The 72,089-nt window shown below is 38.8% G+C and overlaps 1 protein-coding gene and 1 long non-coding RNA gene across 2 annotated transcripts; one reads left to right on the top strand and one right to left on the bottom strand.

The window, feature by feature from the left end:
- Positions 1-15,741: 15,741 nt before the first annotated feature.
- LOC107776354 (1-aminocyclopropane-1-carboxylate synthase-like) lies at positions 15,742-18,594 on the bottom strand. The gene is made up of 4 exons (XM_016596244.2): positions 18,301-18,594; positions 17,830-17,961; positions 17,584-17,744; positions 15,742-16,822 (listed from the first exon to the last, which is right to left on the bottom strand). Exons 1-4 carry the CDS (start codon positions 18,469-18,471, stop codon positions 15,835-15,837), a joined length of 1,452 nt encoding a protein of 483 aa, XP_016451730.1. The 5' UTR covers positions 18,472-18,594; the 3' UTR covers positions 15,742-15,834.
- Positions 18,595-52,609: 34,015 nt separating this feature from the next.
- Positions 52,610-68,747, top strand: LOC142174673 (uncharacterized). The gene is made up of 3 exons (XR_012703681.1): positions 52,610-53,233; positions 59,483-63,075; positions 68,423-68,747. It is a non-coding gene; the product is annotated as an uncharacterized LOC142174673 (long non-coding RNA).
- The last annotated feature ends 3,342 nt before the right edge of the window (positions 68,748-72,089 follow it).

Raw genomic sequence — 72,089 nt, 5'->3', positions numbered from 1 at the left:
GGAGGTTGGCGAACCCTTAGGAAACTTCACATTCTTGAATTCTTGTCGTGCGAATCTGTTGATTTTGGTAATTAAACTTTTGTTATTCTATTCTCTTATAGATAGTACGGACACGTACTACTTGGCAAGACGGACAACCACCAGTACCACCAGCTAGGGATGCGAGAGGCCGAGGTTGTGGTAGAGGCTGCGGTAGGCGCAGAGGTGCAGCCCGCCCAGCACCTAGGACAACACTTACAGATCGACCAGTTGCCCAGTTCAGGATCGGGTCCCAGTTGTGGATGCGCCAGCGGGACCAGCTCAGGCACCAATTGTGCCTATTTTGATTCCAGGCCTTCAGAAGGCCATAGCTCAGATTCTGAGTGTGTGCACCAGTCTTGCTCAAGCGGTCTCTATTTTGACCGCAGCGGCCACTTCTCAAGTCGGGGGAGGTACTCAGACTCCCGCCGCCCGCACACTAGAGCAGGTGATGCAGGGACTCTAGACACCGAGGGCACCACCAGCCAAGCCGGTAGCAGCTGCTTTGGACTATGTGGTTCCTGCTATTCCTGATGATGAGCAGCTTAGATTGGAGAGGTTTGGGAGACTCCAGCCTCCATCTTTCAGTGGTACAGAGGGAGAGGATGCACAGGGATTCTTGGATAAGTGTCAGAGAATGCTCCATATAGCAAGTATTCTGAAGACCAGTCATGTCTCGTTCACTACTTTTCAGTTCTTTGGAGCTGCCTTTTGTTGGTGGGAGGCTTATGAGAGGCGTAGGCCGGTCGGTGCAGAACCACTTACCTGGTAGGAGTTCACCATTCTCTTCTTGGAGAAGTTCGTGCCGCAGTCTCGCAGAGAGAAGATGCACATGCAGTTTGAGCAGTTGTTTCAGGATGATATGTTTGTGATGCAGTACGAGATGAGATTTTCTGAGTTGGCCCGTCATGCAGTCTAGTTAGTTCCCACTGATATGGAGAGGATCAGGAGGTTCATTTATGGCCTCACATTTCAGCTGCGGGTGCTTATGACTAGAGAGAAGGTGTCTGGTGCTACTTTTGATGAGGTTATTGACATTGCTCGGTAGATAGAGTTGGTCCATAGCCAGGAGCGGGTTGATAGGGAGGCCAAGAGGTCTCGTGGATCATGTAGTTTTGGTGGTGTTCCTTCTGGAGCTTAGTTCCACCACGGTAGGGATCGTCCCTATAAGCATGCTTAGACGGCTCGCCCAGTTCACCGTGGTGCATCATCTGGCCATGGTTCATATAGTTCTCATCAAGGTCATTCATCTCTTAGTGCCCTTCCAGCTTAGAGTTCATCCCGTTCTCCATCGGTTCAGGGCTCATCTATGTCAGGTCCTTCTATTAGTTATCTCGGTGCTCGGGGCTCCCTTTAGTCCCCGTCACCAGCACCAGGGAGTTGTTTTGAGTATGGGGAGTTTAGGCATGTATGGTGGCAGTGCCCTCGTCGTCATGGAGGTTCAGCGCAGTAGAGGAGTCAGGCTGCATCTTCCACACCAGTTACTTCTCTACCCGCCCAACCAGCTCAGGGTAGGGCCCAGTCAGCTAAAGGTCGCCCTAGAGGGGGAGGCTGATCAGGTGGTGATCAAGCCCATTTCTATGCAGTCCCTGCTAGACCAAATACTATTGCTTCAGACACAGTGATCACAGGTATTGTCTCCGTATGTCATTGAGATGCTTCTGTATTATTTGACCCTAGTTCCACATATTCATATGTATCATCGTATTTTGCTCATTATCTGGATATCCCTCATGAGTCATTAGTTTTATCTGTCCATGTATCTACGCCGATGGGTGATACTATTATTGTAGACCGTGTATATCGGTCGTGTGTAATGTATTTGGGGATTGGAGACTAGAGTTGATCTTTTGCTACTTAACATGGTTGATTTTGATGTGATATTGGGTATGGATTGGTTGTCTCTATGTCATGCTATTTTGAATTTTCATGCTAAGACAATGACGTTGGCGATGCCGGGATTGCCACGGATTGAGTGGCATGGTTCTTTAGACTATGTTCCTAGTAAAGTGATTTCATACTTGAAGGCCCAGCGGATGGTTGGGAAGGGTTGCCTTTCTTATTTAGCCTTTGTGAGGGATGTCAGTGTAGAGACCCCTACTATTGATTCTGTTCCGGTGGTGCGAGATTTTCCAGATGTGTTTCCTGCAGATCTGTCTGGTATACTGCCCGACAGAGATATTAATTTTGGTATTGACTTGGTGCTGGGCACTTAGCCCATTTCTATTCCTCCATACCGTATGGCACCGACTGAGTTGAAGGATCAACTTCAAGAACTCCTTGAGAAAGGGTTTATTAGGCCTAGTGTGTCACATTGGGGTGTACTGGTTCTATTTGTGAAGAAGAAGGATGGCACTATGAGAATGTGTATTGACTACAGGTAGTTGAACAAAGTCACAATCAAGAACAAGTACATTTGCCACGTATTGATGATCTATTTGACTAGCTTCAGGGAGCGAGGGTATTATCTAAGATTTATTTGAGGTCAGGGTATCACCAATTGAATATTCGGGACTTGGATATTCTTAAGACAGCTTTCAAGATCCGTTATGGTCATTATTAGTTCCTTGTGATGTCTTTTGGGCTGACCAATGCCCCAGCAGCATTAATGCATTTGATGAACAGTGTGTATCGGTCTTATCTCGACTCGTTTGTTATTGTATTCATTGATGATATCCTGGTATACTCTCATAGCTAGGAAGAGCACGCCTAGCACTTGAGGGTTGTGTTGTAGCGGTTGAGAGAGGAGAAGCTCTATGCCAAGTTCTCAAAATGTGAGTTTTGGCACAGTTCAGTGGCATTCTTGGGGCACGTGGTCTCCAATGAGGGTATTCAAGTAGATCCAAAGAATATAGAGGCGGTTCAGAATTGGCCCAGGCCGTCCTCAGCTACAGAGATTCGAAGCATTCTCGGATTGGCTGGTTATTACCGTCGCTTCATGCAGGGTTTCTCATCTATTGCATCACCCTTGACCAAATTTACCCAAAATGGTGCTCCTTTCATGTGTTCGGATGAGTGTGAGGCGAGCTTTTAAAAGCTCAAGACTTCCTTGGCCACAGCTCCAGTTCTAGTTCTACCATCTGCTTCTGGTTCTTATGCACTATATTATGATGCTTCTCGGATTGGTATTGGGTGTGTTTTAATGCAGGAGGGTAGACTGATTGCTTATGCTTCGTGCCAGTTGAAGCCGCATAAGAAGAACAACCTTGTTCATGATTTGGAGTTGGCTGCCATTTTTCATGCATTGAAGACTTGGTGGCACTATCTCTATGGTTTGTCTTGTGAGGTATTTACTGATTATTGTAGCCTCCAGCACTTGTTCAAATATAAGGATCCCAATTTGAGGCAACATAGATGGTTGGAGCTTCTAAAGGACTATGATATCACTATTTTGTATCATCCAGGAAAGGCCAATGTGGTAGCCGATGCCTTGAGTAGGAAGGCAGTGAGTATGTGTAGTCTTGCATTCATTCCTGTTGGTGAGAGACCTCTTGCAGTTGATGTTCAGGCTTTGGCCAACCAGTTTGTGAGATTGGATATTTTGAATCCAAGTCGGGTTCTAGCCTGTGTGGTATCTCGGTCTTCTATGTTTGATCACATCAGAGAGTGACAGTATGACGATCCTCACTTGCTTCTTCTCAAGAACATGGTTCAGAGAGGTGATGCTAGAGATGTGACTATTGGAGATGATGGCGTGTTGAGGATGCAGGGCCAGATATGTGTGCCCAATGTTGATGGGCTACGGGAGTTGATTCTTGAGGAGGCCCACAACTCGCGGTATTCTATTCATCCGTGTGCGCAAAGATGTATCAGGATTTGAGGCAGCAATATTAGTGGAGGAGAATGAAGAAGGATATAGTTGGGTTTGTAGCTTGGTGTCTCAACTGCCAGTAGTTAAAATATGATCATTAGAGATCGGGTGGGTTGCTTCAGAGGATGGAGATTCTAGAATGGAAGTGGGAGCGGATCACCATGGATTTCGTAGTAGGGCTTCCACGGACTTTGAGGAAGTTCGATGCTATTTGGGTGATTGTGGATCGGCTGACCAAGTTCGAGCACTTCATTCCAGTTGGTAATACTTATTCTTTAGAGCGGTTGGTTGAGATTTACATCAGAGAGATTATTCGTCATCATGGTGTGCCAGTTTCCATCATTTCAGATAGAGGCACGCAGTTTACATTGCAGTTTTGGAGAGTCGTGCAGCGAGAGTTGGGCACTCAAGTTGAGTTAAGTATAGCATTTCACCCTCAGACGAATGGACAGTCCGAGCACACTATTCATATATTGGAGGACATGTTACGCGCTTGTGTCATTGATTTTGGGGGTTCATGGGACCAGTTTTTGCCGCTCGCGGAGTTTGCTTACAATAATAGTTATCAGTCGAGCATCCAGATGGCTCCATATGAGGCTTTATATGGGAGGCGGTGTAGATTTCTGGTGGGTTGGTTTGAGCCAGGTGAGGCCAGGCTTCTGGGTACAAACTTGGTTCAAGATGAATTAGACAAGGTGAAATTGATTCAGGAGAGGCTTCACATGATGCAGTCTAGACAAAAGAGTTATGCTGACAGGAAGGTTCGTGATGTGTCTTACATGGTTATGGAGAAGGTTCTACTGAAGGTTTCACCCATAAAGGGTGTTTTGAGATTTGGGAAGAAAGGCAAGTTGAGCCCTCGATTTATTGAGCCGTTTGAGGTGCTTCGGAGATTTGGAGCCGGTGGCCATTTTGGATCGGCAGGTTCGAAAGTTGAGATCAAAAGATATAGCTTCAGTGATGGTGAAATGGAGAGTTTAGCCCATGGAGGAGGCTACTTGGGAGACCGAGCGGGAGATGCGCAAATATCCACACTTATTTGAGACTCCGGGTATGTTTCTAGACCCGTTCGAGGACAAAAGTTTATTTAAGAGGGGGAGGATGTAACGACCCGGCCGGGCGTTTTGAGAGTTGTAGCCATGTTCTCCCATTTTTTGCTTCTTTTGTTTTCTTCAGCTGTTATACGACTTATCAGGTTATTTGGTTCGGGTCTGGAGTGATGTCGGAGTGAATTGAGACACTTAGTCTTTTAACTGAAAGCTTAAGTTGGAAAAGTCGATTGGATGTTGACTTATGTGTAAATGACCTCGGATTCGAATTTTGATGGTTCTGTTATCTCCGTTAGGTGATTTTGGACTTAGGAGCATGTCCGGGTTGTGATTTGGAGGTTTATAGTAGAATTAGGCTTGAATTGGCAAAAGTTGGAGTTTTGGAAAGTTTGACCGGGAGCGGACTTTTTGGCACCAGGGTGGGATTGGCTTTCCGGAAGTTGGAGTAGGTTCGTGGTGTCATTTATGACTTGTGTGCAAAATTTGAGTTCAATCGGACGTGATTTGATAGGTTTCAGCGTGGTTTGTAGAATTTGGAAAATTTCAAAGTTCATTAGGCTTGAATTCGTGAGTAATTCGTGTTTTTGATGTTGTTTGAGGTTATTTGAGGGTTCGACTAAGTTCGAATCGTGATTTAGGACTTGTTGGTATGTTTTGTTGAGGTCCCGGGGGCCTCAGGTTGATTTCGAGTGGTTAACGGACTTTGTTTTGAATTAGTGAAGCAGCTGAAGTGATGCTACTAGTGGTGTAACCGCACCTGTGGAGTGGGCACCGCAGGTGCGAGCCCGCAGAAGCAAGGCGTGAATCGCAGAAGAGAATAGGGAAAAAGTTGAGCAGTGGTAGAAGGTGCGAAGACTATCCCGCACCTATGATAATCGCAGAAGCGGGCTGAGGTGCGCAGATGCAGGTTGGATCTACAGGTGCAATAGATTACCCGTAGAAGCGTGAACAGTGCTCGCAGAAGCAGAGGCAGCTGGATAAGTGACTTCCGCAGAAGCGGAAATTTTACCGTAGAAGCGGTTCCGCAGGTGCGGATAAATGGCCGCAGGTACGAAAGGCCTGGGCAGAACATATAAATGCAAGACTTCGAGATTTTTTACCACTTTCATCACTTTGAGCTCAGACTATGGAGATTTTTGAGAGGGTTTTCAAAGAGATTACTGAGGCAAGATCTTTGTGTTCATTCTTCTTCAATAACGATGTTTCCCCACTGATTTTACACCTAGTTGGTGAGTTTTTGAGTTGAAATTTGGGGGTTTAGGGCTACGGATTTTAGAGAGTGATATTTGGGTATTTAAATGGCCATTTGGCATCGGATTTTGAAAATTTTGGTATGGCTAGACTCGTGAGTGAATGGGCTTTCGGGTTTTGTGACTTTTGTCGGATTTCAAGACGTGGGCCCGCAGTTTGAGCCAATTTCGGGTTTTGAGCTATAATTTTGCATTTTTCTTGTGGAATTGATTCCTTAAGCCTATATTGATTGTATTGTACTGCTTGTGGCTAGATTCGAGGTGTCTGGATGCCGACTCGCAAGGCAAAGGCATTTTTGAAGGAGAGTTTTGCTCCGATTGAGGTAAGTAACAGTTATAAATCTGGTCTTCAGGGTATGAAACCCTAGAATTTTGTGTCACGTGATTATTTTGGAGGTGACGCACATGCTAGGTGACGGGCGTGTGGGCTTACACCGAGGGGATTGTGACTTGGTCCGTCCCGTGGAACTGTGAAGTTGAATAATTTGTTGTTAGCTATATGCTCTCTATGAGTTATAAAATCTTGACTATAAATCATGTTAGAAGCCATGTTTAGGCTGTGTGTTAGTTCTGTTGGGATCCATAGAGGTCGTGGTACATGTTGAATTGCCTGCTAAATGCTATTTGTACTCAGTCGCAGTTTTTACTCGCATATCGTATCTCAGTCTCTATTATTCTTACTGATATATTATGTTATTACTGGTTGGGCTGATTTTTCCTGATTTCTGAGAGCTCGAGAGACTGAAGAGATTGATGGCTAAGTGAGATCGAGGGCCTGATTGTGAGGATATTTATGGGATCGGGCTGCATGCCGCAGCATGTTTCATTAATTTATGCCATGATTGGCTTGATATAGCGCTTTGGCTGCAGAAACCCCTCTGAGTCTTTACACACCCCCAGTGAGCGCAAGTACCTACTGAGTGGGAGTGTTGAGTGATCGTGAGGAATGAGTGACTGTGAGGAATGCGTGATTGTGAGGTTGGAGTGAATGGGAGAACTAAGTGATGGCTGCCATGAGGGGCTGTATATGATTTAATTATTGGTGCACACAGTTGCCCTATATCATTGCTTTGAAAATTTCTAAAAGATATTTTATCCGATTTTTACTTGAACTTGACTTAAAACAAACTGATTTGATTTACCGGATTTGGGAAGCATGTCTATTTTTCCTTGCTTGCTGAGACTACTAAAAATACAATATATCTGTGTAGCTCGTCACTCTCTTTTAGTTCCTTATTTATTTTTGTTACTTACTGAGTTGGCTGTACTCATGCTACACCCTGCACTTCATGTCCAAATCCAGGAGTTTCTAGATATGGACGGTGTTGATAGTTCTCGTAGCTGATTATCGGAGATAGCGAGGTAGCTGCCCGGCGTTCGCAACATTGCTTTCTTCTTCTTTATCTCTCCTTTCGTTGTATTTGGATTAAAACTATGATAATCATGTTATTTTCGGACTGGTTATATTTAGATGCTCATGACTTAGTGACACCCCAATGTTGGAGCTATTTTTCCGCACTTGTATTTTGAGTTTAAACCCTGTTTCTGAAAACTCTGCTTTATTTACGAACTTTTGGTTTATCTTTCTGTGCAATATTGGAAGTGTTTTGAAATTATTAGCTTACCTAGTACCATCGATAGGTGCCATCACGATAGGTTAGGATTTGGGTCGTGACATCAGCCAAGGACATTGAAGATATAAATTTTGTTGACTCTAGTATCGTTGATGTTGAGGATGTAGAAAGTCCTAAAGTTCATGTGTTTGAGCGCATTTGTCGTTACTCTAAACATTTTTTTACATTAAAATTGGATGATGATATGGAAATAGAGTCATCTGAGCCGATTGTGGAGTCAAGGAATGAGGAACAAGGTGCCTACATTTTGGAATTTTTCTTGCCTCAAAGTCAGGATTACACACCTCATGTAAAGGCCAAGAAGTGTCGAATATTGCTTTATTTCCTGGGGCCAGTTCAATTTGTTACACCACTCTTGGAGCATAACCGAAAGCTTGAATCAAAACTTGAGGTTCAATTCATAAGCTCGAGGTGGAGGCAAAAAGTGGTTCACGTCATGTCGCGACGTTAAATCAGGTGCTTGTTGGGAGGCAACCTGACTTTATTATTATTTTTATTTGTTTACTTTTTTTAATTGTGTTATTTTTGTAGTGTCATTTTTTTAGGAGCATGAGAAGCATTGCTATTGGAAGGATGCAACAACAAGCCAGATGGTTAGAACTAAGTGTGGGGTACCCTCATAAAGGAAAATACTCAGGAGAAGTTTGAGTACCCCATGAGCTGTTAGTGATTCGGCCTTTGGCCTACTGGGGAGTTTCTTTTATCCTCTTATTATTTATGTTGTGCATTGGAGACAATGCACCATTTTAAGTGTGGGGTGAGGAAATTGTCTGGGTGACTTTCTATGCTATTTTAGTTGTGAGTGACTTTCTATGCTATTTTAGTTGTGTTAGTTTAGTTGATGAATTGTTTTTTTGGACTTTTCCTGACGATGGATCTCCTAAAAAGTTTTCTTGAGGGATTTAAAGTCTAAACAAGAAATACAAAAAATAATTAGAAAATAGAAAAATACAAAAATATATCTTTTTATTTTCCTTAAGTAGTAATAAACCTCTGTGGTTCTTTTTGTGTACCGGTTCTTTTCCATGGGATGTAACTTGAACCAGGTAATAGTATTTTTTTTTTCTTAGAGTAGAGTAGTACTTAGGAAATAAAGGAGAAGAATGATGTGATTCGCACCTTTTGACTTGTTTGATGGTTGTATACTTAGGTTCTGGCATATGTTTCATCTTTCCTTGATTTTAAATATATGATGATACCTTGGTAAAAATGAATAGCATGTGCTATGATAGAATCTGAGCCACGGCCTCCTGAAGATCTGAAATCACAATGGGCACAGCTGGTGCCTGAGTTGGTGCTACTGGAGTGTCCACAACTAGGACCTGATCTTGAATTGGGGCGGCTGGTGGATCTACAGGTGCTACCCTAGCTGTTGTGTGGGCCACACCCCTGCCCCTACCGCGATCACGATCGCGTCTTCGGCCTTTAGTGGCCACAACTGGTGGTACTGATAGTCATCCATCCTGGTCGGTAGAGCGTGTCCTCACCATCTGTGAGAGAATAGAATAACATAAGTTTATTACTCAGATCAATAGATTTTAACAAGTGCTGGAGACTCCGGTGATCCGTAAATACCTCACAAGATACACCATATAGATAATGTCTCCAAATCTTCAATGCATGGATGATGGCAGCCAACTCCAAATCATGAACAGGGTATTTCTTCTCATGAGGCTTCATCTGACGCGAAGCATAAGCGATCACTCTACCCTTTTGCTTCAAGACACACCCAATACCAATATGAGAAGCATCACAATACATTGTATAAGAGCTTGAAGCTGAAGGCAAACCTAGAACTAGGGCTATGGTCAAGGTAGTCTTGAGCTTCTGAAAGCTCTCTTCACACTCGTCCGACCACCTGAAAGTAGCATCCTTCTGGGTCAATTTGGTCACAGGCGATGCAATGGACGAGAAACCCTCCACGAAGTGATGATAATAACTGGCCAAACCGAGAAAGCTCTGAATCTCCGTAGCTGAGGACGGTTTGGTCCAACTCTAAACTGCTTCTTATCTTCTTCGGATCCACCTTAATCCCCTCACTGGACACCACGTTACCCAAGAACGCCACTAAACTAAGCCGAAACTCACACTTGGAGAACTTGGCATAAAGTTTCTCCTCCCTCAGCCGCTGCAACACAATCCTCAAATGATAGGCATGCTCCTCATGGCTACGAGAATACACCAAGATATCATTAATGAATACTGTGACAAACGAGTCAAAATAAGGCTGAAATACACTGTTCATCAGATACAAAATAAGGACTGGAACCAACTACCCCGGCAAGTCCCATAACAACAATTAAGCGGGGAATGAACAGTGAATGGGGGAACATGCTACAACTCTCAAAACTACCGGCCGGGTCGTTACAGTTTCTTATTTTCTTTAGCCGAGGGTCTACCAGAAACGTCTCTGCCCTCACAGGGTATAGATAATGTATGCATACACACTACCCTCCCAAAACAACATTTGTAGAAAACCACTAGGTATATTTTTGTTGTTATCTCACTTGAAATATACCTCATTTTTTCCCGGTAAAACAAGATACTTAATTATATTTATACTACGGTACTAAAAGGCCATCATTACAAGTAGTAATGCCATTGTAGGTTGTTTGGATGGTTGTGCTGTTTGTTTCATAATGTATCATATGGTATTATATCTTATTTGTCACGACCCAAAACTCAGACCCGGTTGTGATGGCGCATCTCGTGAAGACAAGGCCAGCCGACACAAACCCCTAATAAAATTAACAAATAACAATTCATAATTTAGTCATTAATAATGATAAATCCCATAATATAGTGAAATATATCAACTGCAAAAAACCAAACTCAGCCCGACATCGGGGTGTCACCAGTCACGAACATTTAACATAGTCTAAGAGTGTGAAAGAGTTTATACAATCTATTACATAACTAGAACAAGGGAAATAAAATAGGAGGGAGAAACACTGGGCTGCGAACGCCGAGCAACTACCTAGTGGACTCTGAATAGCCTGCTGAGCACTCAACCCTCACTGGCGGGACCTGAATCTGCACACAGAGTGCAGGGAATAAAGTGAGTACTCCAACTCAGTGAGTAATAACAATAAATGAAGACTGAGTGATAAGAAATCTCGTAAAAACACAACAACATGCTATAAAGAAGCAGAGTAAAACCAAATAAACGCAATAAAACAGTGAAATCTTATAAAACACCTTGGTTCAGAATAAGCTTCTTTAAAACACTTTTTCAATGGTTAAACAAGTAAATAAAAAACAGCTAGAAAAGATAAACACATAAAATCCGCCCTTCGGGCACAATGTCAACAAAATCAGGCCCTCGGGAAATAACATGGAACAACACCAGCCCCTCGGGCTATATCTCATATCACAATGGGTACTCGCGCTCACTGGGGGTGTACAGATTCCGGGAGGGGCCCTCTACGGCCCAAGCGCAATATCAAGCCATCTCGTGGCATAATCAAGTAGGCTCTCAGCCTCATATCAAGCCACATTGTGGCGTACAACTCAGGTCCTTGGCCTCATAATCATAATCAGTGTAACTCTGCTGCGGCGTGTAGCCCGATCCCATAATAATCCTCACAACATCAGCCCTCGGCCCTACTCAGTCAGAAATCTCTAAAAGCCACTTGGGCACTGTAAAATATGATGCTCGACCCAAAATATCATTTAAAGTGTTAACATAGAGTAAACATGGCTGAGTTATAAAAATAGTATAATATAGCATGATTGAGCATAGATATAAAATCAAAAAAGTGAGGAAATAGCAGCAAAAATCCCTTAAGGGTCCAAATAGTTGGCACGAGGCCCAAATATGGCATGTATCCCAAAATCATGATGAAAGCAAACAGTTTTCAATCAAATACGCGGTAAAACCATCATTCGGGATGGACTAAGTCACAATCCCCAACGGTGCACGATCCCACACTCGTCATCTAGCATGTGCCTCACCTCAATATAGCACAACAATGTGAAATCCGGGGTTTCATACCCTCAGGACAACATTTACAATCATTACTTACCTTTATCCGGTCCAAACTCTAGCCCGTGATGCCCTTGCCTCTCGAATCAGCCTCCGGATGCTCCAAATCTAACCAAAATCAGTGCAAAACCATCAAAATATGCTAAGGGAACAAAGCCCACTCGAAAGAAATCAAATTACAATACAAATTCTGAAATTGGACAAACCCGACCCCCGGGCCCACGTCTCAAATTCCGATAAAAATTACATCAATAGACTCCTTATCACTTCCCGAGTTCATTCATATCAAAATCACCGAAATCCAATCACAAATGATCCCTCAAATCCCTAATTTTAGGTCTCCAATTACAAGCCCTAGTTCTTCAATATTAGGCTTAAATTCCATGATTAATTAGGTAGAAAACACATTAGGATTGAGTATTAAGTTCATAAATCTTACCTCCAAGTGTTCCCCCTTGATTTCTTCTTCAATCCCCTTCAAAAAGCTTTAAAATCGCTCAAAAATGGAGGAACTTATGCTCAAAATCGCGGATTAGGCCTTTTAAAACATTCTGTCCAGGCATTCAAATCCTTCTTCGCGAACGCGGTCAACCCCCTCGCATTCGCGAAGCACAAACTTAGGTTGACAAGAATTTCCTCTTACGCGAACGCGAACGCTCTCTCGCGAACGCGAACGCTCTCTTGCGAACGCGAACGCTCTCTCGCGAACGCGAACGCTCTCTCGCGAACGCGATGCCTCAACAACTCCACCCATCGCGAACGTGTTTACTCTCCCGCAAACGCGATGCTTCCTGACTCCAACCATTCGCGAACACGGGGCCTCCCTCACGAACGCGAAGGTCAAATCTCCAGCCTCACTTGCTAACCCTTCGCGAACGCGAGGGACCACTCGCGAACGCGAAGAACAACTGGTCTGCAACACACACATCAGTTTTCTGCAATCTTTTTCAACATGAGATGGTCCGTTTAACCACCCGAGGCCCTCGGGACCTCAACCAAACATGCAAACATATCTCATAACATCATTCAAACTTGTTCCAACCTTCGGAACGCTCAAAAAAACATCAAAACACAAAGTTCGCATCGGATTCAAGCCTAAGAATTCCAAAATCTTCTAAATTCCGCTTTCGATTAAAAAGTCTATCAAACCACGCCCGAATGACTTGAAATTTTGCGCACACATCCCAAATGACATAACGGACCTACTGCAACTCCCGGAATTCCATTCCGACCTCTATATGAAAATCTAACCCATCAACCGGAAAACTCTAAAATTCCAATTTCGCTAATTCAAGCCTAAATCTACTCTGTACCTCCAAAACACATTCCGTTCACGCTCTTAAGTCCCAAATCACCTCCCGAAGCTATCCGAACCATTGGAACTCATATCCGAGCCCTTTAACACATAAGTCAATATATGATTGACTTTTCCAACTTAAGCTTACTCAAAAGAGACTAAGTATCTCAAACCTTACAAAACCTCTCCGAACCCAAGCCAACCGACCCGATAACACAAAATACAGCTGAACAAGGCAATAAGAAGCAGAAATGGGGAAAACGGAGCAGTAACTCATGAAACGACCGACCGGGTCGTTACATTATTGTACTGTATCGTTTTGATGTATACAATATTTGGATAGATTGTATTGATTGATGTCATTTCATTATGTCATGCGCCAACAATATGTAGAATAAATTTGCAATAATATAAAGAAAAAGTAATATACGAGATAAAATTATTATATAAAAAAGTGGGGTAAAAGATAAAATAAGATTATTTCATAATAAGGAAGGGCAAGATGAAAGAAAAAAATAAGGTAACGACGCGACCACACCGAATCGATCGTTCCATAAAATGGCACTTTTCGTCGTTACATAACGATCAATTTAACGATACAATAAAATTTAAGTAACAATTAAAACTAACATAATATTTAAAGTAATAGTACGATATAATACAACATGTAACAACTATCCAAACAAGCTGTTAAGAACACTAAGATTATCAAGTCCTGCCAAATTATTCCAAACATTAGCCGAAATGAATATCACAAAATTGGTTTCTGATTTATCTGCTAAGACAGTGGCATTAACAAACAAAAGCGGAACTGAATGATGGATTAAAATAATGTCAGCCTTAACTTTCAGCTTGTATCTTTATTACTCCCTACATTCCCTTTTACTAGTCTTATACTAAAAAAAAAAAAAAATTACTTGTTCATGTTAGTAAATCATGAGAAATTTATTATTTTCTTCCAATATTATCCTTAATATTAAATATGTACAATTTCCAAATTTATTAGAATTAATTTTAGGGCACGCACTATGCACGTATAACCCATCAATACGTATAACAAATTTTAAAAACCATATAAATATTATTAAACTATGGATACATGACATGTAATTATCACTTATCATTTTGAAAGTATTTTGAGAATATGATATTGAGTGAAACAATATAATAATTGTAAATATTGAAATAATTTATACATAATCATAGTGTTTATTAGAATGTGTATTTAAATTTTGGTACTTAAGTTTAATAAAAGGAGTGTTGACTAGGGGTAATGGATACACTATTTTAAATATACCCGGAGAATCAAAATATGTTTTTTCACAAAAAATATTTCTCTATTTTATTGCTTATTTTTTGCTATAATAATTAAATCATATAGAATTAGTTGTTTTAAATTTTATTATTGGTTATAAATCTATAATTAATAATAAGAAAAATTGATGAAGTGCTTGTTATTATTTGTATTCGAAAAATAATTCTGCATAAATAAAACAGAAACAGGAGAATAAAAAATCTGAGCCCAACAGAAATTTGTGTTTCCTTAAGAAATTTAATCCCCTTACTGTTGCCCAAGGTTATTGGATTAATTCCTCCCAAGATAGAACAAAACAACTATTATGTAATATCGGTAATGAAAACTACAGAACTTTGACGAACTCAACAAATAACAGTAAACCACACTTATGCTTATGTTTTTGCTTTGAAAATAATAATGCAGAAATGCAGAAGATGAGGGGAGAGCTTGCAAATTTTCGGTAATGAAAAAAGAGGATAATCCTCTGTATTTATAGCCAACGATTTGGGTTTCAACAGGTGCCAAGATACCTGTTCGTTTGAAATGGTGTATGTTCGCCAGAATTATAATTTTGTTAGTCGCGAAGACCGTTGAGAACCGCAAATTTTAAATTAAAATTCTACAAAAAAATTAGAAAGGAAACTATATATAACGGAAAACGAAAAATAAATTTGGTCCAAAAAACTATCAATCAATCAAGTCGAAGCCGGAGCCGAGTCGAGCCGAGCGAGCGACGATGACGACGGCGCGAGGTGCCACTTCTTCTTTAACTCTTTAAGAGTTAGAAGATGTGCTTCATAATTTTAACAGAGTATATAAATTATTACTGTACAACTTTAATAACCATTAACAAGGATAATTTAGTAAACAACCCCTTAATAAATGATTTCTTAAGAGGTGAGCTAAGTCAAATAGAGGACTAGTAAAAATTAAGGGAGGGTGTAAGAGACTTAGTTGACTTCTTGATGATAGTCAAAATACTAATGAGTTGGAGTTTGGACTGTCCTAACCTCAATTTGTCGAAGAGTGCTTTAGTCCAGATACTCTGAACTTAATGGATATTAGAGAATTTAGCAGCCTAATGATAAGTTCTACCCTATTTTTTAAGTGCGTACAGTAAGTCCTACCATCCAAATTGAAATGGCTACCGCGTAGCATCCAATCTTTTATTAAATTTATGTTATTCCTAATAAAGTAATGTGTCAAATTATTGTACCAAAAGAGAGTCAATCTTGTATTATTGTATAACTACATGTACAAATTTGGAAACACTTTTATTACGTCCTTTTTAATTTAATATTTCAAAAATATATAAGGTAAACCCCAACAATACTTTTCTTCGGTATAATTGAAAGGCCGAAGACTGAACAACGCAAGTATTACTAACTGCAGTAAAACCAGTAGATAAGACTTAAGTTTTCATTCAATTTCGATGAAGGAAATATAAAGAAAAAGAAACATTACAAGTGCTAATAACCCTTATTTTTCTCTTTTTAAGTCCTAGCCTGGACCAAAGGCGAAGACATTGGAGAATGAGGAGAGTTCATAAAATCATCCAATTTTCTGAATGATAAACTAATCTCCAATTTACTCCTCCTACATTGTAATTTCTTGACTCCTCCTTCAATTCCTTTACGTTGAATTACAAAGTTATTAATCCTTCTTAAGGCAATCCTCATAGTTTCATCATCCATATTAGCAAAACATACTCTAAACCAACCAGGCTCTGAACAATGAAAAGAACAACCGGGCGAAATATTAAGTTTAACTTCATTAATAATTATTCGCCAAAGTTGGAGTTCAGATTCAAATGTTGGTTCCTTAAGAAGCCTTCTCAAATCCATCCAAATAAACAACCCAGCGTTACTCTTCAATGTGTTAATTCCCACTTGTTCAAGTCCTTTAATGAACATGTAATGCCTTTTTCGTAACCTTCCACTACTCTTGGTAATGAATTTCGTAATGAATTTTTCGTCCGATAGCATGTTTGAAATCAAGAATTGAGTTTGTGTTGAAACTAGCCCGAAACTAGACATTTTTCGGGCACAGTTTGTTACAACATTGTTGTATGAGTAAATAATCCCGACCCTAAATCCAGGAAAGCCTAAATCCTTTGACAGGCTATAAACAATGTGTATTAAATCGCGGTCGCATTCAACATCTTCCTCCATTATTACTTCGGATATGCTGATGAAATCGGGCTTGTTAAAAATTGTGGCAGCGTATATTTCGTCGCATACGAGGTGGATGTTTTTCTCGTTAATGAATCTTACTGTGTCTTTTAATGTTTCTTTGTCTAGGATTGTGCCCAGTGGATTAGATGGATTGTTTAAAAGCAAGCCCTTTATGGTAATTTTGGATTCTTGAGCTTTCTGATATGCAGTTTCTAAGGCTGTTCGTGTGACCTTGAAATCGTTAGAACTATCACAAACAACTGGAAAAAGTTGCACCCCAGTTCGCCACCTCAAATCTCTGTCAAATCTGCAAATAAAAAAATTTGAAAATACTTATTAGTACTTCAATAATTTGTCTATTTGTCCCAGAAAATAACTTAAGGAGAATTTCTTTCCTGGTCAAACAAGTACATCAATTGGTAATAAATGAAAGAAAAACTATAAAGCAGCTAACTTTGGCTTCTATCTATATAAAGAGGCTGTACAGTTCCTGTCTATCTATCTATCAAAAGCAAAGGCTTCTATGAGAATTAAGTATGCTTAATTAAAATATCAAAAGTATATCGTTATTACTAATGTAGAAGTGGTAATATTTGTTTATGCACCAAAGAGGCATACTATACACATCGTGTCAATTCCTATAAGAGTTGGTATGAAGAAAAAGTAAATTTTTATATATAGAATGGTGTTAATCTTTTCTGGATTAAAAAAAAAAGGAAGTCGTGGAGGAAATATTATCTTTTACTATACTAGAGTATAATTTCCGATATTCGTAGCTTCATATAATTAAAGCAGTTACGGCTGTTTCATAATGCCAGGGTTTGGGGTGAATGACTAAGGTATGAGAACCAACATGGGTTGTAGTGGAATGAACTAGGATCTCTCGACTCTAAATTAGAGGTTTCGGATTTGAGCTCTAATTAAAAATAATAAAAAATCTTGGTAGGGAGCGCTTCTCCCTGTAGTATAGGCCTTATATGGCATGAATTAGTCGAGACGCCTATAGGATACTGGATACCGGAGGAGAAAGGAAAAAAATACTAAGATATATATGAGATGGTGCTTTACCCAGGATAATAGGGTGTAGGAACCAGAAATGCCTCTCCAGGATCAGCCAAGCAGAAGGCCAGTAATTCATGAGCTCCAGTTGCCCCTCCACTCATCACTATGCGCTCTGCCTCAATTCTGATTCTGTCTCCTCTCACTTTTTCCATAAACCTTGCAACAGCCTGCACATATATACAACACTGGTTTAAAAAAAGGTAAAAGAAAAAGAAATGTTGATATAATAACTTTTCAGGTTTTAGTTCATACAATTCGGAATTCTGGCAAACCATGATAGTCTTGATAAATTGCAATATCCTTGAAATCTTCAGACCCTTCACCTGTGCAAATGGAGGCTTTTGGATTGTTCACCACCCATTCTTGGATTAAATCAAAGCAAAGCTGCAAGAACAACAATAGAAACATAAACCTATGTTTCTGGCAAGACATCGTTTAAACAATATATACTCTTTGACTGAGCATAGCGTTTTTAAAAAAGAATGACTTTTGACACATACTAAAAGTTTCTTTCGTGGTTTTAAAAATAACCTAATATTTCTATGGCCATAAAACCATATCATTAAGGATAAACAAAAAGTTTAAAGTTAAAAAGAATAACTATAAATTTATAAAGATATCATTCTTTATTTTAGAACAGAACTAAAACGAAAAGAGTATCATACAAAATAGAACGTAACCGAGGAAGAAAAAGGACGAGTGTTGATAATTTTTTCTTGTTACCTGATTTTCGGCAAGACCCATCTGAATAACCCCATCAGAATTTTGTGTTGGATGAAAAGGATCAATTTCATAGGCCTTCCAACCATCAAAATAGGCTGAGTTTTCACCATGCCCATCATTGGTTGCTACCTTAGAAAGCAGCTCATTATCGATGTTCGAAATGAAACCCATCTTCTCAATCTTAATTTCTTGAAATGAGAGTAGAATAACACGAAAATAAGGTACGTATTTCTTAGCTAATTAATAATTCTCTAGAGTTCTAATCCTTTAGTAGTTTTCAATTTGTAGAATGAGATATCTAAGCAGTCCTATTTATAGTTGTTGTTTACAAGCTCTATTGTTTAAGTGGTAAAAAAGTTTCCATGAAGTAAAGGACCTAACCATTCAAAAGCTCTCCCTCTGAAAAAACTATTTTGAGATACGGTGGGCGGCTTATTATGTAAGTAGTGTGTTAATAACGCACTACTTATGGACTGGACATGGCCCCATCTTTCGCTAATCTCCTCGCTTTCCTCCCTACTAAACACAAGTACAATTAGGAATTAAATAGTACTCCCCCTCTCAATTTATGTAATATTTTTCCCATTTCTAGATTAAACTTTTTAAATTTTGACCATAATTTTTTGTAGTTTTTCGAATTAAAATTTATATATTTAGAAATTACGTAAAAAATACTATAAAGTCATAATAATTAATCATTTAAAATACATATGAAAAGATTACAATCAAAAAATAATTTGTTTGACTTTTGAAATCCGAACCCCTTCACGTGAATTGGGACTTATGGAGTATGACTTGATGACTTATGTTTTCAATGTCTTAAAGGTTGGATTATGCTATGGATAAAGGCTCTAATTTTATAGTGCCATATAGGTGAATACGGGCATTCCACGTCAAATAATATAACATAAGGAGTTGCTATGCTAGCTGTTCGGTTGGTTTTTTAAAAAAGATTTATCCTATACATACTAATAGCATAATATTTTAAAAATTTTTATACTAGCTATTAGTATAACTTTTACACGTACCATCATAACAACAACAACGACCCAGTAAAATTCCACAAGTGAAATATGAGGAGAATATTGCATACGTAGACCTTACTCCTACCCAATAAAGAGGTTGTTTCCGATAGACCTTCGGTTCAAGAAGAAACTTTTACACGTACCAGTAGGTTATATATATCTTATTTTTCGATTTACTGAAGTGATATGATAGTGTGAGAAAATTTATTATATAAAATAAAACTCTTAGAACTCTGTTATATGATGTGATCACAATAATCATGTGGATCGTGTCTTTATCGTTTTGATTAAATGCAATACGCTATTAACTTTCCAACATTATATATTGTCCATGCATCATAATCTACTAAAATATACATTTTGGGGGAAAAATCAGCAGTTTATCATTAATTGAAAAGGAAAAAATGGAGTAATATAAATCCGGAAAGGCTAGTAATTATTATCTTCTTACACACATCTGATATGTTTTGCTTAATACATAAAGTTGAATTTAATAAGTCATATAATTACCTCCGCGTTGAAGCTAGTCATGCTCATACTCATAAATAGTAAAGGGAAACTCGATTGAACAATTTCCATATTAGAGATCTTTCCTAATTCCAACAACAGATGCGCGGTCGGAGCATCACATGTTTCTTAACTGATATTCACATAGTACTTCACTTACGTATACACTAACATCATAAACAATAGAGAAAATGCATAAAGACCCCATTCAACTTGTCTTGAAAAATTATTTACACACCTAAACTTTATGGGTGTCCTAACACCCCACTTTTGTTAAAACAATTGTATTTATTTACTTCCTCCTAAGCCCTGGCCCAGCTATATTAATTTGAGTGGGAAACACGCGCTTCATTAGTAAGCCACGCAATTAACATGAAATGTACTCAACAAATTGTCTTTCCTCTGTCTAATTTTCATAGCACATTATATATTTTCTTGTCATCTTCCTATCTTTACTCCTCAATTCAAGAATTCCAAATATCAATTCATTCCCCACTGAAAATTCAAAAAAAAGCATTACATAAAAACCAAGAAAAAAACAGTGTTCAATTCAATGGAAAAATCTAGTTATGGGCGTGATGGAATATACAGATCACTTAGACCTCCTCTATTCTTCCAAAGAACCAAAATCTTTCTATGGTCACTTTTCTCTTCATAAATATTTCATGAAAACCCAGCTCTTTTAGATGTTGATTTTGGTCAAACTTTGATTTTTTTCTCAATTCAAAATATCTAGTAAATAAAAATAACAGTCTCTAAACGAGCCTTATTCACCCATCAGTTAAAAATTCTCAAATTGAAGAACCCTAATGCCCAACCATTGAAATTCTTCTTGCCTCGCCAAAATCGATTTACCCAAACAAAATTGAAGTGACCGGTTGCAAAATCATTCGATTTCATTGTTATTTAGAATTCCCGACTAGTTGGAGGAAGATCTGTTCGAAGCCGAAGTTCTTTGATGAATCAAGCGCAAACATAGAAGTTGAATTATCTGTGAAACATTATTATGTTTGAAGGAGAAGGATTAACCTTTTCTTTCAAAGATCACAACTTCAAAGAGCAATTTGATGCAATTTCGGCAGAATTTAGATGAAGAAGAAATTAGGGTTCTTCAATTGGGTTTGGTAAAATATTGGGGAAGAATGGATTTTACTGTTGGTTGGGGGTTATATTAAAGTTAAAAATTTAATTTTTTTCTTTTTTTTGTGTGTTTTTAACAATTAAAATAGAGCAAAGACGCGCTCAATTGCGTTGTCTAAGACGCGCGCCTGACCAAGGCTTATGAGGGAGTAAATAAATAAAATTGTTTTAATAATAGTGGGGTGTTAGGACACTTGCAAAGTTTAAGTGTGTAAATGATTTTTCATGACAAGTTGAATGAGGTCTTTATGCATTTTCTCTAAACAATATTTATACTGCCAACAAAAGTTATCATGGAGCGGTAAACACTCCTTCCTCCATAACTAGTGGTCTCGAGTTTGAATCTGGTGTCATGTCGCCTTTATTAGGGAGCACTCCCAATATGAGATTTTTCAAAGAGAATCCAAATTTAGTCGTGTCCCAATGCAGGTACCGAATAATGGATAAAAATATTATTTATACTTTAGATATTAATCTCCAATTAATGTTTTTTTTTGGTAACTAAATATTTTATTTATCACCAAAAGAAGCTTTACAAAACAATAGCTAACTAACACAGTTAGCTAAAACTTTCTGATCATCCTCTATAGCTACTAGAGTCTAAAAGTATGGACTATTTCTCTAGTTTTTGTTGATGCTCTCATACTACAAATACAAGCAATTTCTCTAGCTATTGATTCACTATTTCTATACATTTTCTCAAATATTCTCATATTTCTCTCTATCCATATGCTATGAACAAATTTTGTATATATCATCTTGAATATCTGTGCAGTTTGATTCTTCCTTTTAGCTCTTTTAATAATCTCCTGTTGATGATGCTGCCAATCTATTGCACTCATCGGTTTGCCTTGTGCCCACTGGTTCACTATGTGCCATACTTCTTTAGCAAGGATACATTCCCAAAATAGATGCTCATGAGTTTCCTCTGCATTTCTGCACATGACACATTGTGTATCCATTACCAAACCCCATTTTACTAACTTATCAGTGGTTAGTAATCTGCTTTGTAGTTGTAAACATAGTGTAAACTTTGCTTTAGGTCGGGCTGCATTGTTAAATATCATGTCTTTCCATGGTACTCTTGTATCCTCCCCTATCAGCTGGACATATATCTGTTTTGTAATGCTCTTTCCTTTCGTGAATCTCCAGTGCAGTCCTTCAAAAGTTGTCTTGGCTTCCATGATCTTTCTTGTCATTCAGCATGTTTGTTGTGGAATTGTCATTGTTTCTATTGCTTGGCCTTTAATGTAGTATGCATGGATCCACTTTATCCATAGCTTGTCTTGCTTCTGAGCAAGATCCCAGAAGCTTTTTGCTATATCAGCTTTATTCTACTTCTGTAAATTAGCCAAGCCCAGGCCTCCAACACTCTTTGGAGAACATATTCTTTCCCATGATACTAAAGATTTCTTATTGATGGTGTTACAACCAGACCATACATAGTTGCGACAGTATGAATCAATGGTTTTCAAAACTTTGGCGGGCAGTACAAAGAGTTAAGCCCAGTATGCTTGGACTCCAAATAGGACAATTTGCACCAGCTGTACTCTTCGTCCATAAGATAACTTCTTTGTTATCCATGCTGATATCCTTGCCACTATCTTTTCAATAAGTGGTTTCCATTGCACCAGAGATAACTTCTTAGTTGATAATGGAACCCCTAGATATTTAAAAGGTAGTTCACCTTCAAGCAATCCCAATTCCTGCATAATTTTATCTATCTCCTCTGTTCACACCTCTAAAATAAATTGAACTCTTACCTAGGTTTGCTTTGAGGCTTGAAGCTGCTTAGAACTGATTGAAACAGTGTTGCATAGTGACCACTGATGATAAGTCACATCTAGCAAATAGTAATAAATCATCAACAAAACATAAGTAAGTGATTGCTAGCTTTGAACATCTAGAATGATAATGAAATTTTGCCTTCTTTGGTAATTCCTTTAGACTCCTACTAAAGTACTCCATTGCTATAGCAAATAGAAATAGAGATATAGGATATCCTTATCTAAGACCTTTAGCAGCATTGAAAGGTATTGAAGGCTCCCCATTTATCAGAATAGTATAACTGACTGTTTTCATATATTCTAGGATCCAACTGATAAACTGATTGGGGAATCCCAACTCCACTAAGACTTGTTCCAGATATATCCACTCCACTGAATCATAAGCTTTTTGTAGGTCTATTTTGATCATGTATCTTGGTGACACATGTTTTCTTGTATAAGCTTTCATTAGTTCATGTGCTAAAATAATGTTGTCTCCAATCTTCCTCCCTGGTATGAATCCTGCATGTGACTCACTAATTATAAGGCAATGACTGTTTGAATCCTTGATGCTATAACCTTTGAGATCAGTTTATACATAACAGTGCAACAAGCTATTGGTCTATATTCCTTCACTATTCTGGGCATGTCATTTTTTGGCAGCAATCTGATAGTTGTACAGTTGATGGCATTGTACATCTTTCCAGTGCTAAAAAACTCTTTTACTTCTTCATACACCTCTTCTTTAATGGTACCCCATGCTTTTCTGAAGAAAGTAGCATTATAACCATCTATCTCAGGAGCTTTATCTTCACCTATGAACTCAAGGCCTGGTTAGATTTCCTCTTCAGTAACTGGAGCTATTTGGTCTAGTTTTTGCTGATGAGTCAGTGTTGGTCCTCCCTACATATTCATCTTGTTACTGGCTGGTAGTTCTTTTGCAGAAGATAAGGTTGTATTGTGGGCCGGGCCTAGCCCGGGACCGCTAGCAAACGGGCCAAACGAGCCGGTTGAAACGGGTCGGTCCCTAACAGTCCTAAAAGTCCACTGTGGACCGGTCCTCCCAAAATAGACTGCAAGCCCGGGACCGTTTAGCCCGGGACCGGCAGGCGGGCCTGGGCCGGTTCAACCGCGCCCAATGGCTATTTTTTAAAAAAAGGCCAATGGTTAAAAGTTTAAAAACTAGCTGTTGGCCTGCTATTTAGCCGTTTGGCATTTTAAAAAATAGCCATTTGGCTCCAAACTTTGTTTTAACCCCAAACTTTTTATAATTATACTTTTTCCCTATTCTCAACTATAAATACCCCCTCATTCTTTCATTTTTACTCACAAATTCATCAATCTCTCTCTAATTTTCTTCTATAATTGCTTACTTTATTATTGCAATTTTGTGAAGTTGGTAAATTGAAGTATTCAAGTCTTCAACGATATTAAATTTTTAAGAAGTTGTTCGTCAATTCGGTAAACTCGTTCCAACTCTTATGTTTTAATATTATAGTTAAGTTTGTTTTAGTTGTATAATTATAATTAATATGGACTTTTCTTTGAAAAAAATATTTGGTGGTACTGGTAAGAGAAAATCTAAAATTGGTGAATCTAGTCGCCAAGCTACTACTCCTCCCCGGGCTCCCCGACCCAGACCTGTTACTTGTCCTCATCCACCTGTTATTCTTGATAGTGATAACCCTTGTTTTTAATTTTTCAATAGTCAATTTTGCCATGATATTGCACCAGGTCAACAATTATATGATGAAGTTATGAATGCTCTTTATCCAAATCAAACTATCTTTGAAAATGATGAAGAAAATGATGATTTAGATGAAACTCAATCGAATTTAGATGATACACCTACTAGTCCTGTTAATAACCCAACTGATAATAATCCAAATGATGCCCCGCCTGACCCTTCTGTAGTAACTCCTACTTTTAATAGACAACCTTCTAAACGGACCGAAACATCTCTTGTTTGGCACTTTTTTACTCAACTAAGAGAACAAAATAAGGCTAAGTGTAAAATTTGTGGACCTTTGATGGCTCATAAATATACTAGAGACCGTAGCGGTACGGTTACTTTGACTAGACACATAAAGAAATACCCTAGAGATAAAGCTAGATATTTACAAATGAAAGCTACGCAAGAGGGGAGAAGTGTAGATACTGAGGTTAACCCTAGTACAAGGTCAAATCTAATTCAACCGGGAATTAACACTATTACCGGTGACATTTTATATTATGATCCAAATAAAGATCGTGAAGAATTGACAAAAATAGTTATTGTTATGTGCTTACCCTATAGTTTTCCTTCTAACCCTCATTTTGTGCATTATATTAGAAGAGTTTTTAATCCTACTTATAAAGGATGGCCTCGCGTAATTGTAAAGAGCAATATTTATAAATATAAATATGAATATGAACAATATTTGCGCTATTTATTTACTTATATGGATTTTCGCATTGTTATTACCACTGATATTGGTAGAAGTGGTAATGACTGTGATTATCTAACTGTTACAAGTTATTGGATTGATGAGGACTGGATAATGCAAAAGCGCATTATTGCTTATAGAATAATTAATTCACGCCACACAGGTAAGTTTATTGCTAACACATTTGCAGATATTTGTAGATATTTTTGCATTAGAGATAGAATAATGTCAATTTCAATGGATAATGCTTCTACTAACACTAATGCTATAGGCTTGCTTACAACTACACTAAATCCTGCATTTAGTAATATTTTTCATGTTAGATGTATTTGTCATATTTACCATTTAATCGTTGGTGATGGTATGAAAATTTTAAATGTGGAAATTGAAAAGGTTAAAATGGCTCTTAATTAGCTTTTTTATTCAAACCGTAGAAGTAGACTTAGAGAATATTTTAAAAAATGTGATGAATTTGGCCTTAGAGAAAGAAAGGTTCCTAAACCTTGTCCGACTAGATGGAATTACATGTATGAAAGTTTGGTTGTTGCATATGAATATAGAAACCCAATAAACGCAACGTTTAATGCTCATGTTGGTGGTGATGATGATGAGCACCTTACAAATCAGGATTGGACTAATGTTAAAATGCTTGTAGACTTTTTAAAACAATTTCATGTTACTACAAATGAATTATCTGGGCAATATTATCCTACTATTTCTAACTGTTTAGTTTATATTGTAGCACTTACAGATTTGTTTACTCAATTTTCAGAGGGTGGGGTAATTTATCAACTTGCTATTAATTCTATGAAAGATAAGTTTAAAAAATATTTTTTCCTTATCCCCCTATTTTTGGTGTTGCTGCCATGTTAAATCCTACCATGAAATTAGGAGGTCCTCACTTTTGGTACACAAAAATTTATAAGGCTTTATCACTTTCAGATGAGGAATTTGCTACACTTGGAGATGCAAAAACCTCAATTAAATTAAATGCTCAAATAATTTATAATGCTTGTCAACTTACCTTAGATCATGTTAGACCAAATGTTCCAACTCCTACTTCGTCTAGTTCGCAATCATCTAAAAGAACTGCAGGCCTAAAAGCACTTAGTTCTTGGACGGAGTTCAGGAGTTCTCAAGGTGATAATATTGGTGATAGTTTACAACTAAATAAGCTTCAAGTTTATTTATCGCAGGGACTTGAATCAGAGAATCCCAATGGCTCCTTTGATGTTTTGGAATGGTGGAAGGACAAACAAAAATACTATCCGGTTCTTTCAAGGATGACTTGAGATATTTTAAGTGTTCAAGCTTCAATAGTGGCATCAGAGAGCGTTTTCAGTCAAGCGAGACTTCAAATTGGTGATCATAGAGCGTCTACGAGGGAGAGCTTGGAAAAATCAGTACTCTTCAGAGATTGGATCCGTTCGAAAAGAAGAAATTTTGGACTTGCAGAATCACAACCGGAGATAGACGAAACTTATGAAGAAATGCTAGCGGAACTTGCGCAGGATGCTGCTTCGCCCGGAAGCGATGATGAACAAGCTTCTTTTCCGCCACCACCAACGGAAATTCCTCCGGACCTTGAAGGATTTATGAAATTTGTTAGAGATAATACATAGACTAATATGTAACTTGTATTTGGCACATCTTCCTTAATTTTTTTTCCTGGTGGTATTAGTACCTTGTTGTGCTCATTTGTAATACTCCTATAATTTAAATGAGGACATAATGGTCATTTAGTAAAACTAATTAAAAAATAAAATAAAATAATAAAGAGCAATGAATGGGCCGCTGCCCATCAGATGGAGAAAGATATGAACTAGGCTAGTGGAGAACTTTATCTCCAAATATGGGTAATCTGAAAGAAGGAAAACTGAGAAGACGCCACAAAAAAAAAGAAAGAAAAAAGAGAAGCCTCTGCAAAAAAAAAATACTAACCATCATATTCAGAAAGCATTGCAAGGAAATTAAAAGGGAATGGGGTTCTTCTGGCAACAAGTTTTACAAGAGAACATGAAGAATTCAACCTCAATTTAGTGTAGAAATACACGAAACAAAAACTTATGCCGTGAATAAAAGAAAGAGGTAATATTGTATTCTTAATTTTTCTTAACTAGTAATATCATATATATGATCATTGACTTGAGTTAAATTGGGATACTAGGATTAATTATAATGGGTATCATTATAATATAAATTACTTTATTATGATAAAATTATTTTGTTGATGAACGTTCTATGAACTGGGGAAGGAAAGAATTATAGAGAAGTGTTGGATAAGGTCATGGGTAGCCTAACTAAGGTTATTGCGAATTGAACCAAGACGAATTTGATAATAGAATCCGATTATGTTGATACTTCACGAAGTTGATACTTAGACTCGTCTTTGTGATACTATAGATTGATCGAAGAAGTCGTATGGACTACTCGAGTTAGCACGCTTGGTATTTCGACACGAGTACTGTGAGTAGTAATTTTATCGTAATTTGTGTTTTTATAACCTGCATGGTTTATACTATATTTTTGAAAATAAAAGGTGTTACCGAATATTTGAAATTGCATGTGGGACAAGTCCTTTACTGATATGATACTGAACAATTTACTTGAGATGTTTACAATTATTTAGATGTTCTTATTGTTACTAGACATATCTTACTGTTATTTGAGATATGATTACTATTACCGAATGGGATTATATGATTCAATAAGAATTGAAATGCCCTGTACTATTTTGAAAATGCGTTCGTATGAATATCTACTATTTACAAAGAAAAGTATAAATGGGAGGAGACTTTGAAGGATCCTGTAGCTAACGGCGGGTTGTTAGACCTGGTGCACCTTGTTTTACAGATTACCGATTACCGTTATAGCCCTCGCTAGTGGGAAGGTAGAACTAGCATACAGTTATAGTTTTCCATCGAGTAGGGACCTACAGTTATATTTGACTCCTTTTACGAAAGAGTCCATACAGTGATATAGATTACATGATCCTTCCTTGGAAACCTCCCAAACATAAAGATTTGATATGACATAGTGCTTACCGAGTCTATTACTGAATTGTTAAATTATTTTCTATTACAGGAAACATATGATGAGACTGGTTATTATTACTGTTTTTGAAAGCGCATTTTATTTTTATGATAGTTCCTAATTATTATTATACAAGCATATTTTCTGACTTGTTCCCAATTAAAAACGGTTGTGGTTAAGTGTTATTACTCACTGAGCTAGCGACTCACTCCCCGCTATTTTTTTTAAAGACAGCAATTGAAGGGCGAGGATTTTGTTAGTTAGACGCACAAGTTGATAGTTTCTGGTGAGCCCCGCATTTGTTCGCGTGGGCGAAGAGTTTATGTATTTGTTATGTTCTCTCCTTTTGAACTCTTAGAGTCACTCCGTAGTCATATTTATTAGTTTCATAAGTATTCATTCATTGTAGACCCATGACTAGTATTAGATTCTCTTATAGTATTTTGAAGATGAATTTAAGATTTCTGCGTTGCAAATTATTGATTAATAATGGTAAATAACTGTTTGATTTGTTGATGAAGATTATGAGACATTGTGATTGATATAGGTTGGTTTTGTTGTTGATTTTTGAGACAGGTTAAATTTTTTGATAGTCCTAAACTAGAGGAAACTCTGTCCGATTTTCTAAAAAATATCAATGAGGCTTACTTGGGGGCATTTACTCCTAAGCGCCGGTCATGATCCTAATTTGGGTCGTGAAAAAGTTGGAATCAGAGCTAGGTTATTCTTGTAACTAATGGAGCACACGTCGGTAGTAGAATCTCAATTATGGTTATGTAGCCGGCCATTCCCATAATCGTGATTCTGCGAGGGCGTGATAGGATGTGTCTTGACTTTCTTTCTTATTTCTCTGTACGTGTGTGACGATTAGGGTCAAATAACTGAATCTATCATTACTTATCCTATTCGTGTATGGCTAGGACCAATTACCATATAAAAATGCTACATAGGTACTATACAAGACCAGTGAAAGTTTCATTGAGCCATATGAGGTACTTTCCAGTAAGATGCATAATAGAGTGCATTTCAAAAATTTATACTAGTCCACCACTTCAGCGATAGAGGAGTGCTATCACAAAAAGGTACTTATCTCCATGAAAAAAGAAAAAAAAATTGAGATCTTTATGGATATACTAGATAGACCTGAGAAGAATGAGCAACAGAATAGGGGCCCTAAAGTCCTCATGCACCTAGAAGATTATGGGAACCAACAAAATATTCTTAATGAAGTTCCTAAAATTGAAACTACTAAGTGTACTATTTCTGATAGTTCAAAGGATCTTTAAAGGTTTTAGTAAAATACTTACCACGTTATGAGCTATAGGATATTTCATGAAGAGGTTTATGGAACATGCAACTTTTAAACTAGAGAATAAGGCGAATACATAAAATGCTACCGTACTCTTAGAGATGCCAACAAGAGCAACACAACTAAATTGGGAATGAATTTCACTAAAGTTTTTATGAATCACTTCCTTCTTGATAATTTATGACGTGAACTTTCCTGCTAGATCGTTTAAGAAATTGATTTAGACGTTGGGTATACTTACATATAACACCGAACTTTCTAAACCCGATACACAAGCAACATCATAAGTTTACAGGCTTGTTGAAGGGTTGGTTAATTGTTTAAACAATATAGTAACTGTATATATGAAGACTTAAACCTATTTTGTAGCAGTTGCACTTACCAGAAAGATTGAAAATATGGAAATGATAGGCAGGCAAGAACTCACATAAGAAGATCAAAATTAGAATATCTCTTAGTATGGATTTTAATATGAGTCGAAGATTTAAAAATCAAGAATGTTTTGAGATATTAAGCGATGCTTTTCGGGTTGCCACATCTATGAAAAATTTATAGTAGTTAGACATGTGTTTAAAACTTTTAAGATTTAAGTTAAGAGAAGGAAACTCTAGCTAACCAAGTTGTACTTGATATGGTTGACTCTAACGTACAGATGTATATGGATTAATTATCTTCTTACCATGCTACCTTTGATTACTATGGAAAGACTATTAGGTTTGGTGAACTTTAAAAGCTGGTTTTATCCAAAAAGGGGATTATAGGTTTTAGAGACAAGCAAATTATATATTTTGAAGACTTAACAGTTATAGAAGAAAGGTTGTTTGGATCTCATAGATACGGTAAGGGGCACAAGAGAAGAAACACTTAGTTTGAGAAAAAAAACTTATTATAATGAGAGATTCTCTAATGTATTCCTAAGAATTTACTAGGACTACCCCCAATATGAGAAATAGACTTCGGTATTGAGCTGACACCTGAAATGCAAACTATATCATATGGCACCACAAAGTTGCAAGAGCTAATTGAATAATTGAGAGACCTACTGGATACAGGTTTTATCATACCGAGTGTTGCACCATGGGGTACATCAATATTGTTTGGAAAAAAAGGGATGAGTCTTTAATAATGTGGGCCAACTATAGATCATTAAATAAGATAACAATACACAACAAATATCTCTTGTCTTGTATAGATAACTTGTTTGATTAGTTACAAGGAGCCATTGATCTTTAGTTTGTATGACGATCCGCCCAGTCTTCTCATGACTTACCGCTCTGTTTTTCCCATTTCTGCTTCTTTATACTTCATTATCCGTGTTTTGTGGTATCGGGCTGGTTGGATCGAATCCGGAATGATTTTGGTAAGGTTTAAGACACTTAGTCTCTTTTAAGGAAGTTTGAGTTGAAAAAGTCAACCGGATGTTGACTTGCATGTTAGAGGGCTCGGATGCAAGTTCTGATGGTTTGGTTAGCTTCGGGAGGTGATTTATAACTTAGGAGTGTGATCGGAATGGGTCTTGGAGGTTTGGAGTAGTTTTAGGCTTGAATTGGCGAAGTTGTTATTTTGGCAATTTCTGGTTGATAGGCGAGATTTTGATATAGGGGTCGAAATAGAATTCCGAGAGTTGCAGTAGTTCCGTCGTGTCATTTGGGATGTGTGTGCAAGTTTTTAGGTCATTCAGACGTGGTTTGGTTGGGGTTTTGATCAAAAGCGGAATTCGGAAGATTTTTGAAACTTAGGCTTGAATCTGAGGTGTTTTAGTTGATTTGAAGTTGTTTGAAGTATTTTGATGAATGGAACAAGTTTGTATAAGGTATTGGGTTATATTTGTGCTTTTGGTTGAGGTTCTGGGGGCCTCGAGGTGATTTCGGATGGTTAACGGAGAGGTTGGAATGTTATTGCAGCTGTTGAAGTTTTACTGCTTCTGGTGTTTTTGCACCTGTGGTTTAGGGACCGCAGTACGGCGCCGAATAAGCGGAGATTTGGCCGCAGAAGCGGGAGAGCCTTGAGGAACAGGAAACCACATAAGCGGCTAATGGGATCGCATCTACGGAATCGCAGATGCGGAGGGAGGCTCGCAGATGCGGAATGTTGAGGTAGAGTCAGGAACCGCAGATGCGGTAGATGGACCGCACTCGCAGAGTCGCAGATGCAACAAGTGGACCGTAGATGCGGTATTTGGTCCGGTAAGTGAATTCCGCAGAAGCGAAGGATTAGACCGCATGTGCGGTACCGCAGAAGCGGAAAGGCCTGGGCAGAACATATAAGTTATTTCATTTCGCGAGATTTAGTTATTTCACCATTTTTGACTTTGGCTTGGGAGCTTCTTGGGTGATTTGAGAGGGGGATTTCAAGAGAACTTCATTGAGGTAAGGAATTTGTACCTAAAACTCGTTCTATGCTATTATTTCATGGATTAGAACTAGAAACTATGGAAATCAAAGGTTAAAATTCGGAAAAATAGGGCTTGAGAACTTAGGCCTTTAATTGTGGATTTGAAGGACCATTTGGGGTCGAATTTGAGAACTTTTGATATGTATGAACTCGTGGGGAGATGAGGAATCTATTGATGTAAAATTTTTTGACTTTCGAGATGTTGGCCCGGGGGTCGGGTTTTGATAATTTCGGGATTTGTGCCCTTTATTGATTGTTTTCGCTTGGGCTTTGTTCTCTTAGCATACTTTGACGTCCTCGTTCTGATTTTGGATAGATTCGACGTGCGTGGAGGCCGATTCGAGGGGCAAAGGCATCGCGAGCTAGAGATTTAGCCGGTTTGAGGTGAGTAATGATTGTAAATGATATTCTCAGGGTTTAAAACCCCGGATTGCGCATCGTAGTGCTATATTGAGGTGAGGCACACGCTTGATGACGAGCGTGGGGTCGTGCGCCATTGGGGATTGTGACTTGGTCTATCCCGATTGATGATTTTACCGCGTATTTGATTGAAAACTATTTGCTATCATCATTATTTGGGCTGAATGCCATATTTGGTCCTAGTGCCAACTATTTGAACCCTTCGGGAATTTTTATTGATATTTCTTCACTGTTTTGACTTTATCTTGAAGTCAGTCATGTTATTTTCCACTATTTTACTACTCAGCCATGTTTACTCAGTTTTAATACTTAAATGACATTTTAATTAATGTTTGGACTGAGAAACACTGTTTTACTATTGCCCGAGGGGCTTGTGAGGATTTTTGACTGAGTAAGGCCGAGGGCCTATGTTGTGAGGAAACACTGATACTGATTTGAGGCCGAGGGCCTGAGATATGTATGCCATAAGGTGGCTTGATTGATATGAGGCCGAGGGCCTAGTTTGATGCGATGAGATGGCTTGTTATTGTGCTTGGGCTGTAAGGGGCCCCTCCAGGAGTATGCACACCTCCAGTGAGCGCGGGTACCCATTGTGATGTGATATTGAGCCTGAGGGGCTGGTATTGTTCTATGTGATTGAGCCCGAGGGGATGGTATTGTTCTATGTGATTGCCCAAGGGGCTGGTACTATTCTGAGATGTTGCTCGAGGGGCGAATTTGTCGATATTGTGCCTGTGGGGCGAGCCTTTATGTGTTTACTTTATATAATTGACTGTCAATTACCTGCTTAATCATTGAAAAGGGTTTTTCATGAAGTTAAATTTTGAGTTAAAGGATTTTATCTATCTTTCACTGTTTTAAGGTTTTGAAATGGTTTTACTGCTTCATTATAGAATGCTTTGTGCCCTATATGATTTCCTGCTTTCAGTCTTTATTTACATTTGTTACTCCCTGAGTTGGAGTACTCACTTTACTCCCTGCACCCCTGTATGCAAATTCAGGCGTAGCTGGTCCCGCTCACGAGTGCTGATTCATTCCAGCTTCAAGCGGATCTCAAGGAGTCTTTAGGTAGCTGTTGGCGTTCGCAGCCCGGAGCTCCTCCCTATATCTTTCCTTTATGTCCTTAGTTCAGTATTTAAAACTCTGTAGTTACATTTGAGGATTTTGTATTGTTAGATGCTCGTGACTTGTGACACCCCGGTTAGGGCTATTGGGTTTTACACCATTTTATGAAAAACTCTGGTTATTTTTAATGTTTAATTCATTTCCGTTAAATGTTTTGAAAGTGTTTTGGAAAGGTCGGCTTGCCTAGTACCACGATAGGCGCCATCACGACGGGTTAGGTTTTGGGTCGTGACAAGTTGGTATCAGAGCCTAGTTTACATAGGTCTCACGAGTCATGAGCAGGTTTAGTAGAGTCTCGCAGATTAGTACAGAGACGTCTGTATTTATCCTCGAGAGGCTACATAACCTTTAGGAAAAACTTCATATTCTTGAAATTCTTGTCGTGCGAACTTGTTGACGAGTACTGAACTTCTGTTATTCTATTATCTCACATATGGTGAGGACACGCGCTACCGGACAGGGTGGGCGACCCCCAGTACCACCAGCTGTGGCCACAAGAGGATGAGGATGCGGCCGTGGTCGTGGTAGGGGCAAAGCATCTAGAGCAGCACCCGCAGATACACCAGCTGCCCCAGTTTATGATCAGTTCCCAGTTATGGACGCTCCAGCAGCACCAGTTTAGGCATCAGCTGTGCCCATCGTGATTCCGGGTCTTCAAGAGGCTTTGGCACAGATCTTATCAGTTTGCACTAGCTTGGCTCAGGCAGTTTCAGCCACTACAACCGCGGCTACTTCACAGGCCGGGGGAGGCAATCAGACTCCTGCCGCTTGCACACCTGAGTAGGGCTTGCAGGGACTTCAAACGTCGGGGGAACATCCAGCACAGCCGGTCGCAACTGCTCAGGACTATGTGGTTCCTATCATGTTGGAGGATGAGCAGCGTAGGTTGGAGAGATTTGGTAGATTGCAGCCTCCGACCTTCAGTGGCGTAGAGGGCGAGGATGCCCAGGGTTTTTTGGATAAGTGTCAGAGGATGCTTCTTACTGCAGGTATTCTAGAGACCAGCGAGGTCGCTTTTACCACCTATCACTTTTTATGAGCTTCTTTCACTTGGTGGGAGGATTTTGAGAGCCGTAGGCCTGTTGGTGCAGCACCCTTTTCCTGGCAGCAATTCTCCGTTCTCTTCCTGGAGAAGTATATGTCGTAGTCCCGCAGAGAGGAGCTGCGTATGCAGTTTGAGTGGTTGCGACAGGGGGATATGACTGTGTCATAGTATGAGCTGGGGGTTTTTGAGTTGGCTCATCATGCCATCTGGTTAGTTCCAACCGATCGAGAGAGGATCAGGAGGTTTGTTGATGGTCTTACTTATCAGCTCCGTATTCTCATGGCCAGGGAGAGGGTGACTAGTGACACGTTCGAAGAGGTTGTTGATATCGCCCGTGAGATTGAGTCTGTTCGCCACCAGGAACGAGAAGAGAGGGAGGCCAAGAGGCCTCGAGGATCTGGCAGCTATAGTGGTGCTCCTTTGATGGGTTAGTTTTAGCACAGCAGATGCCGTTCATTCAGGCTTGCTCAGTAAGCTCGCTTAAGTTATCGTGGGGCATCTTCGGGTCATGGTTATCATGGATCTCAGCAGGGCCAGTAATCACTCAGCGCCCTTCCAGCTCAGAGTTCATCTCGTGCTCCATCAGCTCAGGGCTCTTCTATGTCGAGTGCATCTGTTAGTCACTCTGATGCGAGGGGTTCCCTTCAGTCCCCTTCTCCAGCACCTGGGAGTTGTTTTGAGTGTGGTGAGATGGGTCACATATGGAGGCAGTGTCCTCGTCATTTTGCTAGTTCGTCCCAGCAGAGGGGTCAGTCATCGGCTTCAGCGCCAGTTGCTTCATCACCACCCGCTCCGCCAGCTAGAGGTGGAGGTCAGTCAGCCAGGGGTCACCCCAGAGGTGGAGGTCGATCAGAGGGCGGTCAGACCCGTTTCTCTGCACTCCCAGGCAGACCTGATGCTATCACTTCAGGTGTTATTATTACAGGTATTGTTTCAGTTTGCCACAGAGATGCCTCTGTATTATTTGATCCCGGTTCCACCTTTTCTTATGTGTCATCATACTTTGCTCGTTATTTGGGGATGCCCCGTGAGTTTCTTGATTTACCTATTCATGTATCTACCCCGGTGGGCGATACTGCTATTGTAGACCGTTTGTAGCGGTCGTGTGTGGTGACTATTGGGGGTCTAGAGACCCAAGTGGATCTGTTATTATTGAGTATGGTGGATTTTGATGTTATTTTGGGCATAGATTGGTTATCTCCGTGTTGTGCTATTCTAGACTGTCACGCTAAGATAGTCACATTGGCTATACCGAGTGTGCCACGGATTGAGTGGTGAGGTGAGACTGATTATGTTCCCAGTAGAGTGATCTCATTCTTGAAAGCCCAATGTATGGTTGGGAAGGATTGTCTTTCGTATCTAGCCTTTGTGAGGGATGTCGGAGCTGAGGCTCCCAGTATTGATTCTATTCCAATTGTGAGAGATTTTCCCAATGTGTTTCCTGCAGACTTGTCGGGCATGCCACCGGATAGGGATATCGATTTTGGTATTGACCTGGTGCCGGGCACTCAGCCCATTTCTATTCCACCGTATCGTATGGAACCAGCGTAGTTGAAGGAATTGAAGGAGCAGCTTCAGGAACTCCTTGATAAAGGGTTCATTCGGCCTAGTGTGTCACCTTGGGGTGCGCCGGTTCTGTTTGTGAAGAAGAAGGATGGCACAATGAGAATGTGCATTGATTATAGGCAATTAAACAAGGTAACAATGAAGAACAAGTATCCTTTTGCCTCATATTGATGATTTATTCGACCAGCTTCATGGAGCGAGAGTGTTCTCCAAGATTGATCTCCATTCAGTTTATCATCAGTTGAAGATCAGGGATTCAGATATTCTTAAAATAACTTTCAGGGCCCGATATGGTCGCTATGAATTCTTGGTGATGTCTTTTGGGTTGACCAATGCTCCAGTAGCGTTCATGCATTTGATGAACAACGTGTTCTGGCCTTATCTTGACTCGTTCGTCATAGTCTTTATTGATGATATTCTGGTATATTCGCATCGTCAGGAGGAGCATACAGAGCATTTGAGAGTTGTGTTGCAAAGATTGAGAGAGAAGAAACTTTATGCAAAGTTCTCCAAGTGTGAGTTTCGGCTCAGTTCAGTGGCTTTGTTGGGGCACGTGGTGTCCAGCGAGGGTATTCAAGTTGAACCGAAGAAGATAGAGGCAGTTCAGAGTTGGCCCAGACCGTCCTCAGCCATAGAGATTCGCAGGTTTCTTAGTTTGGCAGGCTATTATCGCCAGTTTATTTAGGGATTCTCATTTATCGCATCGCCGTTGACCAAGTTGACTCAGAAGGGTGCTTCATTTGTATGGTTGGACGAGTATAAGGAGAGCTTTTAGAAGCTCAAGACAGCTTTGACCACAGCTCCAGTGTTGGTTCTACCATCAGCTTCAGGTTCATATATCGTGTATTGTGATGCTTCGAGAGTTGGGATTGGTTGTGTATTGATGCAGGAGGGTAGAGTTATTGCTTATACTTCTCATCAGTTGAAGCCCCATGAGAAGAACTACCCCATTCATGATTTGGAGTTAGCTGCCATAGTTCAGGCATTGAAGATTCGGAGGCATTACTTGTATGGCGTATCTTGTGAGGTGTTCACTGATCATCGCAGTCTTCAGCATTTGTTCAAGCGAAAGGATCTTAATTTGAGGCAGCGGAGATGGTTGGAGTTGCTTAAGGATTATGATATCACTATATTGTACCATCCGGGAAAGGCCAATGTGGTGGTCGATGCTTTGAGCCGAAAGGCAATGAGTATCGGGAGTTTGGCATATATTCCAGTTGGGGAGAGACCTCTTGCAGTTGACATTCAGGCCTTGGCCAATCGGTTCGTGAGATTAGATGTTTCGGAGCCCAGTCGGGTATTGGCTTGTGTGATTTCTCGATCTTCCTTATATGATCGCATCAGAGAGCGCCAATATGATGATTCGCACTTTCTTGTCCTTAAAGGACAGAGTTCAGCATGATGATGCTAGAGATGTGACCATTGGTGATGATGGGGTGTTGAGGATGCAGGGCCGGATTTGTGTGCCCAATGTGGAAGGGCTTCGAGAGTTGATTCTGGAAGAGGCCCATAGCTCACGGTATTCTATTCATCTGGGTGTTGTGAAGATGTATCAGGATTTGAGGCAGTACCATTGGTGGAGAAGAATGAATAAAGATATTGTGGGATTCGTAGCTTGGTGTCTCAATTGTCAGTAGGTGAAATATGAGCATCAGAGACCGGGTAGTTTGCTTCAGCAGATGGATATTCCTAAGTGGAAGTGGGAGAGGATTACTATGGACTTTGTTGTTGGACTTCCACGGACTTTGAAGAAGTTCGATGCTATTTGGGTGATTGTGGATCGACTGACCAAATCTTCACACTTCATTCCTGTATGTACTACCTATTCCTCAGAGCGGTTGGCAGAGATCTATATCCAGGAGATTGTTCGTTTGCATGGTGTCCTAGTTTCTATCATCTCAGATAGGGGCACTCAGTTTACATCGCAGTTTTGGAGGTCTGTGCAGTGATAGTTGGGTACTCAGGTGGAGTTGAGCACAGGTTTTCATCCTCAGATGGATGGGCAGTCCGAGCATACTATTCAGATATTAGAGGACATGTTGCGTGCTTGTGTCATTGATTTCGGAGGGTCATGAGATCAGTTTCTACCGCTTGTAGAGTTTGCTTATAAAAACAGCTACTAGTCAAGTATTCAGATGGCTCCATATGAGGCTTTGTATGGGAGGTGGTGTAGATCTCCAGTTGGTTGGTTCGAGCCCAGTGAGGCTAGGCTATTGGGGACTGATTTGGTGCAGGATGCTTTAGAGAAGGTAAAGGTGATTAAGGAGAGGCTTCATACAGTGCAGTCGCGGCAAAAGAGTTATACTGACAGGAAGGTTCGAGATGTGTCCTACATGGTTGGCGAGAAGGTTCTGTTGAAGATTTCGCACATGAAGGGTGTTGTGAGATTTGGAAAGAAAGGGAAATTAAGTCCACGGTTCATTGGGCCTTTTGAGGTGCTTCGGAGGATTGGGGAGGTGGCTTGCGAGCTTGCTTTACCACCCATCTTGTCGAGTGTGCATCCGGTATTTCATGTTTCTATGCTCCAGAAGTATATGGGGGACCCGTCTCATGTTCTGGATTTCAGCACGGTTCAATTGGATGATGATTTGACTTCTGATGTGGAGCCAGTAGCTATTTTGGGTCATCAGGTTCGAAAGTTGAGGTCAAAGGATATAGCTTCAGTGAAAGTACAGTGGAGAGGTCGGCCCATGGAGGAGGCTACCTGGGAGACCGAGGGGGAGATGCGAAGAAAATATCCTCACCTATTTGAGGCTTCAGGTATGTTTCTTGACTGGTTCGAGGACGAACGTTTGTTTAAGTTGGGGAGGATGTGATGACCTGTCTAGTCGTCTCATGAGTTACCACTCCGTTGTCCCCATTTCTGCTTCTTTATGCTTCGTTATCCGTGTTTTGTAGTACCAGGTTGGTCGGATCGAATTCAGAATGATTTTGGTAAGGTTTGAGACACTTAGTCTCTTTTAAGGAAGTTTGAGTTGGAAAAGTCAACCGGATGTTGACTTTTGCGTTAGAGGGATCGGATGCGAGTTCCGAAGGTTCGGTTAGCTTCGGGAGGTGATTTATGACTTAGGAGTGTGATCGGAATGGGTTTTGGAGGTTTGGAGTAGTTTTAGGCTTGAATTGGCGAAGTTGTTATTTTGGCAGTTTCCGGTTGATAGGCGAGATTTTGATATAGGGGCCGGAATGGAATTCCGAGAGTTACAGTAGCTCCTTCGTGTCATTTGGGATGTGTGTGCAAATTTTTAGGTCATTCGGACGTGGTTTTGGTTGGGTTTTTGATCAAAAGCGGAATTCGGAAGATTTTTGAAACATAGGCTTGAATTTGAGGTGTTTTAGTTGATTTGATGTTGTTTGAAGTGTTTTGATGATTGGAACAAGTTTGTATAAGGTATTAGGTTATGTTTGTGCTTTTGGTTGTGGTCCCGGGGGCCTCGGGGTGATTTCGGATGGTTAACGGAGAGGTTGGAATGTTATTGCAGTTGCTAAAGTTTTGCGGCTTTTGGTGTTTTCGCACCTGCGGTTTAGGGACCGCAGGTGCAGTGCTGCATAAGCGGAGATTTGGCTGCAGAAGTGGGAGAGGCTTGAGGAACAGGATACCGCATAAGTGCCTAATGGGATCGCAGATGCGGAGGGAGGCTCGCAGATGTGGAATGGTGAGGTAGAGTCAGGAACCGCAGATGCAGTAGATGGACCACACCTGCGGAGTCGTAGATGCGGCAAGTGGACCGCAGATGCGGTATTTGGTCCGGTAAGTGAATTCCGTAGAAGCGGAGTATTAGACCGCATATGCAGTACCGCAGAAGCGGGTTTTGGACCGTAGATGCGGAAAGGCCTGGGCAGAACATATAAGTTATTTCATTTCGCGAGATTTAGCTATTTCACCATTTTTGACTTCGGCTTGGGAGCTTCTTGGGCGATTTGAGAGGGGGATTTCAAGAGAACTTCATTGAGGTAAGGAATTTGGACCTAAAACTCATTCCTATGCTATTATTTCGTGGATAGAGCTAGAAATTATGGAAATCGAAGGTTAAAATTGGGGAAACTAGGGCTTGAGAACTTAGGCCTTTAATTGTGGATTTGAAGGACCATTTGGGGTAGGATTTGAGAACTTTTGATATGTATGAACTCGTGGAGAGATGAGGAATCTATTGATGTAAAAATTTCTGACTTTCGGGACGTGGCATCGGGGGTCGGGTTTTGGTAATTTCGGGATTTGTGCCCTTTATTGATTGTTTTCACTTGGGCTTTGTTCCCTTAGCATACTTTGACGTCCTCGTTCTAATTTTGGATAGATTCGACGCACGTGGAGGCCGATTCGAGGGGAAAAGGCATCGCGAGCTAGAGATTTAGCCGATTCGAGGTGAGTAATGATTGTAAATGATGTTCTGAGGGTTTAAAACCTGGAATTGCACATCGTAGTGCTATATTGAGGTGAGGCACACGTATGATGACGAGTGTGGGGTCGTGCACCATTGGGGATTGTGACTTGGTCCGTCCCGATTGATGATTTTACCGCGTATTTGATTGAAAACTATTTGCTATCATCATTATTTGGGTTGAATGCCATATTTGGGACTAGTGCCAACTATTTGAACCTTTCGGGAATTTTTATTGATTTTTCTTCACTGTTTTGACTTTATACTTGAACTCAGTCATGTTATTTTCCACTGTTTTACTACTCAACCATGTTTACTCAGTTTTAATACTTAAATGACATTTTAAATGATGTTTGGACTGAGAAACACTATTTTACTATTGCCCGAGGGGCTTCTGAGGATTTTTGACTGAGTAAGGTCGAGGGCCTATGTTGTGAGAAAACACTGATACTGATTTGAGGTCGAAGGCCTGAGATATGTATGCCACAAGGTGGCTTGATTGATATGAGGCCGAGGGCCTAGTTTGATGCAATGAGATGGCTTGTTATTGTGATTGGGCCGTAAGGGGCCCATCCAGGAGTATGCACACCTCCAGTGAGCGCGGGTACCCATTGTGATGTGATATTGAGCCTGAGGGGCTGGTATTGTTCTATGTGATTGAGCCCGAGGGGTTGGTATTGTTCTATGTGCTTGCCCAAGGGGCTGGTACTATTCTGAGATGTTGCCCGAGGGGCAAATTTGTCGATACTGTACCCGTGGGGCGAGCCTTTATGTGTTTACTTTACATAATTGACTATCAATTACCTGCTTAATCATTGAAAAGGGCTTTTCATGAAGTTAAATTTTGAGTTAAAGGATTTTACCTATCTTTCACTGTTTTACTGTTTTGAAATGTTTTTACTGCTTAATTATTGAATGTTTTGTGCCCTATGTGATTTCCTACTTTCAGTCTTTATTTACATTTGTTATTCATTGAGTTGGAGTACTCACTTTACTCCCTACACCCTTGTGTGCAGATTCAGGCGTAGCTGCTCCCGCTCATGAGTGCTGATTCATTCCAGCTTCAGGCAGATCTCGAGGAGTCTTTAGGTAGCTGTTGGCGTTCGCAGCCCGGAGCTCCTCCCTATCTCTTTCCTTTATGTCCTTAGTTCAGTATTTAAAATTCTGTAGTTACATTTGAGGATTTCGTATTGTTAGATGCTCGTGACTTGTGACACCCCGGTTAGCGCCATGTCAGGTTGTATTTCCGCTACTTATTATCATTAAATCATGATTTAGACTGCCTTTATGATGTTTAACTGCTTTAACAAGTGAATTGGGTTTAGCTGGCTGGCTTTTTCATCACGAAAGGTGCCATCATGACCGGGTTCGGGGTTAGGGTCGTGACAGTTTCTTATCATCAGCTTAGAATAAGAAAGGAAGATATTTCAATATTGCCTCTAGTACTCGGTACACACATTATGAGTTACTTGTGATGTCCGTTAGATTGGACAATGCTCCAATTGCATTGATGTATATAATGAATATAGTGTTCAAAGTTGTTTTTGGAGAAAAAAATCCATAGTTTTACTTACTATATTCTGGTATATTCTCGTACCCAGGAAGAGCACGAGAATTACTTGAAAAATATGTCAAGGAAGCTGCAGGAAAATCGACTTTCTTTTTCAAGTTCTTCAATTAGCTAGACTCGATGGTATTCATAGGACACATGGTATCTAAGAATTAAAAAAAAGGGGGTAGATTTTTAAGAAGATATAAACAGTTCATAAATGGCCGAGACTCATTTCCCCTACAGAGATTACTTTTGGCTTGACAAGCTACTATAGGTATTTGTATAGGATTTCTCTAGAATAGCACAACCACTCACCAAGTTAACATAGAAAATCGCAAAATTTCAGTGGATGGAGAAATGTACAACAAGAAAGCATGTTTGACAATCACACTAATGTTAGCCTTATTCCAATAGGCTCTAGAGGATTCACGATGTTATATGATACTTCGAGGGTAGGATTAGAATATTTTCTCATGCAAAATAGTCGCGTGATAGCCTATGCGCTAAGAGAATTGAAGAAGCTCAAGTCTTATTATGCCATTCATGATTTGGAGATGGTCATATTGGTATTTCCTTTTTAGATTTACAGACACTATTTATATGAAGAAACCTATGAGATTTATACCTAACACAAAAGCATGAAGTACATTTAAAACTAACAGAGATATAAATATTTAACAATTCTAATGGAGGGAACTACTGAAGATCTAATTGTACTATTTTGTATTGTTCAGGAAAGATACATATTATAGCTTATGCCAAAAAAAACTATGGGTGATTTGACGCATTTAGCTCCTGTAGAGATACTTCTGGATGAAGATATGCGTAGACTAGAGGGTACACGTGCTAAATTCAATGTGAAAAAAAATCAAAGACATTATTGGCTATTGGTCAAGCCCGATGTAGCGTATATAAAGGCTAGCCAATACGAAGATGAACGATTGTTTAATTACCAAGATTAGCTTTTAGCTGGTAAAAGCAAGGACATGACTATTAATAGTGAGGGTATTCTACGACTAGATAATTAATTATGTGTAGCAAACATATAAAGGTTGAGACAAGTTATTCGTGATGGAGCTCACAACTCTAGATACACTATATATCTCAGGTCTATAAGATGCACCATGACTATAAAAAATAAAAAAAAAATAAAAAAAATTGATTGGGTTGGAAAAGAAAGAAGAAAAAAAATTCTTTAACTTTATTTCTAACTATTTGGCATGTCAGTATGTTAACACAAGCACGTGCGACTCACAGGCCCACTAAAATAACTCAAGATTCTGAAATGTAAATACAATAGAATAATACATTATATGACTAAATTATTCAAACCATTAAAGGTATCATTATATGTGGGAAAGTTGTAAATTGGCTTACCAAGTAGCCATGTTTCTTGCTAGTTAAAACCTCTTATAATAAGGTATAATATGCATAGATATACATGAACAGAAAATTATTTGACTCAATAGATCTCTATTGTCCATCAGCCCTAATAGAGGATCGCATTCACTTCACGATTTGAAAACCTTTTCAAGAAATGTTGGTACACAAGTAGATCTTAGTACTAGTTTTATCTCACACAAACGCAAATTCCGGATGTGCTATACAGATCTTGGAGGATATGTTGAGAGATTGTATTCTTGAGTTTGGTGGTAGTTGGGACGTTTATCTACCTTTAGCTAAATTTGCTTACAACAATAGCTTCGAGTCCAGTATTCAGATGGTATTGTACGAAGTATTACATGGAAGAAGATGTCGTTCTTCTATCGGAAGTTTTGAAGCTGGTGAGACTAACTTATTGGGACCCGACTTAGTACAAGAAGCTATTGACAAGGTCCAATTGATCAGACCATGATTGCTCACAGTTTAAAATAGACAAAAAAATCTTATGCGGATAAGAGAAGAAGAGATTTAGTATTCACAATTGGGGACAAAGTGCTCCTACGAGTCTTCCCCATGAAAGGCGTGATGCTATTCGGGAAAAGACATAAGTTGAGTTCGAGGTTTATATATCCGTACGAGATACTTGAACAAGTGGAAGCTATGACTTATTGTTGGCACTTTCTCCTTGGTTGTGCTAAGAAAACATATATTAGACTCCTCTCAAGTACTTGAAGCACCGACTATATCATTGATGAGAAGTTGACTTAAGAGGAGGAGCCGATGCTATTGTCGATAGGAAAGTAAAAAAGTTACAGTCAAAAGAAATTGTACTTATGAATATCTTGTGGAGAACTTATACCGTTGAAGAAGTAATTTCGAAAGTGGAAAATGCTATACGAGTCTAGTAGCCTCACTTGTTTCAGTCTACTAATAAACACTTATTTTAAATTCGGGGACCGAATTTCATAAGATAGAGAGAATGTAATACTCCTATAATTTAAATGAGGACATAATGGTCATTTAGTAAAACTAATTAAAAAATAAAATAAAATAAAAATAATAAAGAGCAATGAATGGGCCGCTGCCCATCAGATGGAGAAAGATATGAACTAGGGTAGTGTAGAACTTTATCTCCAAATATGGGTAATCTGAAAGAAGGAAAACTGAGAAGAAGCCACAAAAAAAGAAAAAAGAGCAGCCTCTGCAAAAAAAAAAAAAAAAAAAAAAATTACTAACCATCATATTCAGAAAGCATTGCAAGGAAATTAAAAGGGAATGAGGTTCTTCTGGCAACAAGTTTTACAAGGGAACATGAGGAATTCAACCTCAATTCAGTGTAGAAATACACGAAACAAAAATTTATTACCTGAATAAAAGAAAGAGGTAATATTGTATTCTTAATTTTTCGTAACTAGTAATATCATATATATGATCATTGACTTGAGTTAAATTGGGATACTAGGATTAATTATAATGGGTATCATTATAATATAAATTACTTTATTATGATAAAATTATTTTGTTGATGAACGTTCTATGAACTGGGGAAGGAAAGAATTATAGAGAAGTGTTGGATAAGGTCATGGGTAGCCTAACTAAGGTTATTGCGAATGGAACCAAGACGAATTTGATAATAGAATCCGATTATGTTGATACTTCACGAAGTTGATACTTAGACTCGTCTTTGTGATACTGTAGATTGATCGAAGAAGTCGTATAGACTACTCGAGTTAGCACGCTTGGTATTTCGACACGAGTACTGTGAGTAGTAATCTTATCGCAATTTCTGTTTTCATAACCTGCATGGTTTATACTATATTTTTGAAAATAAAAGGTGTTACCGAATATTTGAAATTGCATGTGGGACAAGTCCTTTACTGATATGATACTGAACAATTTACTTGAGATGTTTACAATTATTTAGATGTTCTTATTGTTACTAGACATATCTTACTGTTATTTGAGATATGATTACTATTACCGAATGGGATTATATGATTCAATAAGAATTGAAATGCCCTGTACTATTTTGAAAATGTGTTCGTATGAATATCTACTATTTACAAAGAAAAGTATAAACGAGAGTAGACTTTAAAGGATCTCGTAGCTAACGGCGGGTTCGTTAGACCTGGTGCACCTTGTATTTACAGATTATCGATTACCGTTATAGCACTCGCTAGTGGGAAGGTAGAAATAGCATACATTTACAATTTTCCCTCGAGTAGGGACCTACAGTTATATTTGACTCCTTTTACGAAGGGGTCCATACAGTGATACAGATTACATGATCCTTCCTTGGAAACCTCCCAAACATAAAGATTTGATATGACATAGTGCTTACCGAGTCTATTACTGAATTGTTAAATTGATTTTTATTACAGGAAACACATGATGAGACTGATTATTATTACTGTTTTTGAAAGGGCATTTTATTTTTATGATAGTTCCTAATTATTATTATTACACAAGCATGTTTTCTGACTTGTCCCCAATTAAAAACAGTTGTGGTTAAGTGTTATTACTCACTGAGCTAGCGACTCACTCCCCGCTATTTTTTTTAGAGACAGCAGTTGAAGGGCGAGGATTTCGTTAGTCAGACGCACAAGTTGATAGTTTCTAGTGAGCCCCGCATTTGTTCGCGTGGGCGAAGAGTTTATTTATTTGTTATGTTCTCTCCTTTTGAAATCTTAGAGTCGCTCCATAGTCATTTTTATTAGTGTCATAAGTATTCGTTCATTGTTAGACCCATGACTAGCATTAGATTCTCTTATAGTATATTAGAGATGAATTTAAGATTTCTATATTGCAAATTATTGATTAATAGTGGTGAATAACTGTTTGATTAGTTGATGAAGATTATGAGACATATTTATTGATATAGGTTGGTTTTGTGGTTAAGTTTTGAGACGGGTTAAATTTTTGGATAGTCCTAAAATAGAGGAAACTCTGTCTGATTTTTTGAAAAATATCGATGAGGCTTACTTGGGGGCACTTGCTCCTAAGCACCGGTTATGATCCTAATTTGGGTCGTGACATCATTTCATTGGGGGGAGGAAGACTAAGAAAGATATTGCCATTTTTATTAATGTCGTAATAATAAAAATTATAAGACATTCCCTTGAATATTTATTTGCAATTTATTTTGTGTTTAAATTTGATATAGTATATATATATATATATATATATATATATATATATATATATATATATATATATATATATATATATATATATATATATATATATATATATATATATATGTATATATATATATATATATATATATTATATATACTATATCTATATCTATATCTATAAAATTTTAGAGTAATCTACTATTGAGCGAGCATTAGTGTAACGATCCGACCGGTCGTTTTGAGCTCTAGTGTATCGTTCGGCAGTTTGAGGCCATGAGCATCTTCACTTCAGGTATTATGACTTGTGCGCACGATCAGAATTGATTTCCGGGAAGTTCAGAGTTGATTTGGAAAGAGAATTCTCATTTCAGAAGCATTAAGTAGAAGGAATTAGCTAAGACTGGATTTTTGAGTAAATGACCTTGGAATAGGGATTCGAAGGTTCCAGCCGGTTCGTATGATGATTTTGGACTTGGGCGCATGTCTGGATCGGGTTTTGGATGACCCGGGAGCGATTTGGCGCCTATTGTGGAAGTTAACATTTTGGAAGAAATTTCATAAGTTTGGGTTGAAGTGCATTTCGGTGTAATCGATGTCCATTTGGAATTCCGAGTCTGGGAGTAGCTTCGTATGGTGATTCTGGAGTTGGGAGCGCGATCGGAAGTGAATTCGGAGGTCCGTGGGTCATTTTACAGTCATTTCGCTAAAGATAGAAATTTGAAGGTTTTTGAGAAGTTTGATCGGAAGTAGACTTTTTGATATCGGGGTCGGAATCCGATTCCGAAAGTTGGAGTAAGTCCATAATGTCGAATATGACTTGTCTGCAAAATTTGAAGTTAATCGGACGTGATTTGATAGGTTTAAACATCGATATTAGAAGTTTGAAATTCTAAAGTCCATAAAGCTTGGATTGGAGGTCGATTCATGGTTTTAGCGTGGTTTGGTATGATTTGAGGCGTCGAACAAGTATGTAATGTGTTTTGGGACTGGTTGGGGTCCCGGGGGCCTCGGCTGGATTCCGGGTGGTTAACGGAATGAAAATGGAATTTGGAGAAGTGCTGAAGCATCTGCTTCTGTCATAACCGCACCTGCGGTTGGTCGACCGCAGGTGCGAGACCGCAGAAGCGGTCGTAGCCTCGCAGATGTGGCCTAGACCTGGCCAGGCCAAACTGCAGAAGCGGATCCTTAGCCGCAGAAGCGGCTTCGCATATGAGGCTTCAAGACCGCAGAAGCGGTCCCAGCCCCTTTAGCCAATTCCACATATGCGGCCTCACTTCACAGATGCGGTCCCCTGATCGCAGATGCGGAAACTGCTGAAGTAGTCAGCTTCATTTAAGTCGAGCCCCAGCCATTTTTTATCATTTGGCACTTGGGTATTGAGCGATTTTGGAGCTCTTGAGAAGGGATTTCCACGTAGCATCGTGAGGTAAGTTCATCCCCCTTATTTCTAAGTTTAACACTCGAGTTTTGGGTAGATTAACACCTAAAGATTTGGAGAAATCAAGGGGTTATAGCTAGACCTAAGGTTTTAATAAAACTTAGATTTTACCACGAAATTGGTTATGAAATGGATTAGAAATCATATATTATTGATCCTTAGGTTATAGAGAACAACTTCCTTCAGAAAATTTTGGAATGTGGGCCCGGGGATGAATTTTAGGAACCTTGCATTTAGGGTTGGAAAATTGGTTTAATAATTAGAATATGAACTTTTGAGCATGTATTGACTAGTTCTTACCCTATTTGAATAGTTTTGGATCGTTCGGCTCCAAATTGGAGGTTTGAGCGCGTTCTTGAGTTGGAATATAGGCTTCGGAGCGAGGTGAGTCTCCTTTCTAACCTTGTAAGAGGTAATTGTCCCTGTAGGTGATATAATTAGTTATGTGCTTGTATTTGTGGGGGGCTACGTACGCACAAGGTGATGAGAGTCCATGCGTAGCTACTATTATGTTTAAGTCCGGGTAGTCTAGGACCCAAAAGCATGCTATACTTGGACTATTTGTAATCTTAGTGACAGCTGAATTGCTTAAATTACATAGAATTAGTAAATGAATTTCCAAAAAGATTTAAGCTTCATTTTCTTAAATTGTTAAGAGAGAATTGGCTTTTCTTTGGATAATTGTTCTATGTTGACTTCTTGATTGACTGTCTGTGTGTGTTTATTTTTGGAACGGGCTGAACGCCTCGATAGATTAAATAGAGGCATCTATGGTTCATGTCGTTCGACCCTCAGTAGTGCACAGTTTAAATATTGTTGGATCGGGCCGTATGACCTCGGCATGATATGCGCATGCTTGTATTGCTTGCCTAAGAATGTTATGTGATAATATTTGCCTTCCCTGGCCAGACATAGTTGATAAGCATAATGAAAACTAAACCTTGGAAATCTGTATTTATTTGAGATGTTGTTTACCTGCTATCTGGTTTTACGAGTTTATAATTGTTTAATAAAAATCCATGATTTCCTCACATTTTCACTATATTATTATTGGACCACTAGTAAATGTCAAAGTTGACCTCTCGTCTCTACTTCTTCGAGATTAGACGGGATACTCATTGGGTACACATTTTCGTACTCATACTACACTTGCTGTGCATTTTTGTTGCACAGGCACATGCATCTCTAGTGGCCTAGTGGGCGTAGCGGCGCAGTTGATATGGAGACTTAGGTGAGCTGCACTTCCCGAGATGACCCGCAACCAGCAGTATCTCTTTCAAATTACTGTATTTACTTTCTGTCCAACATTGTATTTCGGACGGTTGTTGTACTACATTATTTCCTAGATCATGTACTTGTGACACCGGGTTCTGGGATGATCACAAGATTTTTCAGTAGTTAAATTTTGTAAAGACATCCCCATTTATCCAGCGGAGTTTATTATTTATTTGTTTAAAGGAAATGATTTTAAAATAATTAAAATGAGAAATTGCTAGTAAATTGTGGTTGGCTTGCCTGACAGTGGTGTCTTGCTCCATCACGACCCTTAATGAATTTTGGGTCGTGACATTTTTTATCAAAGTGCTAGGTTCTCTTAGGTCTCATGAGTCATGAGCACGTCTAGTAGAGTCTCGCGGATCAGTACGGAGATGTCTGTACTTATCTTCGGGAGGCTACAGGGCTGTTAGGAGTACTTCCTTTCTTGATTCCTCATCGTGCGATTTGATTCCTTGAGGCTTATGCCCTTGTTTCCTTCCTACTCAATCTTACGCGACGCGAACGCTTGTTATAAATCGAGAATTGAAGAATTTTAATGGTGCCACAGATGTGATGCGGGATGTTTCTCCCTGAATAGTTGATTGGGCTATTGTCGTTGCCTTGCGGAAGGATATCTTGTCATTTCGGCTTAGTAAAAGTATTCCTGAGAGCTTTGAGGCTATGCATAGATTGCTATGATGCTCACGATTGGTTATCGCACAGTATTTACTTGATGGTAGGATACTTGCCTATGTGTTGGGGCGGTGAATGATTTGAAAGGAAGCCTACTCAATGCACGATTCATAGATCGGATATCTCATTTTCGGCGGAGGAAAAACAATTGGCCTATGAATGTCCAGATTTGGGGTGATGGAGTAACGAGACTTCGTAATTTCGAGCATGGTGGAATTTTTATCTACGATGTGGTGTTGTCGTCCTCGATTGTATGTGTTAAGTTCGCCGGTGTTATGTTCTTCTGCAATTCGTCCTTGGGGAAGGATATTATGAAATAATATTGGAGAAACGACTGTTGGATATCGCAGGGTGCATTGGTTCAGGATTGAATCGGTGTTTCTAATGCTGACGACTCGAGAAAGATGATCTCTGGAAAGGTTTAAAGTTAGTAGAGATTTGTGGGTTCAAGTGCTATGAAGATAGATTTTATTGAGGCAACAACTGAGCAGCAAAGGATGAGGAAGGATATGTGGGGAGTGTCAGGCGGTGGTCAAAATTTCTAGAAGGCCAGGTATAAGAGGCAAAGTTCGAGTAGTCGATTAAAGGGGGTGAGTTCCGCCAAAGTGGGAGAGTGGCGGAGTTGCATATGGGCTTTGTGGTAGGATGATTATGCACATTAAGGAGAGTTTGGAATGATCTGGGAATTTTGGTGATTGGTGATTGGGGTCTACGGATTTAATTTGAAGTATGGGCTATTATGCTATAGGAGATTTGATATAATATAAGGGAGCTCTTGAAATGAAGAAGGATACAACATAACTTTGAATTGGAAGGAGGTTGCTGCATATTAATTGATGTCCACGAGGGGTGAATAGACTTGTGCAGCTAGAGAGTGAACTCAGACTCAGGATGAGTTATTGATGTCGTAGTGATTGTACCCCGTGTAGCAGCGTTGGAAGATGTCGGGAAGTGATCTCCACAGGTGGGTTATTCCCTGTGAGCAGGTTAGCGGCCGCGTGGTTGGCGAAGCTTCTGCGAAGGATTTTACTGGCCATTCCGGTAAGAGGTCGAATATGTGAATGTTGATGGAAATTCGGGGTGTTCATGAAGTGCTAATAGAAGGATTTCAAGGAATCTGGCGGTTTAATTGTGTGAGGTCATGTCAATAAGAGATAAAGAATCTTGGTGAATACCAGAGGTGTGTAATAGTGGCTTCAAGCTAAGTGAGAGAGTCTCACTGCCTACAATTGGATTGCATGGTCGTCTATTTGTAAGGTTTAGGATTACCAGCATATTGGTGAGTTATTTTAGCTAAGGGAAAGAACATAAGTAGTAATTTGATTGAAGGAATTGTTAATAGTGTGCTATAGTTCGCCTTATTGGCTCATGTTCGGGCTTTGGGAAGATTCGGGATTTATGCTTCATACAGAGGTGATTTACAAGGGAAGTGATTCAGTCGGGTGCTTCGTGGAGATGGGTGTTCATGTGAATAATAGTCCTAGGGGATTCAAAGGTTAAAGTGTGGTGCTTAAGGATTTTGAGTCCATAAGTATGGTTAAGAATCAAGCTTTTGTAGAAGATTATGATAAGAGGCTCAGAATGTTCTTATGATATTTTCAACTTGCAGTGTGGCATTGGGAGGAAAATGAGAAAAAGACTTCGAATTCGTAGAGGAATTATCAGAATGGGTGTATCAGTTGAAGATGCGAATGTGCGTGCATGGAGGGTGTGAAACGGTTCATGGGTTTGGAGACAATATGGTCTCGTGGAATGGGGTTACTCAAGATGAGTGCGGATTTAGGTTGGTGATGTAAGGAATGGGGCTACTGTTATCTCTAAGGCAAATTAAGGATGAATTAGAAGAAGTTAGATTGATTAGCTATGGTTGAATTGGCATAATGGTGTCGGTGATCAGTTCCTTCAGCGTGATTAAGTTATGCATGTGATTTGTGGCAGTACGTGCGAGGTTTGACGGCCACCGTAATTGATTTTATTTGGAAGTATTCAAGTATTATGGCCTTGTTATGTGTAGGCGGATCCCGAGAGGGTCATGGTGGTTTAGACCACTACTTGAGGATATGAATGTTCTACGGTTATGAGAATTCACTCGCGTGTAGCTATGGTTATCTTGGAATGAGTTAAGTAAAAAGTTTCTATGTGATGAAGTGTTTATCCTAACAGTGGTTCAAGAGTTATTATGAAATTCTTGTACTATCGTATATTGGCTTGTTAGGTGCAGTGAGCAGTGTAGACATGTGATTTTTGACCCTCCCCAAGATTTTTCATATTTTAGCATGTAAATATTTAATTTAGGCCTATGTAGCTATTTCAACTAATTTTGGCTCTTTTACTTTACTTCGTCACAAAAATAAAAATTACAAAAAAGTTACATATTTTTAGAGTATTAGTTTTATTTTTTTTTTAAAAAAAAAAAGAAACAAAAGTTTCCAAAATATATAATTTAGTTTAGTGCAATTTTTAAGTTAGAGACTTTCAAGAAATAAATATTGAGTATGTAGTGATTTTACCTTGTTATTTTAGGAATAGATTTTATTTTGTGGACTTATTTTCGAAAACAAAAAAAAAAACTAATAAAAAAAAAGCCAATGAATACATGGCACATCAGATTCCTTCCAACAAACCTTATCCCAATTCCAAAAATTTCACATGCACACAGGCACGACAAAGAGAATTTTCGGAGATTTTTTTTTTTTTTGGGGGGGTGAGGGGGCCCACGATTTTTCTTGGAAAAGTCCTTTTCTTTCCAAACAAATGAAGACATATGCACAGACTAATATATAGACGAAGAGAAAAAGGCTAGGGAGATTTGATCTTCTTTCTTCTTGAATACTGGGCGACAACAAGAGGAAGGGCTCTCCATTTTTACACTAAAATCAGAAAACCAATTCCATATGTTTTTACCCATGTAAAGAATATGAAAACCAGCAACTGTTAAGCCATGAAAATCATCCAAATACATCTCAAAATCTTACATCCATAGCCATGTAACCTTGCTCTAAAACTCCATTGAAACTAGCCAAGTAAAGCTCCAAAATTGCAGAAATTTTCAGCCAAAACACAGCTGAAACCACCCCATAAACAACCCCCGAAAGCCCCAAATTCCAGCCAAGAACCAACCCAAAAAACGACCCAAACAAGTGCGGAAATCAGCTTGAAATCACCATCCAAAACCAGTAGAGATTAGTCCATTTGGGGACGTCGATTTCGGTCGCCGGTGAGTTCTCTGGCCGTAACTCAGTCCCAATTTGGTCTTGTTCGTGTGCTCATTTGGTCGTCGAGTTTGTTGCTTTTGTACACCAGTTGATTTCTTAATAAAGGAAGGCTTCTACTCATTAAAGGTTTTTTTTCCTCTTAAACTCATTTTCTGTTCATGAATGGCTCAACATCATTTTTTCTTTTTCATCCACCAATTATTTTTGGTTTTCTCTGTTCGTTAAGTGTCGAGTTAGTTCTCTGTTATTCCATTGTTATGGAATGTTTTGGCATCTTACCAAGAAAGTCTTTTGCAAATATTTATATTACCACTATGTCTATTAAAAAATGCATTGATGTAGTAATGATTTCCCTGTTTCTTTCCAATTTGCCTCGTGATAGCTTTGTTCTCTGTTAATTTGATTTCAATCCTTAGGTATGAATAAATTTAATCGTTTTCTAATACCATCAGATAGATGTTTAACTTTAGTTATCTTCTTATTTTCGTATTTTTGTATCACTGTAATTAGGATATTTTAGTGTCTGGATCCAATGTGTTTCTATTTTAATATATTTTTAGATTAGTAGTATTTTCCATGGTTTACTTGGGTAAGATACCCTTTCTAGCTTTTCCTTTATATATTTCAAAGATTTAGTTATCAGTACCTAACAAGAGGCTTCAATCGCAAAGATTAATGGCAAGATCCAGTACGAACATTTTCCTCTTATTTTTGGGACTATGATATTCGTTTAATTTCTTATATAAGAAAAATGTGAAATTATGATGCCAGTAGTACTTGAAAATGTGTAGTTGCTTTAGGCGCGTAATTTAAATTAATTTCCTTAAACTCGGGTGCGCATTTCATGTGACCCAAATCCAAATCTCAATAACGTTAAATAGAACGTGTCGCGAATCGCGGGTGCATTTCATGTGACGTGGTTCAAGGCATGTTTTAAATAACGTTGAATTTCTCTAAAAGCGGTTAATAAGCTAAGATGCACAATAGGTTAAAACATGTAATAAATCGGATAATAGGTCAATTATAATAGTTTAAGCGAACGTGCTAGAACCACGGAACTCGGGAATGCCTAACACCTTCTCCCGGGTTAACAGAATTCCTTACTTAGAATTTCTGGTTCGCAGACTTCAAAATTAAAAGTCGAATTTCCTCGATTTAGGATTTAAAATAAACCGGTGACTTGGGACACCAAATAAACTATCCCAAGTGGCGACTCTGATTAAATAAATAATCTCATTTTGGATAATGTCACTTAAATTGGAAAAACTCCCTTATATTACCCTTGGGTGGTAAAAAAGGAGGTGTGACAGCTCTGGCGACTCTGCTGGGGACAAGAACCCAGAATTTCTTGTTCAGGGTTCAGAATTCGAGCTTAGAATAACTGTTATACTTGGCTTTTATCTATTATCTGATTTTCTGCGTGTTTGAGCCTAATGTGCTAAATGCCGCTTTTTACCACTTTAATATTGCTTGAACTGTATATAAACTGTTACGAAAACCCTCTTCTATCTGAGTATTCTAAATCATCTGGGAAGTGTGCACTTCGTGTGACTTCTTTTCTGTTAGATTCAAATCCCAATTTTAGAACGAGGTTCGGATAAGTTGCAAAGCCGGTGAAGCTTCTATATTCCCGGTACGTTGCGCCCCCTCGGCTCGAGCTGTCGGCTCGGGTAAGCCAGGTTTAGAACAATACACCCAGGTTTTTAAACCTAGAATAACATAACATCATGCCGGATCTCTAGTAGGTACATTTGTTTGCATCACGTGCATCTAACTTTGGGGACTCAACACAGGGATTGAGTCTAGGACAAGTGTTTAAAAGACCATCCTGATGCATCTTACGTGCTACTTCAGTATATGTCTGTTTCGGCTTGCATGTTGACTGACTTCTAGAATAGGGAAAGAAAATAAAAAAAGAAAAGAAAAGAAGGAAAATAAAAAAAGAGAAGAAAAAGAAAAGAGAGTGAGAGGTAGGCATTTGAAATATTCTGAAACTCTGCCGAAATTTTGAAAAAAAAGAAAAGTCATTTCAAAATAAGTCAATTTCTGTTCCGTCAAAACCTGGAGAACTACGCGGGTCTGATTCTCACCGGATGTGAGATATGTAGGCAAACCTCATCGGTTCTGGCCCATAATTTTCAAAAAATCCAAAAAACTTTCCTTTACTTCCTCTCTAGAAAAACCTTTTTTTTGAGACCCCAATTTTCAAAAAACCCAAAAATATTTTTCATTATTTGCTTCTTTAGAAAGCCTTTCTTTTAGACCCTAATTGTTTTTTTTAAATATATACAAAAATATTTTTTTTTAATTTCTTTCAAAAATCCAAAAAAATATTTTCATTCTTCTTTCAAAATTGAAATGAAAATTCAAAATTCAAAAATATTTTATTTTTTTAGAAGCATTTCTTTCATAAATTCAAAATAAAATTCCTAAAATATTCTCTTTCTTCTTTAAAAGTTTTTATTTCGAAATTCCAGAAAAAAAAATTCAAAAAAAAAATCTTTCTTCTTTAGAAGTCTTTCTTTGCAAAAATGCTGAAGAAAAATCAAAATCCAAAAATATTTCCTTTCTTCTTTATAAGTCTTTCTTTCGAAAAAATAAAATAAAAAATTCGAAAAAAAGTTCGATTATTTACTTTATTTATGATCTTCTCGAACTACGCAAGATCTGATTCATGTTCCCACATGATACGTAGGCAACCCACATCAGGTTCGATCACCATTAAAAAGAAATGAAAAAAAATGAAGAAATGAAAAAATATTGATAATAATAAGGGTTGACTGAGTTCATTCTAACATGTTTTGTTTTGAATTGTGAAGAAAGTTGAGGTGGTCGATTTGTGGTAAGCTGGAAACACAAGATCCAAGGAAAAATGATAACTGACATCGAAGCTGTTACAAATGCTCAAGAGACTCAGGGTCAGAGGGTTCAACAAGAGTCTGCTATGGTTGAGAAAAATAGAATACTGAAACAGCAAATGACCGAAATGTGTCAAGCATGGGCCAATGGTCAAGGACAACCTCGTCATGAGTCACAATTTGCTACACAGCAAGAGCAGTACCACTCTCCTGAGTACCACTCGTACTCGTTTGATCTTCCTGCAAACATTGAGAAGCATGCCCGAAAGATGGTACAGGAAGAAATGATCCAAAGAGTGAAAAGCTTAGAACAACGGTTGAAAAACATGCAAGAGTTGGCAGGTCAAAAGAGTGTTGCATTCAAAGATATATGCATGTTCCCCGATGTCCACTTGCTGCCTGATTTCAAGACTCCCAAATTTGAAAAGTATGATGGACATGGAGACGCCATAGCCCACCTGAAAAAGTATTGCAATCAACTGAGAGGTGCGGGAAGAAACGAAGAATTGCTGATTGCTTATTTGGGGAAAGCCTTACGGGAGTAGCATCCGAATGGTTTTTGGATCAAGACACATCTCGCTGGTACGTTTGGAATGACATGGCACAGGCCTTTGTCAATCAGTTCCAATACGACATCAACATTGCCCCAGACCGCATTTCCCTTTCAAACCTGAAGAAGAAACCAAGTGAAAGTTTCAGGGAATATACCATTAATTGGAGAGAGCAAGCAGCTCGAGTTAAGCCAACCATGGATGACCACGAGCTAATCACTGTCTTCCTTCAAGTGCAAGAGCCAGATTACTTTCAAAATTTGATGTCCGCAGTTGGTAAATCCTTGTCGGAAGCAATCAAAATGGGATAATAGTAGAGAATGATCTTAAGACAGGCAAAATTATAAGTCAAGCAGTTTTTAAAGCTGCAACTCAGGTTGTCCGGGTTGAATCTTATAATTTTAGCGACACAAATGAGAAGGTTGAAGAAATCATGATGACATCAGGGTCGAGAAGAGGTCCCAGGAGAACATCTCGAAGGTATGAGCAGCCTCCTCAAGTTTTCCATGACTCCCCTGAGCAGTATTATCCACCTCAGAACCCTCAATACTCTGTCGTTCCACCTCAGTATGTTGGCTAGCCACCAAGACACCCCAGAAGGTGAGCACCAGCACCGCAAAATCTCCACTAACCTCCACAAAATTTTCAAATGCCCTATAACCCACATCCAGTCCAGAGGTATAGAAGGGAACAAAGGCTGAAAGATAATTTTACACCAATAGGAGAGTCCTATGCAAGCTTGTTTGAGAAATTAAAGCAGTATGACATGATTGCACCTATTCCTCCAAATCATGTGGACCCCCGTGCAAGAAGCTTTGACCCTTCTAAAAGGTGTGAATACCATTCCAATTCTAGGGGCACAATGTTGAAAGCTGTCGGGATTTCAAAAGAGAAATAGAAAGGATGATTCAGGAAAACCTGATTGTGATCCAAGACAGTGACACCCAGAATATCGCGCAGAATCCTTTACCTGCACATCATGATGCACACTTTGTGGGGATGATGCCTGGTGACATGGAGTATGAGAATCCTCTCGGGAACTTGCTAACTGAAGTTAATGATGTTGAAATTGGAGAAGGCTCTGCTGATTCTGATGAGCAAATTTGTGGCTAAATGCCAAGCCTAGCAATTGAAAAGTCCTTCCCTCCTCACTAGGAAGGAATATTGGTAGTTTGTTTTGATGTTTTTTCTATTATCTGGGTTATTTTAGGGTTGTGATCCAGATTTTATTTGTTTTATTTAGTCAAACCCTTCTATCCCTCCATTATGTTTATGTGAGTCTTGTCTTTCTGTTCTGTTGCTATTTTCATTAGCCGAGTTATTTAGGGTTGTAACTCGGATTTTAGGTTGTTTGTCTTGTTGTAGACTCAATGAAATACAGTTTGTCCTTTTGTGTCATTCCATGCTTAGTTCTTTTCCCTTTAGTTTTAATGACATGACATGCATGCGGAATTTTTGGCCAAATCTTAGAAAATTGATTTAAGTTTGAATTGGACAACTAAGGAAAATGCATTTTTGAGGATGAATAAAGAGTTGAAATACTTTAGAATTAAGGTCAAGTAAAATTCACCTTCAAATCATTGTGAAGATCGGGTTTGACTCTTGAAGATATTTAATCAATTGAAGTTTGTTAGAAATTTTGACATTAAGGGATGGAAAAGTGACTTATGACCATGACACACCAAGAGGACAGACATGTTCGTCAATGCTGTGATCTCGAAAGATACTATGTTTGGCACTCTCGAGGCTGGGAGGCCCTCTTTATGCTATCCAAACACTTTATATCTTTCGCTACCCATTTTGAGTCTGTGTTATTTTCTTTGACTACCCTCTTTTGGAATCAAGTTTAGAGTCAAAAGTCAAAAAAAGAAAAAAGAAAAAAAAATCAATGTCCCAAGAGTACAAACAGGGGCAATTTTCAAGAAAAAAAATGAAGAAGAAAAGAATTGGCAAAGATCCATGCCCCCCAGAAAATAAAAGCAAAAAAAAAAAAAGACAAAGAAAAAAAAAACGAGAGATGAAAATAGTTAGGTTAGATGTTTGAACTGCGTTCGACCTGATTCCTTAAAAAAAGGATACGTAGGCAACCTCACTATTCGGTCCAAGCAAATAAGAATTCAAAAAAAAAATCCAAAATTTTCCAATAGCTGAAACTGGGGCAGAAATTTTATTTCACTTTGGAAAGAGTCAATTCCAAGAGTTGTAAGTCCACAACCCTTCATTTTGAGTCTACTTTGAGCCTTCATGCCGACCCTTCTGTCCAACCTTATCCAAAACCTTCCAAATAAAGACCTCCTTATATGCCTTCAAGAATGCCAAGAGAAGCATGCAATGAGCAACCGTTTTCACGTAACATAGAACACTGTCAAGTTGCTCACAAAAAGAATGAAAAAGAAAAAGAAAAAGAAAAATGAGAGAGTCTTACTAGTGAAAACCCTAACAGGCACTGTAAGGCGACGGTAAGTGAAGGTGAATAAATGTGAGAGACTTGTTGGTGAAAAACCCTCGGGGCACCACTAGTCAAAAGTGAGTCATGAAGGTGATGCAAAGGATTGACATGAACAAGCCCGACTTCAAAAGTCATAAGAATAGTAAAAGGGAGGATTTGATTAGTTTGATAGATCAGGTCGTTGAGTCCAAAATGCATGTCATGATCATTAAGGCTAGTTATTAAAAAGAAAAAGAAAAAAAAACTTTTCCTTCTGTCCTTCCGACATGGGGCATTTATTGTTAATACTTGTTTCTTTGCATCATTGTGTCCTTCACTCTGAGTCGGTCCTTGTCAAAACAAGAAAGAAAAGATTTCAAAATCTGCTACCATCTGTTCAGTTGCATAAAGTAAATTTGGCCATCACACTCAGTTGTTACTATCGACATGACTTGAGGATTCATGCAAAGGCTCCCCCAAAAGACTCTTGTCAGCCTACTTGGCGCAAGCAATGATAACTTGTGATTCTCTTTGACAGATAAATTGCTCAAAAGCAGAAAGTCATTCAAGATATCGGAAAAGGCCGCCTAAGAAAAGATCTCCAGTTGGGATAAGGCTGATTGAGCCACAAATACAAATGGCACTGGGTATGAAACAATTAGAGGTGGTGCAGAACAAAAGTCTCTTGAAACCAACTCAAGCTGATTGATCAGAAGCCAAGCTGCCCAAGACTCAAGGCCACAAACCGACCACCATTTTCAAAATTGACAAATTTTTTTTGTGTGAAACAGGAACAAAGCAGTGCAAGGAAAGTGGTTCAAAAAAAAAGAAAAAAAAAGAAAAAACAAAAAAAGAGAAGAAAAAGAAAAGAAGAGAAGAGCCGATAAAGGGAAGTTTCTCAAATCTTTGCCTTTATTTGTCTTGCTATTGTGCATTAAATCTTGCCATTGATCTTCACATTTTTCCTCCTAGGATAAAAAGCCCTAGTCTGATGGATTTTCTCCCAATAAATATCTTAGTCGGATGAATCTTTCTCCTAAGATAGAAAATCTAGTCTGATGAATTTTCTCCTAGGATAAAAATCTTAGTCTGACGAATTTTCCCCTAAGATACAAAAAAAGACCTAGTCTGATGAATTTTTCTCCTAGGATCGAAATCTTAGTTTGATGAATCTTTCTACTAAGATAGAAAACCTAGTCTGATGAATTTTCTCCTAGGATAGAAATCTTAGTCTGACGAATTTTCTCCTAAAATATAAAAAAAAGACCTAGTCTGATGAACTTTCTCCTAGGATCAAAATCTTAGCCTGATGAACTTTCTCCTAGGATCAAAATCTTAGTCTGATGAATCTTTCTCCTAGGATAGAAAACCTAGTCTGATGAATTTTCTCCTATGATAAAAATCTTAGTCTGATGAATCTTTCTCATAAGATAACAAAAAGGGAACCTAGTCTGACGAATCTTCTCCTAGGATCACAATCTTAGTTTGATGAATTTTTCTCCTAAGATAGAAGACCTAGTCTGATGAATTTTCTCCTAGGATTAACGTCTTAGTCTGATGAATCTTTCTCCTAAGATAGAAAACCTAGTCTGACGAATTTTTTCCTAGGATATTTTAAAAAAAAAGGAAGTCTGGATTTGAAAAAAAGGAGTCATTTTTTTAGTTTTCTTAAGATTATCAATGTTTAGTTTTCCTGAAATCAGGAGGGCCCGCCTGGAGAATAAGGTCAGTTTTTACTTTAGTCAAGCTTAGTTCATAGTTTTCCGCAAGCTCAATCACATTTAGGAGACGCACATCCTAGTCGAGTCATTAATTTTACTCTCATCATTGCATCCTTCATCAGCAGTGCAGGTGATTTATAGTTTTGTTAACACTCACAAATGTTCCCAATATCAAACTGGGGCAGGAGAATTTCTTTTGTTTTGTCTGTTTTGTTGTAATTAGGCGCCCACCTGGAGAACAAGGGAAGACAACTCAAGTTTCAAGGGAAAGCATTTTCGAAGGAAGACAACTCAAGTTTCAAGGGAAAGCAGCTTCGAAGGAAGACAACTCAAGTTTCAAGGAAAAGCCGTTTCGAAGGAAGACAACTCAAGTTTCGAGGAAAAGCAACAATTCAAGTGTTGGTAATCAGGAGCCCACCTAAAGAACAAAGCAACAAGTCAAGTGTTGATAATCAGGAGCTCACCTGAAGAACAAAGCATCAATTCAAGTGTCGGTAATCAGGAGCCCACCTGAAGAATAAAACAGCAATTCAAGTGTTAGTAATGAGGAGCCCACCTGAAGAACAAAACAACAATTCAAATGTTAGCAATCAGGCGCCTACTTAGAGAATAAGGGAGTTCACTTCATAACGCAACTCAAGTCAGCAACAAAAGAAGCTCGCGGCAAGAAGGCGAGTCAACAGACGAGATGATCAATGGAAGTAATCTCAGTCCAGAATTAAAAAAAAACAAAAAAGAAAAAAATAAGAAAAGAAAAAAAAAGGGAAAAAGGGAGTGAAGCCAAAATGTAGAAGCTGAAACAAGAGGCGGATTGCTCAAGACATGACTGAGGTCACAAGCACTATGTATGATCTTGATCCAAAAAACTAAAGAAGAACGAGCTAGCACCTGCAGCTAACAAGCGCCGAGGTTCAAATCTAAAGTCTGCATGAAGAACCATTCAAGACTCCAGATCAAGCTTCAGAAGACTTATAAATAGGAATCTTGTAACTCATAGTTGACAGAGTTAGTTAGTCTTTTTCATTTTTTGATTTTTGATGTAATAACAGGACCGCGGACCAGAACCTCGACGGAACGACACCTCGACCGGCTCTCCACCTCGGCATACTCCATCATCTCACTCACTTCTGTTGGCCTGATTCCTTTATATCCAAGGATATGTAGGTAGCTCAGATACCAGGGCTCGGTCACATTCTCTTTTCCTCTTAGTTTTAGTCTCTCCAAATAAGGGTCGGGTCAAAAAACCTGTCTAGTCGTTCTTTGTCTGAAAACTCTTCGCGTTTCCAATCAAAGAGGGGCCGCTGTAGACATGTGATTTTTGACCCTCCCCAAGATTTTTTATATTTTAGCATGTAAATATTTAATTTAGGCCTAATGTAGTTATTTCAACTAATTTTGGCTCTTTTACTTTACTTCGTCACAAAAATAAAAATTACAAAAAAGTTACATATTTTTAGAGTATTAGTTTTATTATTTTTTTTAAAAAAGAAACAAAAGTTTCCAAAATATATAATTTAGTTTAGTTTAATTTTTAAGTTAGAGACTTTCAAGAAATAATATTGAGTATGTAGTGATTTTACCTTGTTATTTTAGGAATAGATTTTATTTTGTGGACTTATTTTCAAAAACAAAAAAAACTAATAAAAAAAAGCCAATGAAAACATGGCACATCATAAGATTCCTTCCAACAAACCTTATCCCAATTCCAAAAATTTCACATGCATAGAGGCACGACAAAGAGAATTTTCGGAGATTTCAGTTTTTTTTTTTGGGGGGGGGGGGGGCACGATTTTTCTTGGAAAAGTCCTTTTCTTTCCAAACAAATGAAGACATATGCACAGACTAATATATAGACGAAGAGAAAAAGGCCAAGGGGATTTGATCTTCTTTCTTCTTGAATACAGGGCGACAACAAGAGGAAGGGCTCTCCATTTTTACACTAAAATCAGAAAACTAATTCCATTTGTTTTTACCCATGTAAAGAATATGAAAACCAACAACTGTTGAGCCATGAAAATCATCCAAATGCATCTCAAAATCTTACATCCATAGCCATGTAACCTTGCTCCAAAACTCCATTGAAACTAGCCAAGTAAAGCTCCAAAATTTCAGAAATTTTCAGCCAAAACACAGCTGAAACCACCCCATAAACAACCCCCGAAAGCCCCAAATTCCAGCGAAGAACCAACCCAAAAAACGACCCAAAGAAGTGCGGAAATAAGCTTGAAATCACCGTCCAAAACCAGTAGAGATTAGTCCATTTGGGGACGTCGATTTCGGTCGCCGGTGAGTTCTCTAGCCGTAACTCAGTCCCAACTTGGTCTTGTTCGTGTGCTCATTTGGTCGTCGAGTTTGTTGCTTTTGTACACCAGTTGATTTCTTAATAAAGGAAGGCTTCTACTCATTAAAGGTTTTTTTTCCTCTTAAACTCATTTTCTGTTCATGAATGGCTCAACATCATTTTTTCTTTTTCATCCACCAATTATTTTTGGTTTTCTCTGTTCGTTAAGTGTCGAGTTAGTTCTCTGTTATTCCATTGTTATGGAATGTTTTGGCATCTTACCAAGAAAGTCTTTTGCAAATATTTATATTACCACTATGTCTATTAAAAAATGCATTGATGTAGTAATGATTTCCCTGTTTCTTTCCAATTTGCCTCGTGATAGCTTTGTTCTCTGTTAATTTGATTTCAATCCTTAGGTATGAATAAATTTAATCGTTTTCTAATACCATCAGATAGATGTTTAACTTCAGTTATCTTCTTATTTTCGTATTTTTGTATCACTGTAATTAGAATATTTTAGTGTCTGGATCCAATATGTTTCTATTTTAACATATTTTTAGATTAATAGTATTTTCCATGGTTTACTTGGGTAAGATACCCTTTCTAGCTTTTCCTTTATATATTTCAAAGATTTAGTTATCAGTACCTAACAAGAGGTTTCAATCGCAAAGATTAATGGCAAGATCCAGTACGAACATTTTCCTCTTATTTTTGGGACCATGATATTCGTTTAATTTCTTATGTAAGAAAAATGTGAAATTATGATGCCAGTAGTACTTGAAAGTGCGTAGTTGCTTTAGGTGCGTAGTTTAAATTAATTTCCTCAAACTCGGGTGCGCATTTCATGTGACCCAAATCCAAATCTCAATAACGTTAAATAGAACGTGTCACGAATCGCGAGTGTATTTCATGTGGCATGGTTCAAGGCATGTTTTAAATAACGTTGAATCTCCCTATAAGCGGTTAATAAGCTAAGATACACAATAGGTTAAAACATGTAATAAATATGATAATAGGCCAATTATAATAGTTTAAGCGAACGTGCTAGAACCACAGAGCCCGGGAATGCCTAACACCTTCTCCCGGATTAACATAATTCCTTACTTAGAATTTCTGGTTCGCAGACTTCAAAATTGAAAGTCGAATTTCCTCGATTTGGGATTTAAAATAAACCGGTGACTTGGGTGACCAAATAAACTATCCCAAGTGACGACTCTAATTAAATAAATAATCCCATTTAAGATAATGTCACTTAAATTGGAAAAACTCTCTTATATTACCCTCGGGTGGTAAAAAAGGAGGTGTGACTAGCGGTATGAAATTTGAAAGTGAGGATCAAGTTTGTGGTTCGGTATTTGACGAGGATGTCATGAGCTCGGATAAGCAAGAAGGAGATTTGGATATTTGGAGTAAGTTGTTATTGTCTTCAGCGTCACCTAAGATCGACATTTTGTGTCGGAGGCTTTGCATCTTGGTTACGGATTCTTGATATGCTTTGCAATATTAGTGTGACAGGTGGTATAGATGTGCAGACTCGTTATCTAGTGCGGAAGGTCGTAGGAGCGTATCTCACGAGAAGATTGTATAAGTGTGATATGTATTCACTTGGTTGATTAAAGATTTAAACCAAGTATGAAGATCATGGTAATATCACTAATTTGAGAATTTATGCCCGGAGGGCACTCGACTTATTGGGTTGTGGACTGTGGAGGATTTCCCCGATTATGATGGTAGCTCGCGTGTGTTATGAGAAAAAGGGAGTTATTATGAACCTTCGAAAGGTTATTAGCCTAGTTCAGTGTGATCAAAATCAGCTTGAGATCCGTGGATGGATCTAAATGTGAATATAGGCTCTATATCAGGCCAGATGTGTTCATTTTAGCAATGCACTCCTTTGGACAAGTAGTCGGGGTACTATTTCGTCGTCAGCTATTTCATGAAATGATATATGGCGCCGTATGAGTTGTGAGACGGCTTGGTGAATTTCTTATGTATTGGGGTTCCGTGTAGAGATGATGTTATAGGAGAAGGATGTCTCTCGAGATTCAGATCGTATATCGCACCTCAATTGTGCTTGAGTTTTGTAGCCTATGGCACTATATGTCTCCCTAGGGATGGTATTATGCGCTTAGCGTGCTTGTGACTGATATTCAGTATTTTTTAGTAATGAGCAATTTAGCTCGATATATATCTCCTTATGTGAATTCTATGTGTGGATCGGGTGGCGCGCCGCCATGGATATGTTATCTGGATCGGGTTGCACGCCGCAACAGTATGATGTTGAGTACAGTTTTCTATATGCTATTTTTGTATGCCTTGTTTCTCATTTTCTAAGGAAAATCCATATTAGTATGTGAGTTAAGTAGTTCCTTCTCGAGTTCGTTTTCCTTTTGTCATGTTTGAGTTTATAGCCTATTGGCACATTGTGGCATCATTTGAGACTTTTGATCATGTCCGTGGTGGCTTATTGCTTGAGTAGTTCGTACTGGGTGAGACGAGATCATTGGATTTAGGATCAGTGCAATCTGATTATATGAAGCATATTAAGGAGCTAAGACCATTATTTGGTTCAGAATGAGGTGATAGTTCTTGTCAGGAGTATAGACCCAATGATTTGTTGATTCGGCAGTTGGTTATAAATTTCTACACATCTCTTCCATCGTGGTGGTATTGTAAGAGTTAGAGCAAGACCTATGTATGTCATGAGGTGCAATGAGAGCATCAGGTTCGTGGAATTTCGACTATTATGCTCAGAGAATGTTATTGTGGTTTTGTGAATAAAGCGGTGCAAGGTGTGAATCCATCAAAAGGTATGCAGTCATATTCTGGTACATCGTGCGGTGATTGATACGGTGAGCGTATGTTGGAAACAAGCCTGGCAGAGAATTCCGGATGTTGTAATTGGGCTCTAAGGATTATTTTCCTAAGTGAAAAAGGGTATCTTTGGATTGATTGAGCTAGGGTGCCCAGCTGAGTGGTGGTAGCACGAGTAGGTGCTCGAGGTGTTAAACAGTGATTTTGGGCAACCCCAACGTAGTTCTTAGCACGTTCGAGGATGAACATATGTTTAAGCGGGAGAGAATGTAATGACCCGATCGGTCGTTTTGAGCTCTAGTGCGTCGTTCAGTAGTTTGAGGTCATGATCAGCTTCACTTCAGGTATTATGACTTGTGCGCACGGTTGGAATTGATTTCCAGGAAGTTCGGAGTTGATTTGGAAAGAGAATTCTCATTTCGGAAGTTTTAAGTTGAAAGAATTAGCTAAGACTGGATTTTTGAGTAAACGACCTCGAAATTGGGATTCGAAGGTTCCAGCAAGTTCGTATGATGATTTCGGACTTGGGCGTATGTCCGGATTAGGTTTTTGATGACCTGGGAGCGATTTGGTGCCTATTGTGGAAGTTAGCATCTTGGAAGAAATTTCATAAGTTTGGGTTGAAGTGCATTTCGATGTAATCTATGTCCGTTTGAGATTCTGAGTCTGGAAGTAGATTCGTATGGTGATTCTGGAGTTGGGAGCGCGATCAGAAGTGAATTTGGAGGTCCGTGGGTCATTTTGGAGTCATTTGGCTAAAGATAGAAATTTGAAGGTTTTTGAGAAGTTTGACCGGAAGTGGACTTTTTGATATCGGGGTCAAAATCCGATTCTGAAAGTTGGAGTAGGTCCTTAATGTTGAATATGACTTGTGTACAAAATTTGATGTCAATCAGACGTGATTTGATAGGTTTAAACATCGAAAGTAGAAGTTTGAAATTCTAAAGTTCATAAAGCTTGGATTGGAGGTCGATTCATGATTTTAGCATGGTTTGATATGATTTGAGGCCTCGAGCAAGTCCGTAATGTGTTTTGGGACTGGTTGGTATGATTGATTGGGGTCCCGGGGCTTCGGCTGGATTCCGGATGGTTAACGGAACGAAAATGGAATTTGGAGAAGTTCTGAAGCATCTGCTTCTGTCATAACCACACCTGCGGTTGGTCGACCGCAGGTGCGAGACCGCAGAAGCGGTCGTAGCCTCGCAGATGTGGCCTAGATCTAGCCAGGCCAAACTGCAGAAGCGGCTCCTTAGCCGCAAAAGCGGCTTCGCAGATGCGGCTTCAAGACCGCAGAAGCGGTCCCAAACCTTTTAGCCAATTTCGCAGATGCAGGACCGTAGATGCGGAAACTGCTGAAGCAGTCAGCTTCATTTAAGTCGAGCCCCAGCCATTTTTGACCATTTAGCACTCGGGTATTGAGAGATTTTGGAGCTCTTGAGAAGGGATTTCCACATACCATCGTGAGGTAAGTTCATCTCCTTTATTTCTAAGTTTAACACTCGAGTTTTGGGTAGATTAACACCTAAAGATTTAGAGAAATCAAGGGGTTAGAGCTAGACCTAGGGTTTTAATAAAACTTATATTTTACCAAGAAATTAGTTATGAAATGGATTAGAAATCATATATTATTGATCCTTAGGTTATAGAGAACAACTTCCCTCGAAAAATTTCGGAATGCGGGCACGTGGGCCAGGGATGAATTTTAGGAACCTTGCATTTAGAGTTGGGAAATTGGTTTAATAATTAGAATATGATCTTTTGAGCATGTATTGACTAGTTCTTACCCTATTTGAATAGTTTTGGATCGTTCGACTCCAAATTGGAGGTTTGAGCGCGTTCTTGAGTCGGAATATAGGTTTCGGAGCGAGGTGAGTCTCCTTTCTAACATTGTAAGAGGGAATTGTCCCCATAGGTGATATAATTGGTTATCTGCTTCTATTTGTGGGGGCTACGTACGCACGAGGTGACGAGAGTGCGTGCATAGCTACTATTATGTTGAAGTCTGGGTAGTCTAGGACCCAAAAACATGCTATACATGGACTATTTGTTATCTTATTGACAGCTGAATTGCTTAAATCACATCGAATTAGTAAATGAATTTCTAAAAAGATTTAAACTTCATTTTCCTAAATTATTAAGAGAGAATTGGATTTTCTTTGGATAATTGTTCCATGTTGACTTCTTGATTGACTGTCTGTGTGTGTTTATTTTTGGAACGGGCCGAACGCCTCGGTAGATTAAATAGAGGCATCTATGGTTCGTGACGTTCGACCTTCGGCAGTGCACAATTTAAATATTGTTGGATCGGGCCGTATGACCTCGGCATGATATGCACATGCTTGTATTGCTTGCCTAAGAATGTTATGTGATAATATTTGCCTTCCCTGGCCAGACATTGTTGATAAGCATAATGAAAAGTAAACCTTGAAAATCCGTATTTATTTGAGATGTTGTTTACCTGCTATCTGGTTTTACGAGTTTATAATTGTTTTATAAAAATTCATGATTTCCTCACATTTTCACTATATTATTATTGGACCACTAGTAAATGTCAAAGTTGACCTCTCGTCTCTACTTCTTCAAGATTAGACGGGATACTCATTGGGTACACGTTGTTTTCGTACTCATACTACATTTGTTGTGCATTTTTGTTGCACAGGCACATGCATCTCTAGTGGCCTAGTGGGCGTAGCAGCACGGTTGATACGGGGACTTAGGTGAGCTGCACTTCCCGAGACGACCCGCAGCTAGCAGTGTCTCTTTCAAATTGCTGTATTTACTTTCTGTCCAATATTGTATTCCGGACGGTTGTTGTACTACATTATTTACTAGAAATTGCTCATGTACTTGTGACACCAGGTTCTGTGATGATCACGGGATTTTTTAGTAGTTAAATTTTGTAAAGACATCCCCATTTATCCAACAGAGTTTATTATTTATTATTTATTTGTTTAAAGGAAATGATTTAAAAATAATTAAAATGAGAAATTGCTAGTAAATTGTGGTTGGCTTGCCTGATAATGGTGTCAGGCGCCATCACGGTCCTTAGTGGATTTTGGATCGTGACATATTTCCTTATATATATATATATAGTTTATATGTATTAGATATATATATATATATATATATTATATATATATATATATATATAATATATATATATATATATATATATATATATATATATATATATATATATATATATATATATATATATATATATATATATATATATATATATATATAAGAAATTGCCTTAGATAAAAAAATTCAAAAAAAAAATAGCCAAGAACACTTAGGCCCGTTTAGGCCCGACCCATTTAGCTTGGGACCACGTGGGCTTAGGCTCGCAGTGGACCGGTTCCACCCATCAGGACCGTTTGGCCCGGGACCGCCAAAGACCGGCCCGCCAAAGCCTAGGACCATTATGCCCGGCCCGTTTAGCCCATTTAGGCCCGGGCCAGGCCCACATACAGCCTTAGCAGAAGGTCCCATCAAGGATTTATAGAATTTGACAATCTCTTCTTGTATTTCTTTTGGCTCTGTAAGATTCCTTCCTTCTAGTGATATGATCTCCTTAATGGTTTTTCTCTGACTTCTCTCCTTAACCACAGTTGAGAAATACTTTGTATTTGAATTCCCTAATTGGATCCATTTAGCTCTTGACTTCTGTTTCATGATGTTCTCCTCTATCATGGACCACTTTTACAGGTTCTGCATTGTAGCCTTTTCCTGTTCCACTAAATCATCTGACCATTTTGATGTTAGTTGTTTCTGAATCATCACTAACTCATTTCTTGCTTTGTCTATTCTCTGTGTAATGTTTCTAAACTCCTCATTATTCAAATGCTTGAATAATGGTTTTAGTGCCTTCAATTTCATCCATATATCTTTCATCTTCCAATTTGAAAACTTTTGTTGCCATACTTACTTCACTATATCCTGAAACTTGTCATGATCAGCCCAAGAGTTGAAGAACCTGAATGGAACTTTGATGTCCCTCTGATTTTCCTATAAAGCAAGCACCATTGGATTATGATCTGAGATTAGTGGCACATCATATTCCATCACAATATGACCCCATTCCATCATCCATTCATGATTACCAAAAGCCCTATCCGGTCTGCTACAAATTCTCTCATTACTTTGTTGTTTATTAGTCCAGGTGTAGTAATCCCCTATCCATCTTACTTCATTGAGAAGTAATTCATGATTACAGTCATTGAAATCCTTGATCTCCCCATATTGTATTGGATTCCCATATAATCTATCTCGTGGATATAATATTGCATTAAAATCTCCAACAATTAACCATGGCATATTCATTCCTTGAGCCAGTATTTTAAGTGTATCCCACATACTCTACTAAAAAATCAGGTTTTAGCGACAGACAAATTCTGTAGCTAAACAGAAAAATTCGTCGCTAATCTTATTTAGCGACGAATTAGCAACGGATTATCAAGAAATTTTATTAGCTACGAGTGTTTTAGCGACGACGTTCATAGGTAATTCCAGTTTGTTTTGTAGTGATACTTTTCCTTTCCACACATGTGTTATACCCATAGATTACAGTTATAACACATGTCTTATTTGATGCTATTGTATTAACTTGACAATGCAGTACTTGAGCTTCTTCTTTCCGCTTATCTACTGTATATAATCTACTATCCCATAGTAGCCAGATTCTACCATTGATTGTACTCCTGTAATTATTCAGAAACCCCCAGTTGGATGCCATATTAGCTGCCATAGTTGTTGCTTTGTGCTCTTTAACTTTGGTTTCTATTATTCCTGCTAGGGTAATATGTTTTGTCTTTATATATTTCCTCAGTTCCTTCTGTTTATACTTTTTATTTGCACCCCTTACATTCCAAAAAAAAACCAATTCATTTGTTAATAACTGGTTCCACCTCCTTTGTCAGGAGGAGCTGACTTGGATCCCCTATGGCCTCTATTTAACACTGCAAATACATTTTTTGTTGGCACTGAAGATAATATTGAAAACTCTTGTAGATTGAGTTCTAGTACCCTGTCTATTGTTTTTCCCTTGTCAGGGGTATTGATACCATTCCCCCCTCTTTGTTTCTGATCCTGCACCAAATCAGTTGCTTGTATCTCAACAACTTGCATGTGTTTAGCATCTGCGTCTATGTTTCTAGCCTCTGTTCCTTCATCCTGTTTTTCTCCTTTGTTGGTGTTATCATGGTGCTCTTTTGGTTATTCTTTTGTCACCCATTTCTGTACTATTTTCTTGTATCCTCCTTGCTTAGTTGGTTGCTCTTCATTCTTTGTCTGTATCTTTGGACATTCATGACCAATGACTCAACATTTCTCACAAAACATTAGCTTCCAGTCATATGATATAGCCTGTTGAAACACTCTGCCACTAGGATCCTTCACTTCAACTTGGTCTGACATTGGCTTTGTCACATTAACTTACACAAGCATTCGAGCATATGACATACGCATTTGCTTGGCAGTGCACTCATCTGCATACATTGGTATCCCTATAGCACTTGCTATCCTACTTAGTGAATTAATTCCCCAACAGTTCATTGGTAATTTTGGGAGTTTGATCCATATTGGTATCTCATAGAATTAACGGTTCATGATGGGTCGATTATTAATAGTGTATGGACCAGTACATAGAATTTCCTTCATATCATCAATAGATTGGAATTTGATGATAAATACCCTTCCTCATGCATAAATAGATCTGGATTTGCTATTTTGTTCCACTTGAGATCTACATATTTATGCATTGCATTATACCCTAGACAATCCCCAATTACATAAGCAATTAGGGCCCCTTTCCATTTTTCAGTTTCCCGATCCACATCCTTCTTTTTCCAATTGAATAACAATATTGCCATCTACAAATTGAGGAGCAATATAAGACAGTCATACCATTCTCTGCTGATCTGTTCTTTGCAAAGCGACTCGCCCATTTCTGTGTTGACTGTTGTACTGTAGCATGCAGTACTGTTCCATTGGGTTCCTGAGGTTTCTCTTCCTCGACTAGCTTTGAGTCAACTCTGACTGTTCTTTCAACTTCTTTCAACTTCAATTGAGTTAGATCTGGGCTCAATTGAAGTTTCTTAGCAGATGTTGTTCCTTTAGACGACGATCCTAGCTCTTCCTGATTCAGCTCATCCATTTGCACTGGTGTTACTTGACTTTGTTCACCCTCTCTAGTTTCCGGTTGCATGCGTCCTCCAACTGAGCTTCCAAATGTGATTACTGGTAGTTTCCTAGGTCTAGCGCGTCCTCTTCCACGACCACGACCTCGCCCCCCTGCCATGGCTAATCATGCCAGTGTAGGTTTA

Source organism: Nicotiana tabacum, chromosome 20, assembly GCF_000715075.1.
Source record: "Nicotiana tabacum cultivar K326 chromosome 20, ASM71507v2, whole genome shotgun sequence".
Classification (NCBI taxonomy): Eukaryota; Viridiplantae; Streptophyta; class Magnoliopsida; order Solanales; family Solanaceae; genus Nicotiana; species Nicotiana tabacum.
Note: the sequence above shows the minus strand (reverse complement) of the source record. Positions and strands in the feature narration are given on the sequence as shown.

What these genes read in the sequence shown, in the direction of transcription:
- LOC107776354 (XM_016596244.2), bottom strand. Translation starts at nt 18,471, where the DNA reads ATGGGTTTCATTTCGAACATCGATAATGAGCTGCTTTCTAAGGTAGCA. An exon ending in GTTTGCCAGAATTCCGAATT is followed by an intron (nt 17,745 to 17,829) that starts GTATGAACTAAA and finishes ATATATGTGCAG; the next exon opens with GCTGTTGCAAGGTTTATGGA. An exon ending in CCTACACCCTATTATCCTGG is followed by an intron (nt 16,823 to 17,583) that starts GTAAAGCACCAT and finishes TTTTATTTGCAG; the next exon opens with ATTTGACAGAGATTTGAGGT.